This window comes from Bombina bombina, chromosome 6 (genome assembly GCF_027579735.1).
Source record: "Bombina bombina isolate aBomBom1 chromosome 6, aBomBom1.pri, whole genome shotgun sequence".
Taxonomy (NCBI): Eukaryota; Metazoa; Chordata; class Amphibia; order Anura; family Bombinatoridae; genus Bombina; species Bombina bombina.
The window spans coordinates 849,712,194-849,784,282 of record NC_069504.1 but is presented as its reverse complement, the minus strand read 5'-3'; the positions used below and the strand labels follow the sequence as shown (position 1 = coordinate 849,784,282).

Sequence of the window (72,089 nt, the reverse complement as noted above, 5' to 3'; positions counted from 1 at the left end):
TGAATTTGCAGGTATTACTCCGAAGCGTGTTAGAATTTCTAAATGTCTTTAGTTTCTTATAATCTTAAAGGGACAGTCTAGGCCAAAATAAATGTTCATGATTCAGATAGAGCATGTAATTTTAAACAATTTTCCAATTTACTTTTATCACCAATTTTGCTTTGTTCTCTTGGTATTCTTAGTTGAAAGCTTAACCTAGGAGGTTCATATGCTAATTTCTTAGAACTTGAAGGCCACCTCTTTTCAGAAGGCATTTTAACAGTTTTTCACCACTAGAGGGTGTTAGTTCATGTATTCCATATAGATAACACTGTGCTCGTGCACGTGAAGTTATCTGAGAGCAGGCACTGATTGGCTATACTGCAAGTCTGTCAAAAGAACTGAAATAAAGGGGCAGTTTGCAGAGGCTTAGATACAAGATAATCACAGAGGTTAAAAGTATATTAATATAACTGTGTTGGTTATGCAAAACCGGGGAAAGGGTAATAAAGGGATTATCTATCTTTTAAAACAATAAAAATTCTGGGGTAGACTGTCCCTTTAAGCTTGGCTGTGAGACAAATCCTCATTCTTTCTGGACTTTTCCACTAAGACATGGTGCGAGTAGCCCTGCCCACTGTTCCCTGGCAGCAATCCTCTCAAAAGTCCTCTCAATATAATCCGTATGACATTTGCCTGGATATAGCGCCCCCTATCCACAGTGGGGGTAGCTACAGAAGTCTGAAGGACTCGCTGCAATACATTAAACAATGTAAGTCTGTCCTCACTGGGTATCCATTATGCTGCTTACTAAAGACAGTAAGCTATTTGTCTCCTGCTGTACAGCAGTAACTTGCACCAAACCTTTCACCAGCTCCTCCATTTTGTAAAACGTTTCCTCTTAGAAGTAACAGCTAACACCAAGGCAGGTATATGTCTTAAAGGCACAGTGTCACTTTTATTTCCAACAGTTTAACGCAAATGTTTTCTTGCAGAACACATTTATAGCCACAAACCATATTTGTGCTATGCCCACATTGCCCACCATATTGTAATCCAGCACCCACTTCTGGTTTCAGGGAGATAGCACCGTCCTTTAGGGCAGGGTTCTTTAAACCTAGGGTCATGACCCATTACTGGGTCCCAACACCGTGTTTACTGGGTCGCCAGCGTGCATATGTTTCTACAAGCTGCAGTGCACTCTCAAAAAAAAAAATAAAAAAATGCTGGCACATGACACACAGCAACTCATCTGCGAGGCAAGATTCTGTTTATTAACTCTGAGGTGGGCAGCAGCCTCAGAAGCACTCTGATCTGACAGGCAGAAGGCGCAGGGCAACCAGAGCTGCAGGAAGCATCACCCCTGCGCTCTTTGCAAAACACTGTGGTGCGATGACAGCAGAAGGACCCGCCCCCTCCGCAGCCTATTATTGGTCACTGGGGATGATGGAACTGGATCCCATTCGTATTGATTGCGGGGCAGAAGAAGTACTACAGCTGCTAATTTTGTGTGCTCTCTTGGGTTATGTGGTAGGTCAGAAGGGGGATCCTGGTGTTCTTACGCTGGGCCATTAATAGCTCTCTCCTCCTGCTAGTACAACTGGGGATAGGGCCTTATATTCCTCCTTTTGTTCTGTCTTGCATTTAACCCCATGGCTGCCTCAAAAGACTGAAGAAACAACCAAGCTTGGATATAAAAATAAAAAGTATGGCCACAAACAAAATATAACGTGTGTGTGTGTGTGTGTGTGTGTATAAGGAAAGACGTTATAGTTTGAAGCATTATTTTTGTAGGGAATCCCCCCCCCCCATTTTAATTGAAGGATAATTATCAGAATTAGTGGTGTCATTCTTACATGTGCAGCTATTTGATTGGTGACTTGCATTTCCATATCCAATATCTGTTATCTGTGACAGTTATTGTACAAAGAAATAACATTCGGCAAGAAAAGGTTTGGTTAAATTGACAGAAGCTGCAAGGTCCATTCACACACACAAATAAAAAAAACTAATAATAAATATATATATAAATAAAAGACTGTGGCAGAAAGTTTACTCTCACTGATAGTAGTAATTACCAGAGCAACCAGCCTAATACTTATACCTTTTACAACACTTTCAAATTTGACTACAATCGGGAATAAAGTATGCAGACATTTTAGTCACCTTGCCAGGTTCAGAACAAGAATAAAAATAGGGTCACAAAGGTACGTGCTATCATTGAACTGGGTCTTGGGAAAAAGAGTTTGAAGAACCCTGCTCTAGAGTATAAATGACACAGCCTTGATAAATGTAAACATTTTTATTTTCACTGTGCAAGTGCAGAAAACAGCAATGTGTGTTTATAACAGTTTAACACAGTTAATACTAAAGAAAAAGCCTAGCTCAGTTTAAGCTATTACTAACATAGGTTTTCATCCCCTACTAAATCCAGGTAAACAAAACTAAACATGCTGTTTTTACCAACCTCACTTTATATCAGCTTAAGTTTAGCTGCAATGTGCTTCTCTCCGAGTCAGAAAACACTCTGGAAGCTCTCTCTCTCTACCTAGTAGCTGGGAAATTAATTACACTCATTTGATTAAACACAGGTGGGGGAAAATCCTTTCCTGATTCCTCACCTTCAGCTATGTGTAAACTGAGGAGTGTAACACTGGCCCACCCTCTCTCCAATGTTCCACCTCAGGGACCCAAAAATACAGCAGATTAATTCCTAGCCACATTTTATGTAATACATTTCCCTGGGGTTTAGAAATCAAATACACAGTTCAACATAGAAGGAGAAATATAAACCTGGTCACTAAAAATTCCCTGTTCTCTGTCACAATATATATATATAATATCCCAAGAGGTAGCAGCACTCATGGTAACACAGTCATTTATTTAGCCTGCCCGGGGTGCTTTAAAATAACAATATGAGCATCCAAAAAGAAAAGCACTCACCGGGTCTTATTCAGCAAAAAATCTTTTTTACAAATTAAAAAGATTTTTTGCTGAATAAGACCCGGTGAGTGCTTTTCTTTTTGGATGCTTATATATATATATATATATATATATATATATATATATATATATATATATATATATATATATATATATATATATATATATATATAAAATAAAGGGCTTATTTATGGAGAATAAGCTACTATGTGTGTGTTCCTCAGACATTTTGGTCCATATTGACATGATAGCATCACGCAGTTGCTGCAGATTTATCGGATGCACATCTATGATGCAAATCTCCCATTCCACCACATCCCAAGCTTTTTGGGGAAGTTTTTGTCTGAAATGCCCAGTCCTTAAGGGGTTAAATGCATTGAGTTGCTGCCATGTGATTGGCTGATTAGCAATTTGTGTTACCAAGCAATTGAACAGGTGTACCTAATAAAGTGGCAGTTGAGTGTGTGTATGTGTATATATATATATATATATATATATATATATATATATATATATATATATATATATATATATATAAAAATAAATAAATAAATAAGTAAACACACACACTCCAGAATTAAAGGGACACTGAACCCAAATTTTTTCTTTCATGATTCAGATAGAGCACACAATTTTAAGCAACTTTCTAATTTACTCCTATTATCAAATTTTCTTCATTCTCTTGTTATGTTTATTTGAAAAGCAAGAATGTAAGTTTAGATGCCGGCCCATTTTTGGTGAACAACCTGGGTTGTCCTTGCTGATTGGACAGCACCAATAAACAAGTGCTGTCCATGGTTCTGACCCAACAATTTGCTGGCTCCTTAGCATAGATGCCTTCTTTTTAAAATTAAGATAGCAAGAGAATGAAGAAAAATTGATAATAGAAGTAAATTAGAAAGTTGCTTAAAATTGCTTGCTCTATCTGAATCATGAAAGAAAAAATTGGGTTCAGTGTCCCTTTAAGAGCAACTCTGCTATGTTTTAAAATCATGCTTTTAACTTGTGGTTTTCTTCTGTAAGACTAATGGAAGTGACTGACACTTTAGAATATGTATAAACCCCAGAAAGGTATCCTTAGGAAGGTAGCAAAAATAAATAGCCCGCATTTGTTCATAGGAGCAGCCTGAAAAGCAATGTTCAAGTGAGCAGATCTGCATGCAGTGAGATTTGTTTTTACACTGTGAGATAAGCAGCACTTTAGGTTACATTTATTGCTGATACAATGCTGCTGCGCTTAGAACAGAAAACAAACTTCAGTGCCTGCAGACCCGCTCACATGATGATCTGCAAACACGGACTGACTTTTGTTACAAGGGGGGGCGCTTTCTGGTTGCCTAGGTAACCACACCAAACCTCCTACCCCAGTCTGCAACTGGTAATGTGTGCAGAGTGCTTGAAGCAAACTTTATAGCTTACAACAGATGGAATATTTCTAACAAATTAAATCTGTTACTTATTTTTTACAGTGTATTTTTTTCTGTACTTGATACTCCCGAGGTTTAGCAGGTATTAAGTGCTCTGAAGTCAGTGTAAAGCAGTATATGTGTGGATCGTGTAGTTATCCCTCACTAACACCATGCAGGAGTGCAGTGTTCTGTTATTAGCTGCAGTGATCAAACAATTTTTCTTGTGGAGCTAAGCTCTGCTGGAAGCTATAACAAATCAGCAATAGAATAGTGGTATAAAAAAATAGCAGCTTCTTACCACACAACTGCAAAGGAACACGTTCCAGCTTCATAACTGACTCCTACACTGCAGCTCACATGGGACATCATATGCTCCACCCACCTCCTCCTTCAGAAGCCCGTGCACAGCACTTCCTAACAGCCTGCGTGCGGGGAAGACTTTTAAATACACTTATAATAAAAAAAAAAAATGACATGAATAAGTAAATATAAAAATGTATATCTTTTGAAAACACGCTGTTAATAAGGCACCACTGGTCCTCAGATTGCCGACCACCTTCCTCTCAGCAGGATAAGAAAGCAATGAAGTGGAAGCGGGACTAAAGGATGTCATGGTTGGACAGCGGGACAGATCTTTGAATTCGGGACTGTCCCGCAGAAATCGTGACATTTGGGTGGTAAGGGACAGAGGGCCTGAAGATCATAAACTTGCCAACATGGAGAGAATTATGCAATATGTTTATGGTCTTTTATAAAGCATTATATTGTGATGTAAATTTCTCTCCACATAAAGAACCTTTAACAGCTCACAAGGTACAGTTTGTCTTTCTAAAATGAATTGAGGGACCTCACAATTACTGATGATCCTTCTTAGAGTGGAGCGCTTTATATTATCGGGCCAAGAGACAGCAAGAGTAGTAGAGACAGTCATAGGCCTAGTTTCCAATGAGGTAGTAAATTTTGGAAACTGGAATTAACAGAAAAAAAGTCATCTAATACTCATCTGTTCAACCACAGGACTTCTACAACCACATACATAGCCTAGGAAGAGCAACGGGACTGATAGGAGCACCAGGAATGCTGTAGAACTTGACAAATCATTTATATAGTGCTGCAGACACATGAACACTCCTGAGCCTACATCCCTGCTTTTCAACAAAGGATAACAAGAACATGAAACAAATTGATAATAGAAGTAAATTGAAAAGTTGTTTAAAAATGTATGTTCTAACTGACTCATGAAATAACATTTTTGGGTTTTATGTCCCTAACCATTCATTCCCTTATTCTCTTCTCTTCAGGTAGTACCTGCGTTAAACACTCTGGCAGATAGCATTGGGACTGCAGCTGGGGCAGAAGGCATCTGCCTTCATATGGTAAAGGAGCTCTGAAAGCAGATATGATCTAGACAGTGGCACTGTATCTGTGCGGTGGTGCCAGTGGGAAGTGTAGGAGGGAACAGGGTAGGTGTCCCATTGCAAGAAGGGGGAGGGAGAAGTGGGTCCCTAAACTGTAGAAATGGTAGGCGTGAGAGGTGGAAACTTACTCTACAGAAAAATGCAAAAATGCTTGATTGCTTGGAGGGGGGGGGGGGGGGTTAGGGGGATCCCTACTCTACAGAAAAACAAACAAATACATAATAATAACCCCCCCAGACTGCATACTAGTAACAAAGATGGCTGTGCAGTGGTAGTGGGGAGGGAAGAGAACTATTTGGGATGGATCCAATGAGGAGGGATCCCTACACTACATAAAATATAAATTAAAATAAAAAAAAAAGCCCTAACCTAAACTGCATACAGTAACTATGATGGTGGAAGATAGTTGTGACCAGCGGGAGGAGGGAGGGAAGAAAGCTGTTTGGGAGGGATCAGGGAAGAAGGAGTTCTCAGGTGGTAGGGTAATCCCTACACTACAGCAAACAATACTCTAAACAGCTTACTGATTAGCTCCTTCTCTGCCACAAGTTTCAGATGTGTGCTATGCAGCTGCACTTAGTGGCCTTCTAATTTAAAGGCAAAGCTATACATGTCTGCCATTTCTAAACAAAAAGGATCCAAATAAGTATTTACAACCATTTGTCTTATGACTGCAGTAGTTCTGTGTAAATAATTTCAATGAGAAGTTTGTAAAAAAGTTAACAATTTTTTATATTATGGCTTTCAGTGGTCAAAAGGTAGCATGAAATTTTATTGGTAATTTTGCAACAATTTCTTAATATTCACCTAAATTATTATTATGTATCGGGGCAATTATTTTAATTGAGTTATTTAGAAATACATCAAAGTACAGTCTGTAAATTAAGTGTATAGAGGGGGTCTGTGTCTGGATTGAAAGGTCTGATTTCAGGTCTGTTTGAATAAACCTGTATTTTGCTATGGTCAAGACATTTCCAAGTTAATTATTTCATATATGACATACTTATTTTATCTCTTTGTGTATATATATATATATATATATATATATATATATATATATATATATATATATATATATATATATATATATATATTGTGACAGAACCCAAGGCATAGTAATGGAAGGTGTCTATATTCCCTCAAAAGTGCTGCAGTGCGGGGTATGGTCTGACAACCCCAGGGAGAATTGTTATGTTTGTTTGCCACATAGAGAAAATATGTGATTTATTTCTGGGTCCCTGGGGTGGAGTATTTGGAGAGTAGGGTGGGCCAGTGCTCCACCCCGCAGTTTGCAGGTAGCACATTATGTCAAAAAGTCCAGTCCAGGAATTCTGTCTGACTCAGCTAGCTACTCACCTGCATATGGTAATTGACAGCAGGTGCTAATAAAATTCCCAGTCAGGGTTTGAGAGGTAGATTTTTGCCAGCAGTAAAGGAAAACTGCAAACACTCTCCTGAGAGACTGAGAGGAATTATATCTAAAGGACAAAGTTTGAAAGGTCTGTGCAATATTACTTTTGTGAAAAGCTACTTAGTGCAGACAGTTGTACTTGTTAGTAAGTGCTCAGTGGAGCAAGCCTCTTTTGTTTTGTTTATGTTTATTTTGCCTGTTTTTTGCCAGACCTGATAATAAACAGACTGTATTTTATAAAGCTACAACCTTGTGTGGTGTTTCCAGCTTTGAGGACTGTGTGTTTCCAAGATCCCAGGTCACAATATATATATATATATATATATATATATATATATATATATATATATATATGAATTTATCAACATGATATCTATGGACATAGCTTCCAATGATATTTCACCTTTTACATGACAGCACCCACCGTTAATTATAATTGGCATACCCCCTTGTTCATATTCAGTCCTGTTGCTTCATGAATATTATGAGTGATGTTCCAGAACTACAGGATATAGTGGTAGCGGGAGCTTCTGCAGATAAAACGGATGTGACTTTACAAAGTACTTTTACCTATTCAGAGGATGATGCACAGAGGATCCATTTTGATCCACTGGATATAGAATTAGCAGGTGAGACCCCAAATTATTTGTTTAATAAGCTAATAAAATTGCAAAAAAGAGAGGTGGATTTAAAATTGCATGGGAGCTATCTCTCTGAGTACCACATACGCACATTGATAGCTAAAGGCTTCCGAATAAAAAACGTCCCTACTATTGGCAGAAACAATAAAGAATTTTGCATCAAATGGTGCAATATTCTTAATAAATGTTCTTCTGATTTGATTTTATTGGTCATAGAAGAAACTACTGTACTGTTAGCCCAGACTAGACTAGAAATCAACAACTTTGAGGCCACTCACTTTGGTACACTAAGAGAAGATACTTGTCAGGGTGCCAGGAATCAGACTGAGACGAGAAGTGCAAAAATAATCGCACCTTTAATAATAGCAAAAAATAATAAAAAGTCCACAAGTAAAATAACAAGCCAGGAGTCAAAACCAGAGCTGGTAGTCAGATGAGCCGAGTCAGGAGCCAAAGCGAATAGTCAGACGAGTCAGAATCAGGAACAAGGAAAACAGCAGAGTTAGGAACAAGCCAGGGATCAGGAACCAGGAAGGACGTCAGGCAGCCAGGTAATACACAGGAACTCTCACAAACAGGTCTGAGACAACGCAAAGGCAAAGCATACTGAACAGAGGCCCTTTAAATAATAAGTGATGACATCACAATTCTGAGACTGCATCCTGTCTCACATGGATGATGCACACCAGTCTGGCCATAAAAGGAAGTGTAGGAAATGAGCAGCATCCCCCACAATGCATCACAGTCAGGAAGAGAGGTGAGTAAAATGGCTGCAAGCAGCACATGGCAAACAACAGGGAAAAAACCCTGACAATACCCTCCCCTCAACGACCCCTCCCCGCGGGAGGACAAAAGGCTTATTGGGGAAATTGGCATGGAAGGCACGGAGGAGGGCGGGAGCATGAACATCAGAGGAGGGAACCCAAGAACACTCCTCCAGACCGTAGCCCCTCCAGTGAACCAAATAATGTACACGGCCCCTGGATGTACAAACCAATGGTTTCAAGAGGGAGACATGAAAAACATTGGAGATGCGCATAGCAGGAGTAGGGTCAAGAGCATAGGCCACAGGAGTAACCCGTCGGAGTATTCGAAAAGGACCAACATAACGAGGAGCCAATTTATTGGAAGGCACACAAAGGTTCAAGTTGCGGGAGGACAGCCAAACTCTCTCACCAACCTGGTAGGAAGGTGCGGGCAGATGCCTACGATCAGCCTGGAACTTTTGCCGCTGCATAGAACAATGAAGGCAATCCTGAATCTGCACCCACGTGGAACGGAGTTGCCGGAGATGCTCCTCCAAAGCCAATATACCCTGAGACATGAATGAATCGGCCAACAAGGATGGTTGAAACCCATAATTCACCATGAACGGGGATAAATTGGAGGAAGCATCCTTGAAAGAGGGCCTCTCTCTGAGTCTGATGTCAATTAGGATAAAAAAAGACACCAATGCCTCGAGATCCTCTGGTAAATCTCTGGCAACAACTTCGTCTTTAATTGCATCAGAGAGTCCATGAAAGAAGGCGGCAACAAGGGCTTCATTGTTCCAATCTACCTCTGCGGCAAGCGTATGGAACTCAATAGCATACTGAGCAACAGATCTTGTACCTTGCTGAATGGACATGAGTTGTTTAGCAGCAGAGGAGGAGCGACCTGGAACATCAAATACCCTTCGAAAGGAGGCCCCAAATTCAGGGTAATTTGAAATCACAGGTTTATTAGTCTCCCACAAGGGATTAGCCCAGGCAAGAGCTGTGTCAGAGAGTAACGAGATGAGAAATTCCACCTTAGCTCTGTCAGAGGGAAACACCTAAGGTAACATCTCAAAGTAAATGCCCACCTGGTTCAAAAACCCTCTGCACTGAATAGGATCGCCTCCATATCGCTGAGGTAGAGGTGAAGAACTGGACATGCTCCTGGTAGGCATAGGTGCAGCAGCGGAAACAGGAGCAGCCATAACTTGCGGGACACTTTGGTCCAAATGTGCAGTGTCAGTCAGCAGGGTTTGCAGGGCTAGTGCAAATTGATCCAAGCGGTGATCCTGTTCATCCATCCTGGAAATGATGGCAGGTAAAGGTGGATTATTAGCACCATCAGGATTCATGGCCTTTGCGTAATGTCAGGGTGCCAGGAATCAGACTGAGATGAGAAGTGCAAAAATAATCACACCTTTATTAATAGCAAAAAATAATAAAAAGTCCACAAGTAAAATAACAAGCCAGGAGTCAAAACCAGAGCTGGTAGTCAGACGAGCCGAGTCCGGAGCCAAAGCGAATAGTCAGATAAGCCGGAATCAGGAACAAGGAAAACAGCAGAGTCAGGAACAAGCCAGGGATCAGGAACCAGGAAGGACGTCAGGCAGCCAGATAATACACAGGAACTCTCACAAACAGGTCTGAGACAATGCAAAGGCAAAGCATACTGAACAGAGGGCCTTTAAATAATAAGTGATGGCATCACAATTCTGAGACTGCATCCTGTCTCACATGGATGATGCACACCAGTCTGGCCATAAAAGGAAGTGTAGGAAATGAGCAGCATCCCCCACAATGCATCACAGTCAGGAAGAGAGGTGAGTAAAATGGCTGCAAGCAGCACATGGCAAACAACAGGGAAAAACCCCTGACAATACTACTGATTGGTTAGAGAAAATAAAAACACAAATTTCTAACTACAAATCCAAGCTTATCTCATTTAAACAACAGAAGTTTGATGTAATCATCAATGACTATAGAGACAAACGTGTATAAAAATGGTTATTGGGACCACAGGAGAAACAGTTCAGACCTAGACACTTTAGTGCTAGACCAAAACCCACTACTCTACAAACAGTTTATACACCAGGAGACAGTTCTGACACATCCAACAGACCCCCTATTCCATCTACTTCAAGGACTGAATCTAACACTGTGAATTTTACACAAGGTATTACAACAAGGTAAAAAAACTTGCAAAGAGGACAAGGACACACATACAGACGGGAAGGCATACAACACAGACCCCCAAGATGGAGATAAATACCAGTATAATTATTAACTTGAGTTCTTATCAACTCTATCTATTTGAAGAAAAACTCTTAAATAAGGGCCTAACATTTGTACCAACTTTGAAATTCAATGATTCTGACCTACTCATTGACATAAATTTCACAGGACTCTAAAATTTAAAATAATTTTTTAGAGATCAGACTGACCAATGGTTCAATCTATTAATCAAAAAGTACTTTTGACCCTGTATCCAATAATCATAGTATTAAAACATTCATCCGCTTGATTACCAAAGATTTACAAGAATCCTTACTACAGGGTGGGGAACCAACAAGCCTTGGACTCATTAAAAACTAATTCTAAGATTGTTATACGTGAAGCGGACAAGGGGGCGCCATAGTGCTTCTGGACTATGCCCAATATCAACAGGAAATTTACAGACAATTGAGTGACATCGTTACTTACAAAATGCATGCGTGAGGTCCTGATCGCCAGACATTGTGAATGTTTTTACTACAGTGCTTTACACAGCCTTGGTAGCTGTTATGTTTTTACTCCGTGAGAGATTTGAATAAAGTTGAAAAGTTGTTTTACTTTACAAGGAGTCCTTTGCGCTTTTCTACGCTCTGCAAACTTTTGGATATTTTTATATATATATATATATATATAAATATATATATAAATATATATATATATATATATATATATATTATACAACAGAATTGAGTATGAGTACACCCGTGGGCAATATCACTTAAATATAAAATTATTCAAAATTGTATCACCTCTCAATAATTGTTTTGTTTCTAAGTCGACAAGTAGAGTATTTCCTATTATAAATAATCAGAAACAAATACGTTAGAAAGATTATATCAAATACAGGCCCCAAAGTAGAGACTTAATGCAACAAAAGTGAATACACCTATGATTTCCAGTTAGCCTAATTGCATGAGCATAGTTACCAGAACAGTCTAATTTTTTGACCAATGGGCTGTGTCTATCTGCAAGTCTGTATCATGTCTCCACATGGAAAAGAATTGCCAGAGGAATTAAAAAATCTGATTGCGAGACTTCACAAAGATGGAAAAGGATACAGGAAGATTGGTGACCAACTAAAAATCAGTCAAAACGCAGTTGCTGCAGTAATCAGGAGGCATAGATCGATACACAGTGCCAAAAATCAGAGCCTATCCTCCTAAAATGACGCCACGGACAGTGCGCTGCTTGCACAATCTATCTCTGAAAAACAGTCAACAGGCAATTGCTTCAGATTTGCATCAAGGCAAGTGCTTCAGATTTGTCTCAGGGATTATCGATAGACATTGGAGTTTCTGTGACAGCTCAGACAGTGCTAAGAACATTGCATAATGTCAACTTCTATGGACAGCATCCAAGGAAATAACTCTTGCTTGCTCTTCAGCACAAAACTTAAAGATTAAACTTTTCTAAACAATATGAAAAGCCTGATGAATACTAGGAGCACATTATTTGGTAAGATGGCCAAGACCAAGATACAATTTTTTCGGCTCAGATAGGGTGCAGCATGTTTGGTGTGAACCTGGTCAGGATTATTACAGTGAATGCATAGTCCCAACAGTGAATCATGGAGGTGGGAGTGTGACGATATGAGGCTGCATGACTGCAAAAGGTGTTGGGGAGATGACATTTATAGATGGCAGCATGAATGCCTGCAATATACCAAAATACTGGCTGACAAGATGATTCCCAGTCTCCAGAAGTTTGGCAGAGGACGAATATTCCAGCATGATAACGATCCAAAGCACACTGCCAAATTCACAAAGGAGTTTCTAAAGGAGAAACAAGTGAAAACTATGACCTGGCCAAGTATGTCACCTGACTTGAATCCAGTAGAACACCTTTGGGGTATTCTAAAGAGAATGGTAGAGAAAAACAACCCCTCCAGCAAAGAGCAGCTGAAAAAAATGATCTCTTAAGAAGGGCAGAACATCTCTCCAGAAATTTGTACAACACTGGTTTCCTCCATGCTAAGGTGGATTGAGTCTGTCATCAAAAATAAAGGTTGACATGCAAAGTATTGAAAAAAATAAAAGTTTTGAATCTCAGTAATAAAAGGTGCACTGACTTTTGCTGTATTGATTTCCTGCTTTGGTGACGGTATTTTTAATATAGTAAATCTAAACTGTTAGTTTTTAATTTTTTAAAGAGCAAATGCCCTACTGTTAAATGTAGACGTAATGCAGTTACTGTTAGGTTATACAATTTTGAATCATTTGGCATTTAAGTGATATTGCACTGGAGTATACTCACTTCTGTTGTATAATGTATATACACTTTATTAAATATGAATATTGCATAAATATGTTTTTTCATTATTTCAGCTACTTGACTGCAAAGGGCTCCAAAGCACTTATATATATGTCTATATATGTGCACATATGTATTTATATAGTCTTGATAAAGGCCTCTCAATCGGCTGAAACGCGTTGACCTCCTGTGACATACCAGCCCGAATTCCTATTTGTATATGATTTTGCCAGGTGGGATCCGTAGTCCACGAGTCGTCAGTGATCTAAGCACGCATTGAGTGCTATAGGAGACGTCATCCATCCCGCGACTGCAGAGCGGGTGTGTTTGTAAAGCCGGTGAAGCGGCACTCTTACAAGAGAAACTGAACGGACATGCTGCACATACTTGGAAGCATCGCTATAAGGAATCAGTTTTGGGATATAGCAGTCGGCTAATTATATGCACAGATCGATGTACTATCTTGTGAGTGTTCAATTTGTTTTTTGTCATTTGTTCAAATAAACTTTTTATATTGCACTTGAGTCTGCACTTCTCCCCTTCTATCATTTACAGTATATCTTGTTGGGGACTCTGGAGTCTACCCCTATTTGGAGGAGCAGCGAGACTTTACCTTGTTTGGAAACACACTGTTTGGTTTATTTTCTCATATATGGCATTTACAGGCTGTAAGTAATTTATCCTACAGACTATCTTTAGTTTAATGGATGGACTCTAATATTTATTTATACAACTATTGAACTATTTGTTTGTTTGTAATTCTTTATTAATCCATGTATGTATATTGTGCAAATTAGCAGTATTTGACCTTTTTTATTTTATTTTAAGTTAGCGCCCGGTTGTGTGTCATTAATTTACACACGTTTCATTTCTTTGGCATGTATTTATATGTTTATATACAGTACTATGCAAAAGTCTTAGGCCACCATTAGATTTGTTGCTTTAGCAATGGTATAATGACCATGTATAACTCAGTCTATTAGAATACAATCAGAAAATACAAGATATTTGTATGCAGTATTTAAAAAATAGAAACAAATCAGAAAAAAACAGCTTCTATAGGCTTAAGTGGCAAGTGTTTAGTGTGACCTCCCCTTACACTTGAGAAATAGCAGGGATCTGGCTCTCAATCTGGCTCTCATAAACCTAAATGAAATGGAACCCTAATTAATGTAATTGCTAACACCTGTATTTGTCTTACTATTTCATGTCAAAATGACTGCTGTGAAAAAGGTCTATTACACCAGGTGTGTGCAAGACATGCTTGAGCATTACATACACATGTGGTCAAATGGCCGTGAAAACCCGATATCACTCGCGCACAAACTATAGCTCTCCCTTCGTAATCTAGTCCACAATATTATTTTTTTGGAATGTTAAAAAGGTAAATCTCTCTCAAAAAAGTTAAACAAATAGATTCATTACTAAAATTGTGTTCTACAAGTGGAAGACAATAACAATATATTGAATACATATAGATTTCTTTATATACTTATTTCTCTTGTGCAGCATCCTCTTAGGTCACTGTAACCTTAAGATTTGTAACAAAGGGAGCAAACAACAGAGAAAAAAACCTAAGGCCAAGAATCCCTGTGACTTCCTCTACTATTAGTGACTAGGGTTGCCAGTTGTCCTCCACAAAATAAGCGGACAATCTGTAGATGCCTGGGCACGATGGTCTGTGGGGGTCACACAATGCCTCCCCCCAAAAGCTCTACCTTAACCACACTCTAGATCTCACCATGTATAATTTTCGCAACTAAGCAGCCATTTTATCCCTTGACTGTCAGTAACATGAAAATAAAATGTTTTAACTCTTTGGTTGCCAGTAACACATGTAAAGGGTAGTGATTTGACACACTTGACTTCCTTTCACTTCTATCTGCTCCATTTGTAATTCATTGAGGCATTCAAGGTCTTATACATTTAGGGCTAGATTATAAGTGGAGCAGTATTTTGCACTTCCGCTAGAGCGTTAATTGTGCTAGAATTAAGATTTTTGCGCTAGTCTGGTTGTGCTCATATTACGAGTTGTTTTCGCTCTAGCAGTAACCTGACTAGCATACAAATTCGAAAGTTAAAATATTGCGTCCACGTTCAAGTCAATGAAGAGAAAAAAGTGGAAAAAACCCCACTAGCGATAGTTACATTGGAACAGTGATATCTGTTAGGAATACCTGAATAACCCTTCACATGTATATTTTTTTAGTAGACATCCCAAAGTATTAATCTAGGCCCATTTTTGTATATTTCATGCCACCATTTCACCGCCAAATGCGATCAAATAAAAAAAATTGTTCACTTTTTCACTAACTTTAGGTTTCTCACTAAAATTATTTACAAACAGCTTCTGCAATTATGGCACACATGTTTGTAAATGCTTCCCTGGGATCCCCTTTGTTCAGAAATAGCAGACATTTATGGCTTTGGCATTGCTTTTTGGTAATTAGAAGGCCGCTAAATGCCGCTGCGCACCACACTTGTATTATGCCCAGTAGTGAAGGGGTTAATTAGGTAGCGTGTAAGGAGCTTGTAGGGTTAATTTTAGCTTTAGTGTAGAGATCAGCCTCCTACCTGACACATCCCTCTTTCCCTTAGACAATCTGCACTGTACCGGGTGCGCGCGCTCCTGCCTCTGATCAATACCGGAACAGCGGCCAGAACTACTTCAGCGATGGGCCACCCACCCGCCTCGCCTACCCACCAATGATCGGCATCATCGCTGGCCGATACAGAAAGGGCCATATCGAGGCATCACTGCAATACCTTGAAAGCGGCTGGAAGCGATCACGATAACTTCCACCACTTGAAACCCCTGAGAAAGTACAGGGTACGTCCTTGGTCATTAAGTGACAGTTTTTGTAGGACGTACCCTGTACGTCCTTGGTCGTTAAGGGGTTAAAAAACTTTACAATTTACTTATATTATCACATTTGCTCATTCTCTTGTTATCCTCTGCTAAATGAACAACATTGCACTACTAGCAGCTAGCTGAACACATCTAGTTAGCCAATCACAAGAAACAAATGTGTGCAGGAACCAATTAGCAGGTGCTGCTACTAGTGTAGGATATGTGCGTATTCTTTTTCAACAAGGGACATTTGAAAATAAAAGTATCTTAAAATGACACGCTCTATATGAATCAGGCAAGTTTAATTTTGACTTTCCTATTCCTTTAACAGTAAAACACATAGCAGAGATGTTGATGTCCACAATACAAAAATAAATGAATATGAACTGCACAGATTGTTTTTACAATAAAATTCTATATGATTGGAAACTTTGAAGTACATATTTATCAAATGACACCAACACAATGCAATGTTGTTCAATTGTCAGTTAATAGTTTCCCTGGGTAGAGCAAGTAAACTAGTTGGATTGCAAAAGCATTTCTTGAAAGCTACTCTTTTAACCCTTTAATGTTCCGATGTAGACAATTTTAAATCCCGCGCTTGTGCACGTGATCACAAGATTTTAATGATGGGATTGGGTCAGGGGGTGTCCCTATGAAGCTAAGCACGCCCTCCAGACCGCGATCCCATCCAGGAAGCACCGTTGGCTTCAGGACAGCCCGACGGCTCAGACGTTCTATTCCGTCCTAAAGCCCGGCGCGGTTAGGATGGAATAGAACTCCGCAGCGGCGTTAAAAGGTTAACAAGCAATATTGATGCTTCAAAAGAAATTAGAGACAGAATAAAGAGTCAATCACAATCTTTTAGAAAATCTTATCTTATGATTTTCCACAGAAAAACACCATTAACGTTTTTGAGGATTTTTGTAGATAAATAATTTGATACTTTTATCTTTTCTTAAAGGGACACTGAACCCAAACATTTTCTTTTGTGATTCAGATAGAGCATGCAATTTTAAGCAACTTTCTAATTTACTCCCATTATCAATGTTTCTTCTTTCTCTTGCTATCTTTATATGAAAAAGAAGGCATCTAAGCTTTTTTCTTGGTTCAGAACTCTGGATAGCAGTTTTTGATTGGTGGATTAATTTATCCACCAATCAGCAAGGACAACCTAGGTTGTTCACCAAAAATGGGCCGGCATCTAAACTTACATTCTTGCATTTCAAATAAAGATACCAAGAGAATAAAGAACATTTGATAATAGGAGTAAATTAGAAAGTTGCTTAAAATGTCATGCTCTATCTGAATCACAAAAGAAAAAATTTGGGTACAGTGTCCCTTTAAAGGGACACTCAAGTCAAAATAAACTTTTATGATTCAGAAAGAGCATGCAGTTTTTTAAGACACTTTTCCAATTTACTTATTTACCATTACCAAATTTTTATACGTACACTTTCTGGGGAACAAGATCTTACTGAGCATGTGCACAAGCACAGGGTATACATATACTAGTCTGTGATTGGCTGATGTCTGTCACATGATACAGGGGGCCGTAAAATGGGAGAAACAATAAATATGCACTTGTTAATTATGCAATTCTACTGCATTGAGGGGTCCTTTAAGAATTGTGACTGACTGTGAAGTCTGATATGAGATGAATGTCATAGTATCTGGAGTAGCTGCACTGATGGTGGAATCAATACCAAAGGCAATTTCTGAAAGAAACATAAAAAAACAAAAATATCCAGGAAACTTGAATTTAAACATTTGGTTTTATTTAGAGTTTTTAAATAACAATTTAATATTGAAGAATGAGCTTTAGAAAGATTCCCACAATTTTCTTTTCTTTTGGTGTGGTTTCCCATGTGAATTTAAAAGCATTTCAATATTTATAACAACATATGTGAAAGTTCACCTCTTTTTCTGAAACTAAATAAACAGAAAAAAAAGGCTGTAATTCTTAGCTGTCAGCTTGGTACATGTTATAGATGACAGTAGGCAGATATCAGTCTCACAATGTGCTGCACAAAAATCTGGTGAGAAAAAACAAAAACGAATTGTTTAAACATTTTTATTATTACATTGGAATATATTTGTATGACAAAACGCTGGACATTAAAGTTTAACTAATTAATTAAACTTTATATCCCCTATGTGTATCAGTGACATCCTAAAGTCACTGTGTGTATATAGCAGGTATATTCCCTATGTGCATCAGTAACATCCTGCAGTCACTGTGTGTATATAGCAGGTATATTCCTTATGTGTATCAGTGACATCCTGCAGTCACTGTGTGTATATAGCAGGTATATTCCCTGTGTGTATCAGTGACATCCTGCAGTTACTGTGTGTATATAGCAGGTATATTCCCTGTGTGTATCAGTGACATCCTGCAGTCACTGTGTGTATATAGCAGGTATATTACCTATGTGTATCAGTGACATCCTGCAGTCATTGTGTGTATATAGCAGGTATATTCCCTATGTGTATCAGTGACATCCTGCAGTCACTGTGTGTATATATCAGGTATATTCCCTATGTGTATCAGTGACATCATGCAGTCATTGTGTGTATAAAGCAGGTATATTCCCTATGTGTATCAGTGACATCCTGCAGTCACTGTGTGTATATATCACGTATATTCCCTATGTGTATCAGTGACATCATGCAGTCATTGTGTGTATATAGCAGGTATATTCCCTATGTGTATCAGTGACATACTGCAGTCACTGTGTGTATATAGCAGGTATATTCCTTATGTGTATCAGTGACATCCGGCAGTCACTGTGTGTATATAGCAGGTATATTCCCTATGTGTATCAGTGACATCCAGCAGTGACTGTGTGTATATAGCAGGTATATTCCTTATGTCTATCAGTGACATCCTGCAGTCACTGTGTGTATATAGCAGGTATATTCCCTATGTGTATCAGTGACATCCTGCAGTCACTGTGTGTATATAGCAGGTATATTCCCTATGTGTATTAGTGACATCCTGCAATCACTATGGCCTAGATTTGGAGTTTGGCGGTAAAAGGGCTGTTAACGCTCCGCGGGCTTTTTTCTGGCCGCACCATAAAATTAACTCTGGTATCGAGAGTTCAAACAAATGCTGCGTTAGGCTCCAAAAAGGAGCGTAGAGCATTTTTACCGCAAATGCAACTCTCGATACCAGAGTTGCTTACGGACGCGGCCGGCCTCAAAAACGTGCTCGTGCACGATTCCCCCATAGGAAACAATGGGGCTGTTTGAGCTGAAAAAAAACCTAACACCTGCAAAAAAGCAGCGTTCAGCTCCTAACGCAGCCCCATTGTTTCCTATGGGGAAACACTTCCTACGTCTGCACCTAACACCCTAACATGTACCCTGAGTCTAAACACCCCTAACCTTACACTTATTAACCCCTAATCTGCCGCCCCCGCTATCGCTGACCCCTGCATATTTTTTAAAACCCCTAATCTGCCGCTCCGTAAACCGCCGCAACCTACGTTATCCCTATGTACCCCTAATCTGCTGCCCTAACATCGCCGACCCCTATGTTATATTTATTAACCCCTAATCTGCCCCCCACAACGTCGCCGACACCTACCTACACTTATTAACCCCTAATCTGCCGAGCGGACCTGAGCGCTACTATAATAAAGTTATTAACCCCTAACCCGCCTCACTAACCCTATCATAAATAGTATTAACCCCTAATCTGCCCTCCCTAACATCGCCGACACCTACCTTCAATTATTAACCCCTAATCTTCCGATCGGAGCTCACCGCTATTCTAATAAATGTATTAACCCCTAAAGCTAAGTCTAACCCTAACACTAACACCCCCCTAAATTAAATATAATTTACATCTAACGAAATAAATTAACTCTTATTAAATAAATTATTCCTATTTAAAGCTAAATACCTACCTGTAAAATAAATCCTAATATAGCTACAATATAAATTATAATTATATTATAGCTATTTTAGGATTAATATTTATTTTACAGGCAACTTTGTATTTATTTTAACCAGGTACAATAGCTATTAAATAGTTAAGAACTATTTAATAGCTACCTAGATAAAATAATAACAAATTTACCTGTAAAATAAATCCTAACCTAAGATATAATTAAACTTAACACTACACTATCAATAAAATAATTAAATAAACTACCTACAATTACCTACAATTAACCTAACACTACACTATCAATAAATTAATTAAACACAATTGCTACAAATAAATACAATTAAATAAACTATCTAAAGTACAAAAAATAAAAAAGAACTAAGTTACAAAAAATAAAAAAATATTTACAAACATAAGAAAAATATTACAACAATTTTAAACTAATTACACCTACTCTAAGCCCCCTAATAAAATAACAAAGCCCCCCAAAATAAAAAATTCCCTACCCTATTCTAAATTAAAAAAGTTACAAGCTCTTTTACCTTACCAGCCCTGAACAGGGCCCTTTGCGGGGCATGCCCCAAGAAGTTCAGCTCTTTTGCCTGTAAAAAAAAACATACAATACCCCCCCCCAACATTACAACCCACCACCCACATACCCCTAATCTAACCCAAACCCCCCTTAAATAAACCTAACACTAATCCCCTGAAGATCTTCCTACCTTGTCTTCACCATCCAGGTATCACCGATCCGTCCTGGCTCCAAGATCTTCATCCAACCCAAGCGGGGGTTGGCGATCCATAATCCGGTGCTGAAGAGGTCCAGAAGAGGCTCCAAAGTCTTCCTCCTATCCGGCAAGAAGAGGACATTCGGACCGGCAAACATCTTCTCCAAGCGGCATCTTCGATCTTCTTCCATCCGGAGCGAAGCGGCAGGATCCTGAAGACCTCCAGCGCGGAACATCCATCCGGACCGACGACTGAACGACGAATGACTGTTCCTTTAAGGGACGTCATCCAAGATGGCGTCCCTCGAATTCCGATTGGCTGATAGGATTCTATCAGCCAATCGGAATTAAGGTAGGAATTTTCTGATTGGCTGATGGAATCAGCCAATCAGAATCTAGTTCAATCCGATTGGCCGATCCAATCAGCCAATCAGATTGAGCTCGCATTCTATTGGCTGATCGGAACAGCCAATAGAATGCGAGCTCAATCTGATTGGCTGATTGGATCAGCCAATCGGATTGAACTTGATTCTGATTGGCTGATTCCATCAGCCAATCAGAAAATTCCTACCTTAATTCCGATTGGCTGATAGAATCCTATCAGCCAATCGGAATTCGAGGGACGCCATCTTGGATGACGTCCCTTAAAGGAACAGTCATTCGTCGTTCAGTCGTCGGTCCGGATGGATGTTCCGCGCTGGAGGTCTTCAGGATCCTGCCGCTTCGCTCCGGATGGAAGAAGATCGAAGATGCCGCTTGGAGAAGATGTTTGCCGGTCCGGATGTCCTCTTCTTGCCGGATAGGAGGAAGACTTTGGAGCCTCTTCTGGACCTCTTCAGCACCGGATTATGGATCGCCAACCCCCGCTTGGGTTGGATGAAGATCTTGGAGCCAGGACGGATCGGTGATACCTGGATGGTGAAGACAAGGTAGGAAGATCTTCAGGGGATTAGTGTTAGGTTTATTTAAGGGGGGTTTGGGTTAGATTAGGGGTATGTGGGTGGTGGGTTGTAATGTTGGGGGGGGGTATTGTATGTTTTTTTTTACAGGCAAAAGAGCTGAACTTCTTGGGGCATGCCCCGCAAAGGGCCCTGTTCAGGGCCGGTAAGGTAAAAGAGCTTGTAACTTTTTTAATTTAGAATAGGGTAGGGAATTTTTTATTTTGGGGGGCTTTGTTATTTTATTAGGGGGCTTAGAGTAGGTGTAATTAGTTTAAAATTGTTGTAATATTTTTCTTATGTTGGTAAATATTTTTTTATTTTTTGTAACTTAGTTCTTTTTTATTTTTTGTACTTTAGATAGTTTATTTAATTGTATTTATTTGTAGCAATTGTGTTTAATTAATTTATTGATAGTGTAGTGTTAGGTTAATTGTAGGTAATTGTAGGTAGTTTATTTAATTATTTTATTGATAGTGTAGTGTTAAGTTTAATTATATCTTAGGTTAGGATTTATTTTACAGGTAAATTTGTTATTATTTTATCTAGGTAGCTATTAAATAGTTCTTAACTATTTAATAGCTATTGTACCTGGTTAAAATAAATACAAAGTTGCCTGTAAAATAAATATTAATCCTAAAATAGCTATAATATAATTATAATTTATATTGTAGCTATATTAGGATTTATTTTACAGGTAAGTATTTAGCTTTAAATAGGAATAATTTATTTAATAAGAGTTAATTTATTTCGTTAGATGTAAATTATATTTAACTTAGGGGGGTGTTAGTGTTAGGGTTAGACTTAGCTTTAGGGGTTAATACATTTATTAGAATAGCGGTGAGCTCCGATCGGAAGATTAGGGGTTAATAATTGAAGGTAGGTGTCGGCGATGTTAGGGAGGGCAGATTAGGGGTTAATACTATTTATGATAGGGTTAGTGAGGCGGATTAGGGGTTAATAACTTTATTATAGTAGCGCTCAGGTCCGCTCGGCAGATTAGGAGTTAATAAGTGTAGGCAGGTGTCGGCGACGTTGTGGGGGACAGATTAGGGGTTAATAAATATAATATAGGGGTCGGCGGTGTTAGGGGTAGCAGATTAGGGGTACATAGGGATAACGTAGGTGGCGGCGCTTTGCGGTCGGAAGATTAGGGGTTAATTATTTTAAGTAGCTGGCGGCGATGTTGTGGGGGGCAGGTTAGGGGTTAATAAATATAATACAGGGGTCGGCGGGGTTAGGGGCAGCAGATTAGGGGTACATAAATATAACGTAGGTGGCGGTCGGCAGATTAGGGGTTAAAAATTTTAATCGAGTGTCGGCGATGTGGGGGGGCCTCGGTTTAGGGGTACATAGGTAGTTTATGGGTGTTAGTGTACTTTAGAGTACAGTAGTTAAGAGCTTTATAAACCGGCGTTAGCCAGAAAGCTCTTAACTCCTGCTATTTTCAGGCGGCTGGAATTTTGTCGTTAGAGCTCTAACGCTCACTTCAGAAACGACTCTAAATACCGGCGTTAGAAAGATCCCATTGAAAATATAGGCTACGCAAATGGCGTAGGGGGATCTGCGGTATGGAAAAGTCGCGGCTGAAAAGTGAGCGTTAGACCCTTTAATCACTGACTCCAAATACCAGCGGGCGGCCAAAACCAGCGTTAGGAGCCTCTAACGCTGGTTTTGACGGCTACCGCCGAACTCCAAATCTAGGCCAATGTGTATATAGCAGGTATATTCCCTACGTGTATCAGAGACATCCTGCAGTCACTGTGTTTATATAGCAGGTATATTCCTTATGTGTATCAGTGACATCCTGCAGTCACTGTGTGTATAGAACTGGTATATTCCCTATGTGTATTAGTGACAACCTGCAATCACTGTGTGTATATAGCAGGTATATTCTCTATGTGTATCATTGACATCCTGCAGTCACTGTGTGTATATAGCAGGTATATTCCCTATGTGTATCAGTGACATCCTGCAGTCACTGTGTATATAGCAGGTATATTCCCTATGTGTATCAGTGACATCCTGTAGTCACTGTGTGTATATAGCAATTATATCCCCTATGTGTATCAGTGACATCCTGCAGTCACTGTATGTACTTTATATAGCAGATATATTCCCTATGTGTATCAGTGACATCCTGCAGTCACTGTGTGTATATAGCAATTATATCCCCTATGTGTATCAGTGACATCCTGCAGTCACTGTGTGTATATAGCATTTATATCCCCTATGTGCATCAGTGACATCCTGCAGTCACTGGGGGGTATTTATCAACGTGTCTAATTTACCTGCCTTCGCCGGTTCAATACGCCCGCCTAAGCTCGCCTACCATCACCGCCGCGGACCTGCAAAATTTCGCCTAAGTTATCAAAAAAGCTGTCAAAAAGCCGCGCACCAAGTACGGGGCGATGAGCAGCGGACTATGAGAGTTATCACTCATCCGATCTCGCTGCTCTTCGGCTTTTTGACAGCTTACTTGCTAGCCTGTCACTAAGCACCCACACTAAACTACACTGTTCTACCCCCTATACCGGCGCCCCCGGAGCCCCCCGCAACTCAATAAAGTTATTAACCCCTAAACCGCCGCTTCTAGACCCTGCTGCAACTCTTATAAATGTATTAACCCCTAAACCACCGCTCCCGGACACCGCCGCCACCTACATTATACCTAGTAACCCCTATCCTGGCCCCCCTATACCGCCGCCCTCTATAATAAAGTTATTAACCCCTATCCTGCTGATCCCGGACTTCGCCGCAACTAAATAAATAGTTTAACCCCTAAACCGCCCTCCCGGACCTCGCCGCAACTAAATAAATAGTTTAACCCCTAAACCGCCGCTCCCGGACCCCGCCGCAACCTATATTAAACTTATTAACCCCTATCCTGCCCCCCCTACACCGTCGCCACCTATAATAAATTTATTAACCCCTATCCTGCCCCCCCTACACCGCCGCCACTGTAATAAAATTATTAACTCCTAAACCTAAGTCTAACACTAACCCTAACACCCCCCTAACTTAAATATTAATTAAATAAATCTAAATAATATTTCTCTTATTAAATAAATTAATCCTATTTAAAACTAAATACTTACCTATAAAATAAACCCTAAGATAGCTACAATATAATTAATAATTACATTGTAGCTATTTTAGGATTTATATTTATTTTACAGGTAACTTTGTATTTATTTTAGCTAGTTAGAATAGTTATTAAATAGTTATTAACTATTTAATAACTACCTAGCTAAAAGAAATACAAAATTACCTGTAAAATAAATCCTAAACTAAGTTACAATTAAACCTAACACTACACTATCATTAAATTAATTAAATAAATTACCTACAAATAACTACAATTAAATACAATTACATAAACTAACTAAAGTACAAAAAATAAAAAAAGCTAAGTTACAAAAAATAAAAAAAATAAGTTACAAACATTTCAAAAATATTACAACAATTTTAAGCTAATTACACCTAATCTAAGCCCCCTAATAAAATAACAAAGCCCCCCAAAATAAAAAAATGCCCTACACTATTCTAAATTAAAAAAGTTCAAAGCTCTTTTACCTTACCAGCCCTTAAAAGGGCCTTTTGCGGGGCATGCCCCAAAGAAAACAGCTCTTTTGCCTGTAAAAGAAAAATACAACCCCCCCCAACGTTAAAACCCACCACCCACATACCCCTAATCTAACCCAAACCCCCCTTAAATAAACCTAACACTACCCCCCTGAAGATCATCCTACCTTGAGTCGTCTTCACTCAGCCGAGCCACCGATGGAACCGAAGAGGAGATCCGGAGCGGCAGAAGTGATCCTCCAAGGGGCGCTGAAGAAGTCTTCCATCCGGGCGATGTCATCTTCCAAGCGGGGTCTTCAATCTTCTTTCTTCAGGATCCATCTTCATCCCGCCGACGCGGAACATCCTTCTTCCCCGACGGACTATCGAGGAATGAAGGCTCCTTTAAGGGACGTCATCCAAGATGGCATCCCTTCAATTCCGATTGGCTGATAGGATTCTATCAGCCAATCGGAATTAAGGTAGGAAAAATCTGATTGGCTGATTGAATGATTTTTCCTACCTTAATTCCGATTGGCTTATAGAATCCTATCAGCCAATCGGAATTGAAGGGACGCCATCTTGGATGACGTCCCTTAAAGGAGCCTTCATTCGTTGTTAGTCCGTCAGGGAAGAAGGATGTTCCGCATCGACGGGATGAAGATGGATCCTGAAGAAAGAAGATTGAAGACCCCGCTTGGAAGATGACATCGCCCGGATGGAAGACTTCTTCAGCGCCGCTTGGAAGATGACATCGCCCGGATGGAAGACTTCTTCAGCGCCGCTTGGAAGATGACATCGCCCGGATGGAAGACTTCTTCAGCGCCCCATGGAGGATCACTTCTGCCGCTCCGGATCTCCTCTTCGGTTCCATCGGTGGCTCGGCTGAGTGAAGACGACTCAAGGTAGGATGATCTTCAGGGGGGTAGTGTTAGGTTTATTTAAGGGGGGGTTTGGGTTAGATTAGGGGTATGTGGGTGGTGGGTTTTAACGTGGGGGGGTTGTATTTTTCTTTTACAGGCAAAAGAGCTGTTTTCTTTGGGGCATGCCCCGCAAAAGGCCCTTTTAAGGGCTGGTAAGGTAAAAGAGCTTTTAACTTTTTAAATTTAGAATAGGGTAGGGCATTTTTTTAATTTGAGGGGCTTTGTTATTTTATTAGGGGGCTTAGATTAGGTGTAATTAGCTTAAAATTGTTGTAATATTTTTTAAATGTGTGTAACTTATTTTTTTATTTTTTGCAACTTAGCTTTTTTTATTTTTGTACTTTAGTTTATGTAATTGTATTTAATTGTAGTTATTTGTAGGTAATTTATTTAATTAATTTAAAGATAGTGTAGTGTTAGGTTTAATTGTAACTTAGGTTAGGATTTATTTTACAGGTAATTTTGTATTTCTTTTAGCTAGGTAGTTATTAAATAGTTAATAACTATGTAATAACTATTCTAACTATCTAAAATAAATACAAAGTTACCTGTAAAATAAATATAAATCCTAAAATAGCTACAATGTAATTATTAATTATATTGTAGCTATCTTAGGGTTTATTTTACAGGTAAGTATTTAGTTTAAATAGTAATAATTTATTAAAGTATAGTATAGTGTTAGGTATAATTGTAACTTAGGTTAGGATTTATTTTACAGGTAAATTTCTCTTTATTTTAGCTAGGTAAGCTATTAAATAGTTAATAGCTATTTAATAGCTATTGTACCTAGTTAAAATAAATTGAAAGATGCCTGTAAAATAAAAATAAATCCTAAAATAGCTACAATATAATTATTAGTTATATTGTAGCTATATTAGGGTTTATTTTATAGGTAAGTATTTAGTTTTAAATAGGATTGATTTAGAGAAATATTATTTAGATTTATTTAATTAATATTTAAGTTAGGGGGGTGTTAGGGTAAGTGTTAGACTTAGGTTTAGGGGTTAATAAATTTATTACAGTGTAGGGGGGGCAGGATAGGGGTTAATAAATTTATTATAGGTGGCGACAGTATAGGGGGGGCAGGATAGGGGTTAATAGGTATCATGTAGGTGGCGGCGGGGTCTGGGAGCGGCGGTTTAGGGGTTAAACTATTTATTTAGTTGCGGCGAGGTCAGGGATCGGCAGAATAGGGGTTAATAACTTTATTTTAGGTGGCGACGGTATAGGGGGGCAGGATAGGGGTTAATAGGTATCATGTAGGTGGCGGCGGGGTCTGGGAGCGGCGGTTTAGGGGTTAATACATATATTATAGTTGCGGCGGGGTCAGGGAGCGGCGGTTTAGGGGTTAACATGTTTATTATAGTGGCGGTGGGCTCCGGGAGCGGTGGTTTAGGGGGTAATCAGTTTATTAGAGTGGCGGTGGGCTCCGGGAGCGGCAGTTTAGGGGTTAACATATATATTATAGTAGCGGCGGGCTCCGGGAGCGGCGGTTTAGGGGGTAATAAATGTATTTAGTTGCGGCAGTGTAGGGGGGGGGCAGATTAGGGGTGTTTAGACTCGGGGTACATGTTAGGGTGTTAGGTGTAGACAGCTCCCATAGGAATCAATGGGATGTCTGGCAGCAGCGAACATGAATTTTCGCTATGGTCAGACTCCCATTGATTCCTATGGGATCCGCCACCTCCAGGGCGGCGGATTGAAAACCAGGTACGCTGGGCCGGAAAAGTGCCGAGCGTACCTGATAGTTTTTTGATAACTAGCAAAAGTAGTCAGATGTGCGGAACATCTGTAGTGACGTAAGAATAGGATCGAAGCTTACGTCACTAAATTCTACTTTTGCCGGTCTCTAGCCTTTGATAACTAAGGCGAATCAGCCTCGCCACAAATACGCTGCGGAATTCCAGCGTATTTGAGGTTGACGGCTTGATAACTACCCCCCACTGTGTGTATATAGCAGGTATATTACCTATGCGTATCAGTGACATCCTGCAGTCACTGTGTGTATATATCAGGTATATTCCCTATGTGTACCAGTGAGCGGCGGTTTAGGGGGTAATCAGTTTATTAGAGTGGCGGTGGGCTCCGGGAGCGGCAGTTTAGGGGTTAACATATATATTATAGTAGCGGCGAGCTCCGGGAGCGGCGGTTTAGGGGGTAATAAATGTATTTAGTTGCGGCGGTGTAGGGGGGGGGGGGGCAGATTAGGGGTGTTTAGACTCGGGACTTTTGCCGGTCTCTAGCCTTTGATAACTAAGGCGAATCAGCCTCGCCACAAATACGCTGCGGAATTCCAGCGTATTTGAGGTTGACGACTTGATAACTACCCCCCACTGTGTGTATATAGCAGGTATATTACCTATGTGTATCAGTGACATCCTGCAGTCACTGTGTGTATATATCAGGTATATTACCTATGTGTATCAGTGACATCCTGCAGTCACTGTGTGTATATATCAGGTATATTCCCTATGTGTATCAGTGACATCATGCAGTCATTGTGTGTATATAGCAGGTATATTCCCTATGTGTATCAGTGACATCCTGCAGTCACTGTGTGTATATAGCAGGTATGTTCCCTATGTGTATCAGTGACATCATGCAGTCACTGTGTGTATATAGCAGGTATATTCCCTATGTGTATCAGTGACATCCTGCAGTCACTGTGTGTATATAGCAGGTATATTCCCTATGTGTATCAGTGACATCCTGCAGTCACTGTGTGTATATAGCAGGTATATTCCCTATGTGTATCAGTGACATTCTGCAGTCACTGTGTGTATTTAGCAAGTATATTCCCTATGTGTATCAGTGACATCCTGCAGTCACTGTGTGTATATATCAGGTATATTCCCTATGTGTATCAGTGACATCATGCAGTCATTGTGTGTATATAGCAGGTATATTCCCTATGTGTATCAGTGACATCCTGTAGTCACTGTGTGTTTATAGAGGTATATTACCTACGTGTATCAGAGACATCCTGCAGCTACTGTGTGTATATAGCAGGTATATTCCCTATGTGTATCAGTGACATCATGCAGTCATTGTGTGTATATAGCAGGTATATTCCCTATGTGTATCAGTGACATCCTGTAGTCACTGTGTGTATATAGCAGGTATGTTCCCTATGTGTATCAGTGACATCATGCAGTCACTGTGTGTATATAGCAGGTATATTCCCTATGTGTATCAGTGACATCCTGCAGTCACTGTGTGTATATAGCAGGTATATTCCCTATGTGTATCAGTGACATCCTGCAGTCACTGTGTGTATATAGCAGGTATATTCCCTATGTGTATCAGTGACATTCTGCAGTCACTGTGTGTATATAGCAGGTATATTCCCTACGTGTATCAGTGACATCCTGCAGTCACTGTGTGTATATATCAGGTATATTCCCTATGTGTATCAGTGACATCATGCAGTCATTGTGTGTATATAGCAGGTATATTCCCTATGTGTATCAGTGACATCCTGTAGTCACTGTGTGTTTATAGAGGTATATTACCTACGTGTATCAGAGACATCCTGCAGCTACTGTGTGTATATAGCAGGTATATTCCCTATGTGTATCAGAGACATCCTGCAGTCACTGTGTTTATATAGCAGGTATATTCCTTATGTGTATCAGTGACATCCTGCAGTCACTGTGTTTATATAGCAGGTATATTCCTTATGTGTATCAGTGACATCCTGCAGTCACTGTGTGTATAGAACTGGTATATTCCCTATGTGCATTAGTGACATCCTGCAATCACTGTTTGTATATAGCAGGTATATTCCCTATGTGTATCAGAGACATCCTGCAGTCACTGTGTGTATATAGCAGGTATATTCCCTACGTGTATCAGAGACATCCTGCAGTCACTGTGTTTATATAGCAGGTATATTCCTTAAAGGGAGTGCAGAATTATTAGGCAAGTTGTATTTTTGAGGATTAATTTTATTATTGAACAACAACCATGTTCTCAATGAACCCAAAAAACTAATTAATATCAAAGCTGAATAGTTTTGGAAGTAGTTTTTAGTTTGTTTTTAGTTATAGCTATTTTAGGGGGATATCTGTGTGTGCAGGTGACTATTACTGTACATAATTATTAGGCAACTTAACAAAAAACAAATATATACCCTTTAAATTATTTATTTTTACCAGTAAAACCAATATAACATCTCAACATTCACAAATATACATTTATGACATTCAAAAACAAAACAAAAACAAACCAGAGACCAATATAGCCACCTTTCTTTGCAAGGACACTCAAAAGCCTGCCATCCATGGATTCTGTCAGTGTTTTGATCTGTTCACCATCAACATTGCGTGCAGCAGCAACCACAGCCTCCCAGACACTGTTCAGAGAGGTGTACTGTTTTCCCTCCTTGTAAATCTCACATTTGATGATGGACCACAGGTTCTCAATGGGGTTCAGATCAGGTGAACAAGGAGGCCATGTCATTAGATTTTCTTCTTTTATACCCTTTCTTGCCAGCCACGCTGTGGAGTACTTGGATGCGTGTGATGGAGCATTGTCCTGCATGAAAATCATGTTTTTCTTGAAGGATGCAGACTTCTTCCTGTACCACTGCTTGAAGAAGGTGTCTTCCAGAAACTGGCAGAAGGACTGGGAGTTGAGCTTGACTCCATCCTCAACCCGAAAAGGCCCCACAAGCTCATCTTTGATGATACCAGCCCAAACCAATGCTCCACCTCCACCTTGCTGGCGTCTGAGTCGGACTGGAGCTCTCTGCCCTTTACCAATCCAGCCACGAGCCCATCCATCTGGCCCATCAAGACTTACTCTCATTTCATCAGTCCATAAAACCTTAGAAAAATCAGTCTTGAGATATTTCTTGGCCCAGTCTTGACGTTTCAGCTTGTGTGTCTTGTTCAGTGGTGGTCGTCTTTCAGCCTTTCTTACCTTGGCCATGTCTCTGAGTATTGCACACCTTGTGCTTTTGGGCACTCCAGTGATGTTGCAGCTCTGAAATATGGCCAAACTGGTGGCAAGTGGCATCTTGGCAGCTGCACGCTTGACTTTTCTTAGTTCATGGGCAGTTATTTTGCGCCTTGCTTTTTCCATACGCTTCTTGCGACCCTGTTGACTATTTTGAATGAAATGCTTGATTGTTCGATGATCATGCTTCAGAAGCTTTGCAATTTTAAGAGTGCTGCATCCCTCTGCAAGATATCTCACTATTTTTGACTTTTCTGAGCCTGTCAAGTCCTTCTTTTGACCCATTTTGCCAAAGGAAAGGAAGTTTCCTAATAATTATGCACACCTGATATAGGGTGTTGATGTCATTAGAACACACCCCTTCTCATTACCGAGATGCACATCACCTAATATGCTTAATTGGTAGTAGGCTTTCGAGCCTATACAGCTTGGAGTAAGACAACATGCATTAAGAGGATGATGTGGTCAAAATACTCATTTGCCTAATAATTCTGCACTCCCTGTATGTGTATCAGTGACATCCTGCAGTCACTGTGTGTATATAGCAGGTATATTCCCTATGTGTATCAGTGACATCCTGCAGTCACTGTGTGTATAGAGTATGTATATTGCCTATGTGTATCAGTGAAATCCTGCAGTCACTGTGTGTATATAGCAGGTATATTCCCTATGTGTATCAGTAACATCCTGCAGTCACTGTGTGTATATAGCAGGTATATTCCCTATGTGTATTAGTGACATCGTGCAATCACTATGTGTATATAGCAGGTATATTCTCTATGTGTATCAGTGACATCCTGCAGTCACTGTGTGTATATAGCAGGTATATTCCCTATGTGTATCAGTGACATCCTGCAGTCACTGTGTGTATATAGCAGGTATATTCCCTATGTGTATCAGTGACATCCTGCAGTCACTGGGTGTATATATTGCGTATATTCCCTATGTGTATCAGTAACATCCTGCAGTCACTGTGTGTATATAGCAGGTATATTCCCTATGTGTATCAGTGACATCCTGCAGTAACTGTGTGTATATAGCAGGTATATTCCCTATCTGTATCAGTGACATCCTGCAGTCACTGTGTGTATATAGCAGGTATATTCCCTATGTGAATCAGTGACATCCTGCAGTCACTGTGTGTATATAGCAGGGATACTCCCTATGTGTATCAGTGACATCCTGCAGTCACTGTGTGTATATAGCAGGTATATTCCCTATGAGTATCAGTGACATCCTGCAGTAACTGTGTGTATATAGCAGGTATATTCCCTAAGTGTATCAGTGACATCCTGCAGTCACTGTGTGTATATAGCAGGTATGTTCCCTATGTGTATCAGTGACATCATGCAGTCACTGTGTGTATATAGCAGGTATATTCCCTAGGTGTATCAGTGATATCCTGCAGTCACTGTGTGTATATAGCAGGTATATTCCCTATGTGTATCACTAATTTCCTGAGGTGACAGGGTGTATATGCATGGCTGGCTCTATAATTGGACATTTGCAGCATGGTGGCACACAGGGAGAGTATATTTAGGATAATAGAATTTTAAGATAAACTAGTCACATAGAGTCCATAAGTTGGGTATCCGCATACTCTCATGTGACACTTCAATCATCTAAACTTTAATCTTGGAGACTGCTGACTATGAGTCAGTTTATATTGTAGTGGATGGGCAGTTGGGAGATGGTATAATTACATTCTTGAGCTTAGGAAGCTAAAGGCATTAAGTCAGCCCTGTGTATATGACAGGTATACTCTCTATGTGTATTAATTAGATCCTAAGGTCATTGTGTTTATATGTCAGGTAAATACCCTATGGGCTTGATTACGAGTGTCGCGCTAATTGTGCGCAAGTGAATTAGGCGTTTCTCGCTGCTCTAGGTGCACATCTGAAGTAGCACAGTAATATGAGTTGAAAGTAAACACATTTGCTTGTGCGCAATTTAATTTAACGCTCAACAGGATAGCGGGACTTCAGAGCTCTGGTTAACTATTAGGCTCGACTAAAAAGTTGCACAAAACAAATTTTATTTAAAAATACAGATACACTCATAAGAACACTTTCTAATACATTTTTTTTAAAATTGCAATAAAAAGTTCTAAGCGCTCAAAGATATGAGGTCTCAGGTGTTAGAAAAAAAAAAGGCAAGTAAAGGGCTTTAACAGAGAGATACATACATGCCATGCATATGTACATGTCTATATGTGTGTACATATGAATTTAGGTATTTATAGACATATACCCATATAAACACATAAATACAAATGTACACACATATAGATATTTATAAGTGCATTTGAGCCCTTTGTAGTCAGTCAAGTAGCTGAAAACATGAAAAATCATATTTATGCAATATTCATCTTGTGTTTGTTTATTTATTGTAAATATTTCACATTCCAATGTTTTTTTGCATAGGGAAATATGTTCAAAGTATTTTTAAATAGATAATCCTATATATCTGTGTATATGTATATCTATATATAATCATATAGATATATAGATATAGACATATATTTTACTAAAAAAACATCTTATATCTATAGAAATATTTATTTTTGAATAAATAGAACATATTTTTCTATGTGAAGAACAATTTTTGTTTTAGTACACTATGCTATCAGGTTTACACGACTTGTTGGGAGTTCGTTTTTTTCCACTTTTCTGGCTCCATTGAAGTCTATGGGGGACTACGTTAACACGGATGCGATATTCAAAGTTCGGGTTTTTGCACATATTGGGATTGCGTAAGAAATTTTTTTTATTTTCAAATTGTAATATGTGCGCTTCCCGACTCATGCAAAAAGCTGACATCTAGTGGGGTTAAATTACCACTCCACTCGTAATCTAGCCCAAAGTGTATTAGTGAGATTCTGAGGTCACTATTATAGATGGGCAAACATTTTGCAACATTCGAAGAATGAAACAAATTTTAACACATTTGTTCAATTGTTTCGAATTTCGAATGTTTGTACAACATTCTAACATTGGTTTAATGTAATAGTATTTCTAATTCTTTCTTTAAATGTAATATTCAATTCAAATTTTTCTAATAATTCGATTCAAAGTATGCAATATACAAATTTTTAAAATTCAAATTTTATTTTTGTAATAGTATTTTAATGCTTTCTTTTAAATGTAATATTCCAATTATGCAATATTCAAAATAGAAACATTCTAATTAATATATATATTTGTATCTATTATTTATCAATTTACTAAATTCCCTACCACATGAACTATTGAATTTTTTAATAGTATTTGTTAAATCGAATGTTACATTTGAAATTTTGAATGTGGACATTCGATCTAATTATGAACATTCGAATTCGAAAGTGACATTCAAAAACTGTAAATAGCATTCGATTATAGAATTTTTAACAATATTCGTTCTTAACAACATTCGATTATGTAAATCAAATTTCTACAATAACATTCGTTCTAACATTCGAATTTGAATATAAACACATTCGCCCATCCCTAGTCACTATATGTATATAGTAGGCGTATTCCTTATGTGTATCAGTGCCATCCCGTTAACATTATGGTTATACAACAATATATATATTTGCAATGTATTTCAGGTTGTATTCAGTTTTCAACTCACAGTTTATTCCTTATTTCGACATGTTCCACAGATGCAGCCAAATAAGCCATTCAACATCTGTATTGCACAGAGGACTAATACGATGATGCTTGATGCCAAAATGGTTGAAAATAAAATGATATTGAACTCAACCACTCCAGAAGGCTCAACGCATCGAGTCCAGACCTCTTTATGAAATAGATAACTCCTTTCCAAGCTGTGGAGAGAAAATAGGAGAGACATAGTCAGAATGAGAATATGAGAAGAAAAGAGGATGAAGGAAAAAAAAGAGCAAGTGACAAAAATGTGGATGAGACAGAAGAATGGAGGCTCTGGAAAAGAAGAAAGGTGATGCTTTCAGTATTGCAGTTGGGAATGGCATAGACTGATTAAGTAGGAGATGTATGAAGAAGAATAAATGTATATTCTAGATAGTTGAATTTATTTCTTCTGACAAAACCAGGATTTAAGTATATAATAAAATCTTATATCCCTTGTTAACCCCTTCACTGCCGGGACTTTCAGAGAAAAACTCAATTTAAACAGAAGTAGAGCCTTGTTTTTTTATTTTCCTGTCAAAACTATATATTTGTTTTAAGTAGACAACCCAAGGTATTGATCTAGGCCCATTTTGGTATATTTCATATCACCATTTCTCCGCCAAATGCGATCATATAGAGCAAATAAATCATTAACTTTTTCACAAACTTTGGTTTTCTCACTGAAATTATTTACATACTACTTGTGCAATCATGGCACAAATGGTTGTAAAAGCTTCTCTGGGATCCCCTTTGTTCAGAAATAGCAGACATATATGGCTTTGCCATTTCTTTTTGGTAATTAGAAGGTTGCTAATTGCAGCTTCGCACCACACTTCTATGATTCCTGGCAGTGAAGGGGTTAATTAGATAGCTTGTTAAGGTTAGTTTTAGGTTTAGTGTAGAGATTACCCCCCACCTGACACTTTCCACCCCCTGTTCCCTAGATAATCCATCCCAAACAGCTCTCTTCCCTCCCTCACCCCCCACTGGTCACTGCCATCTTGGGTACTGGCAGACAGTCTGCCAGTATGACATTTTTTTATTTTTTTAATATTAAATATTTTTTATTTATTTTTTATATTTTCTGCAGTGTAGGTTCCCACCCTACCCTCCAACCTCCCTGATTCCCCCTCCCTCCTCTAACTAGTGCCACTATCTTAGGTACTGACAGCTGTCTGCCAGTACCTATAAAAAACACTTTTTTTGTTATTTTTTTAAATTACATTTTTTTATATTTTCTTAACTGTAGTGGCCCCCCCCGCTCTTGCATTTGTTAGTTGGGGACCCCCTCACACCCACATCTTTTTTCCATAGTGTAACTCCCCGAGTTCCCATCCCTCCCTCCCTCTCCATTTATTTATTTATTTATTTTTGTCCATCCCACTGTGCTGCCCACCCACCTCCCGGATTCCCTCCCGCTGGAACCAGCACACAGTGACACAGACAGACAGTGTCACTGTGTGTAACAATCTGGCATCTGCCCTTATATGGAAACGGAGCACTGATAGCACTCCAGTTCCATATGTGGGCATATACCTGGAGCTCAGGAACTCCAGCTATCGACTGTAACTTAACAGCCAAGACTGCTGGAGCTTCCTGGGCTTAAATAAAGGGGTAAAGGAGTTAAATAAAGAGTACTTAGCACTCCTTGGGTCTCACAAATGTATTATACCAGTAGCACTTTATTAATATTTTTATTGTTATTATTATTACTATCATTATTATAATTTATTTGTACATAGCCACACAATTCTGTAGCCTTTTGCTGGAATAATACATTTGTGAAAATCCTGAGCTGTCCTAAGTGCACTTTCTAAAAATGTATCAGATAAAATAAACTAACACAGCGAGTCTTGTCGGTATAGCTGTACCGCAAGCATTTTAGCCTGTAACGCAACAGCAATCCTGCACTTAAAAAAATGAAGTTGTGCAGTGAGGTTAAAATGCTTGCATTCCAGTCTATACCGACATGATCCGTTCCGCAATCAGAGACCAGTAGTTATGAGTTTTGCACAACAAAGCTGTTACACAAAACTCATAACTAAAGTGTTACACAGTACAATAACACCTATAAACTACCTATTAACCCCTAAACCGAGGCCCTCCCGCATTGCAAACACTATATTAAACTTATTAACCCCTAATCTGCCGCTCCCCGACATCACCCACACTATAATAAAGATATTAAGCCCTATTCTGCCCCTTCCCGACATCACCGCCACTAAATAAAGTTTTTAACCCCTAAACCTCTGGCCTCCCACATCACCGCCAAAAAAAATAAACCTAGTAACCCCTAAACCGCCAGCCCCCCATATCTCAAAAAAACTAAACTATTAACCCCTAAACCTAACAAACCCATAACTTTAAATTAAAATTACAATATCCCTATCTTAAAATAAATAAAAACCTATCTGTGAAATTAAAAAACCTAAGTTTAAACTATATATTAAACTAACATTACTATTATACTAAAATTAAAATAACTACAAATTAAATAAACTAAATTACACATTAAAAAAAAACTAACACTACTAAAATATTTTAAATCTACAATTACAAAAAATAAAAAACACTAAATTACAAAAAATAACAAGCGAAATTATCCAAAATAAAAACAATTAAACCTTATCTAATAGCCCTATAAAAATAAAAAAGCCCCCTCAAAATAAAAAACCCTACCCTACAATAAACTACCACAATAAACTACCAATAGCCCTTAAAATGGCCTTTTGTAGGGCATTGCCCTAAAGAAATCAGCTCTTTTCCCTAAAAAAAAAATAGACCCCCCCAACAATAAAACCTACCACCCAACCAACCCCCCCAAAATAAAAACCTAACTCCAACAAAAACCTAAGCTACCCATTGCCTTGAAAAGGGCATTTGTATGGGTATTGCCCTTAAAAGGGCATTCAGCCATTCAGCTCTTTTTCATTGCCCTGAAAAGGGCATTTAGCTCTTTTAAGATAGCCCAAACCCTAATCTAAAAAAAAAAAACACCCCAAAAAAGTTTAAAAACACTAACCCCCGAAGATCCACTTACGGTTTTTGAAGTCCGGACATCCAGGTGGTGAGAAGTCCTCATCCAGGCGGGCGAGAAGGCCTCATCCAGGCAGCGAGGTCTTCATCTAGGTGGCGAGGTCTTCATCCATCCAGGCGGCATCTTCTATCTTTATCCAGGCGGTATCTTCTATCTTCATCCCAGCGGCGCGGAACGGGTCCATCGTTTAAGACATCCGGCGCGGAGCGTCCTCTTCATACGGTTGCCGCCGTACACTGAATCTTCAATGCAAGGGAGCTGTTTCAAAATGGCGTTCCTTGCATTCCTATTGGCTAATTTGATTTTTGAAATTCAAATCAGCCGATAGGATGAGAGCTACTGAAATACTATTGGCTGTTCAAATCAGCCAATAGGATGAGAGCTACTGAAATTCTATTGACTGATTTGAATAGCCAATAGAATTTCAGTAGCTCTCATCCTATTGGCTGATTTGAACAGCCAATAGGATTTCAGTAGCTCTCATCCTATTGGCTGATTTGAATTTAAAAATCAAATCAGCCAATAGGAATGCAAGGGACGCCATTTTGAAAAGGCTCCCTTGCATTGAAGATTCAGTGTACGGCGGTGACCCTATGAAGAGGACGCTCTGCGCTGGATCTCTTCAAGGATGGACCCACTCTGCGCCACCAGGATGAAGATAGAAGACGCCTCCGGGATGAAGAAAGAAGATGCAGCCAGGATGGATGAAGACCTCACCGCCTGGATGAAGACTTCTCGCCACCTGGATATCCGGACTTCAAAAACTGTAGTGGATCGTCGGGGGTTAGTGTTAGGTTTTTTTAAACTTTTTTTGGGTGTTTTTTTTTTAGATTAGGGATTGGGCTATCTTAAAAGAGCTAAATGCCCTTTTTAGGGCAATGAAAAAGAGCTAAATGCCCTTTTAAGGGCAATGCCCATACAATGGGTAACAGGGTTTTTTTTAGAGTTAGGTTTTTTATTTTGGGGAGTTGGTTGGGTGGTGGGTTTTACTGTTGAGGGGGTCTTTGTTTTTTTTTTCAGGGAAAAGAGCTGATTTCTTTAGCACAATGTCCTACAAAAGGTCCTTTTAAGGGCTATTGGTAGTTTATTGTAGGCTAGGTTTTTTTATTTTGGGGGGGCTTTTTTATTTTTATAGGGCTATTAGATTAGGTGTAATTGTTTTTATTTTGGATAATTTCATTTGTTATTTTTCATAATTTAGTGTTTTTTATTTTTTGTAATTTAGTATTTTTTGTAATTTAGTATTTTTTATTTTAGATTTATATGTAGATTTAATTTTTTTTAGTAGTGTTAGTGTGTAATTTAGTTTATTTAATTTGTAGTTATTTTAATTTTAGTATAATAGTAACTTTAATATATAGTTTAAACATAGTTTTTTTTTAATTTCACAGTTGTTTTTATTTATTTTAAGATGGGGATATTGTAATTTTAATATAAAGTTAGGGGGTTGTTAGGTTTAGCAGTTAATAGTTTAATTTAGTTTTTTGCGATGTGGGGGGCTGTCGGTTTAGGTTTTAATAGGTTTTTTTAGTGGCGGTGATGTGGGAGGCCAGAGGATTAGGGGTTAATAACTTTATTTAGTGGCGGCGATGTCGGGGAGCAGCAGAATAGGGGGTAATAACTTTATTATAGTGTGGGCGATGTTGGGGTGCGGGGGAATAGGGGTTAATAACTTTATTATAGTGGCGGCGATGTCGGGGAGCTGCAGAATAGGGGGTTAATAACTTTATTTAGGTGGCAGTGATGTTGGGAGCGGCAGATTAGGGGTAAATAACTTTATTTAGGTGTCGTGATGTCGGGAGCAGCAGATTAGGGGTGTTTAGACGTGGGGTTTATATTAGGGTGTTAGGTTTAAACGTAACGTTTTATTCCCCATAGATATCAATGGGGTTGTGTTATGGCGATCACCATTCCGTGCTTCAGGTGTTAGGTTTTTTGCTAACACGCTCTCCCCATTGATGTCTATGGGGAAAGAGTGCACAAGCACGTCAAAGTGGATTTTGCGCGGTATGGAGCTCATCGCAACCATATCACATGCACAAGGCGGCTTTTCAAAAACTTGTAATGGCAGTGCTATGGAGGATAAAATAATGCAACATTTGTTGCGTTCGTTTCACACCCTCTATAGCGCAAAACTTGTAATCTAGGTGATACTGCTAAAAAATTAAAACTTTTGAGTCCATACAGTAAAAATGTCCTGAATAGTGGGAAAAGTGGATTGATATTAAGCAGTTCCCTCATTTTATCAGTGTTATCATGGCGCAATACTGTGTTTCTCAGCAGCTAATCACACAAGTGCATTTACAAGACACTACTTAGAGGAACAGACAAAACTGAGAGATGGATAATGTGAAGATAGGAAGAGGACCCAAGGTCAAATGTTGCCTGAAAAGCCATAACAATGCAATTTTCATAAATATCCATAGTCTACATAATGTCTCCCACCCTCACTCTGGCTCTTACTCATATATTCAACCTTTCCCTTTCTACCGGCTCATTCCCTGCCTCCTTCAAATATGCAAAGGTCACCCCCATCCATCCTCAAAAAACCCTCCCTTGACCCTAACTCTCCTGCAAACTACTGCCCCATATCACTGCTCCCGCTAGCTTCAAAAATCCTTGAAAAACTAGCTTTTGATTGCCTAACCCACTTCCTGTCCTCAAACTCATTGCTCAACCCCCTACAATCTGGCTTTTGTCCTTAATACTTAACTGAGACTGCCCTCACCATGGTTACAAACAATCTCCTTTCTGCTAAAACAAAGGCTACTACTCTATACTCATCTTACTTGACCTCTCTGCTGCCTTTGACACTGTTGACCATCCCATTCTCCTATGGACTCTCAGCTCTCTTTGGCTCTGTGACACTGCCCTCTCCTGGATTCACTCTTATCTCTCTAACAAATACTTCTCCGTCTCTTTTGCTGGTGACTCCTCCTCTCTATTGCCTCTGTCTGTTGGAGTACCTCAAGGCTCTGCCCTGGGTCCTCTACTCTTCTCTATTAACACTTCTACACTGGGTAAACTCATCAACAGCTATTGCTTCAACTATCAGCTCTATGCTGATGATACCCCGATCTACCTTTCCACCCCTGCACTCTCTCCTGTCAATTATCACATCAGCGACTGTTTATCTGACATTTCCTCCTGGATGGCCTCTCACCACCTAAAAATAAAACTACTTCTAATCCCCCACTCTAACTCTACTCCAGTTTCTAATTTTTCCATCACTGTTATCAGTGCCACTATCTCCCCATCACCCCAAGTCCGCTGCCTCAGAGTCACACTTGACTCAAATCTGTCCTTCATTCCCCACATCCAATTGTTCTCTTCATCCTGCCACAACCATCTATGGAATATCTCCAAAATGTGTCCGTTTCTGAGTGCTGAAACTACTAAACAGCTAATCCACTCCCTGGTAATTTGCCGACTTGACTACTGTAATAACTTACTATCTTGCCTCCCTCTCTCCCGCCTCTCTCCCCTTCAATCCATCCTAAATGCATCTGCAAGGCTAAGCCACCTCTTTCGACGCTCTGTTTCTGCTGCACCTCTCTGTGAGTCCCTTCACTGTTTCCCATTCACAGCAGAATTAAATTCAAAATTCTCACCCTGACCTACAAAGCCCTCACCAATGCTGCCCCACCCTATCTCTCCTCACTCATAAACAAATATACTCCAGCCTGCCCCCTAAGATCCAACAATGACCTGCTTCTTGTGTCCTCTACCATCACCTCCTCTCATGCTAGACTACAGGACTTCTCTCGTGCGGCACCAACCCTCTGTAATGCACTTCCTTGAGCTTTCTGACTTTCCCCTAACCTCTCCTCCTTTAAACGTTCCCTAAAGACCTTTTTTTCAGGGAAGCTTTTCACCCGACTCATTAACAAATTAACTTCACTTACCTTACAGTTGCCCTCATCTATCTCCTCACTAATATCATTCTCACCTTTGCAGTCCCTACCTCCTGTTTCCCATCCTCCTACCCATCTAGATTGTAAGTTTCCAGGGAATAGGGCCCTCAATTCCCCCTGTATTTGTCTGTAAAATTTTGTCTCTTATTGTATTGTTTCTCCGTTGTACTTTTATCCTTGTTCTGTTGGTGCTTTATAAATAAAGAATAATAATAAATACAGAATTCCAAAGGAAATCCTTTCTTACAATATTTACCAAAGTTTTCCCAAGCCTTGTAACAAGCTTTATCTAACCTAAACTCAAGATTTATAATCCTAATTAGTATTGTCTGTTCCTCCGCCCCCCTTGATTTCCTCTTTTGGCTAGGCTGTGATGTATAGAGCAGTCCCACCCACTCTCTACATAGGCTTTCTATGGGCTTTAAAGGGACAGGACTTCAATATTGTCAAAGGACACACATGTTGATTAGATGTTCACTGGAATTGTCATACAAAAAAAAAAAGAGTTCATCCAAGTGGGCTGGCATAAAATTGCATTACAAACATTAGTGGGGGCTACTTATCAAGCCGTCTACTTTTCTGGCTTCGCCGGTCCAATACGTCCGCCTAAGCTCGCCTACCTTCGCCGCCGCGGACCTTGAATACGTTCGCCTAAGTTATCAAATAAAGCTGTCAAAAAGCCGCGGGGCGATGAGCAGCGGACTGTGACAGTTATCACTCATCCGATCTCGCTGCCCTTCGGCTTTTTCCCAGCTTTATTGCTAGCCTGTCACTAAGCACTCACACTAAACTACACTGTTCTACCCCCTATACCGGCGCCCCCGGAGGCCCCCGCAACTAAATAAAGTTACTAACCCCTAAACCGCCGCTCCTAGACCCCGCCGCAAGTCTTATAAATGTATTAACCCCTAAACCGCCGCTCCTAGACCCCGCCGCAAGTCTTATAAATGTATTAACCCCTAAACCGCCGCTCCCGGACACCGCTGCCACCTACATTATACCTAGTAACCCCTATCCTGCCCCCCCTACACCGTCGCCCTCTATTATAAAATTATTAACCCCTATCCTGCTGATCCCGCACCTCTCCGCAACTAAATAAATAGTTTAACCCCTAAACCGCCGCTCCATGAACCCGCCGCAACCTATAATAAATTTATTAACCCCTATCCTGCCCCCCACTACGCCGCCGCCACTGTAATAAAATGATTAACCCCTAAACCTAAGTCTAACCCTAACGCCCCCCTAACTTAAATATTAATTAAATAAATCTAAATAAATTAACTCTTATTAACTAAATGAATCCTATTTAAAACTAAATACTTACCTTTAAAATAAACCCTAATATAGCTACAATATAAATAATAATTATATTCTAGCTATCTTAGGATTTATATTTATTTTACAGGTACCTTTCAATTTATTTTAACCATGTACAATAGCTATTAAATAGTTATTAACTATTTAATAGCTTACCTAGCTAAAATAAAGAGAAATGTACCTGTGAAATAAATCCTAACCTAAGTTACAATTACACCTAACACTACACTATACTTTAATAAATTATTCCTATTTAAAAATAAATACTTACCTGTAAAATAAACCCTAAGATAGCTACAATGTAATTAATAATTATATTATAGCTATCTTAGGATTTATATTTATTTTACAGGTAACTTTGTATTTATTTTAGCTAGTTAGAATAGTTATTAAATAGTTATTAACTATTTAATAACTACCTAGCTAAAAGAAATACAAAATTACCTGTAAAATAAATCCTAGCTTAAGTTACAATTAAACCTAATACTACACTATCATTACATTAATTAAATAAATTAACTACAAATAACTACAATGAAATACAATTACATAAACTAACTAAAGTACAAAAAATAAAAAAAGCTAAGTTACAAAAAATAAAAAATTAAGTTACAAACATGTTAAAAATATTACTACAATTTTAAGCTACTTACACCTAATCTAAGCCCCCTAATAAAATAACAAACCCCCCCAAAATAAAAAAAATCCCTACCCTATTCTAAATTACATAAATTTCAAAGCTCTTTTACCTTACCAGCCCTTAAAAGGGCCATTTGTGGGGGCATGCCCCAAAAAGTTCAGCTCTTTTGCCTGTAAAATAAAAATACAACCCCCCCCCCAACATTAAAACCCACCACCCACATACCCCTAATCTAACCCAAACCCCCCTTACAAAAACCTAACACTAATCCCCTGAAGATCATCCTACCTTGAGTCGTCTTCACTCAGCCGAGCCACCGATGGAACTGAAGAGGACATCCGGAGCGGAAGAAGTTAATCCTCCAAGCGGCGCTGAAGAAATCTTCCATCCGATGAAGTCATCATCCAGGCGGCGCTGAAGAAGTCTTCGATCCGGCCGATGTCATCTTCAAAGAGGCGCTGAAGAGGTCTTCTATCCGGGCGAAGTCATCTTCCAAGCCGGGTCTTCAATCTTCCTTCCGCCGACGCGGAACCACCTTCTTCACCGACGGACTACGACGAATGACGGCTCCTTTAAGGGACGTCATCCAAGATGGCGTCCCCTCAATTCCGATTGGCTGATAGGATTCTATCAGCCAATCGGAATTAAGGTAGGAAAATCTGATTGGCTGATGGAATCAGCCAATCAGATTGAGCTCGCATTCTATTGGCTGTTCCGATCAGCCAATAGAATGCGAGCTCAATCTGATTGGCTGATTGGATCAGCCAATCGGATTGAACTTGAATCTGATTGGCTGATTCCATCAGCCAATCAGATTTTCCTACCTTAATTCCGATTGGCTGATAGAATCCTATCAGCCAATCGGAATTGAGGGGACGCCATCTTGGATGACGTCCCTTAAAGGAGCCGTCATTCGTCGTAGTCCGTCGGTGAAGAAGGTGGTTCCGCGTCGGCGGAAGGAAGATTGAAGACCCGGCTTGGAAGATGACTTCGCCCGGATAGAAGACCTCTTCAGCGCCTCTTTGAAGATGACATCGGCCGGATCGAAGACTTCTTCAGCGCCGCCTGGATGATGACTTCATCGGATGGAAGATTTCTTCAGCGCCGCTTGGAGGATTAACTTCTTCCGCTCCGGATGTCCTCTTCAGTTCCATCGGTGGCTCGGCTGAGTGAAGACGACTCAAGGTAGGATGATCTTCAGGGGATTAGTGTTAGGTTTTTGTAAGGGGGGTTTGGGTTAGATTAGGGGTATGTGGGTGGTGGGTTTTAATGTTGGGGGGGGGGGTTGTATTTTTATTTTACAGGCAAAAGAGCTGAACTTTTTGGGGCATGCCCCCACAAATGGCCCTTTTAAGGGCTGGTAAGGTAAAAGAGCTTTGAAATTTATGTAATTTAGAATAGGGTAGGGATTTTTTTTATTTTGGGGGGGTTTGTTATTTTATTAGGGGGCTTAGATTAGGTGTAAGTAGCTTAAAATTGTTGTAATATTTTTAACATGTTTGTAACTTAATTTTTTATTTTTTGTAACTTAGCTTTTTTTTTTTTTTGTACTTTAGTTAGTTTATGTAATTGTATTTCATTGTAGTTATTTGTAGTTAATTTATTTAATTAATGTAATGATAGTGTAGTATTAGGTTTAATTGTAACTTAAGCTAGGATTTATTTTACAGGTAATTTTGTATTTCTTTTAGCTAGGTAGTTATTAAATAGTTAATAACTATTTAATAACTATTCTAACTAGCTAAAATAAATACAAAGTTACCTGTAAAATAAATATAAATCCTAAGATAGCTATAATATAATTATTAATTACATTGTAGCTATCTTAGGGTTTATTTTACAGGTAAGTATTTATTTTTAAATAGGAATAATTTATTAAAGTATAGTGTAGTGTTAGGTGTAATTGTAACTTAGGTTAGGATTTATTTCACAGGTACATTTCTCTTTATTTTAGCTAGGTAAGCTATTAAATAGTTAATAACTATTTAATAGCTATTGTACATGGTTAAAATAAATTGAAAGGTACCTGTAAAATAAAAAAAAATCCTAAGATAGCTAGAATATAATTATTATTTATATTGTAGCTATATTAGGGTTTATTTTAAAGGTAAGTATTTAGTTTTAAATAGGATTCATTTAGTTAATAAGAGTTAATTTATTTAGATTTATTTAATTAATATTTAAGTTAGGGGGCGTTAGGGTTAGGGTTAGGTTTAGGGGTTAATCATTTTATTACAGTGGCGGCGGCATAGTGGGGGGCAGGATAGGGGTTAATAAATTTATTATAGGTGGCGACGGTGTAGGGGGGGCAGGATAGGGGTTAATAAATTTATTATAGGTGGCGACGGTGTAGGGGGGGCAGGATAGGGGTTAATAAATGTATTATAGGTGGCGACGGTGTAGGGGGGGCAGGATAGGGGTTAATACATTTAATATAGGTTGCGGCGGGTTCAGGGAGCGGCGGGTTAGGGGTTAATATGTATAGAGTAGCTTGCGGTGGGCTCCGGGAGCGGCGGTTTAGGGGGTAATAACTTTATTTAGTTGCGGCGGTGTAGGGGGGGTCAGATTAGTGGTGTTTAGACTCGGGGTACATGTTAGGGTGTTAGGTGTAGACAGCTCCCATAGGAATCAATGGGATGTCTGTCAGCAGCGAACTTGTACTTTCGCTATGGTCAGACTCCCATTGATTCCTATGGGATCCGCCGCCTCCAGGCTGGCGCTTTGAAAACCAGGTACGCTGGGCCGTAAAACTGCTGATCGTACCTGCTAGTTTTTTGATAGCTAGCAAAAGTAGTGAGAATGTGCCGCACTTGTGTGCGGAACATCTGGAGTGACGTAAGAATCGATCTGTGTCGGACTGAGTCCGGCGGATCGAAGCTGACGTCACAAAATTCTACTTTTGCCGGTCTCGAGCCTTTGATAACTAAGGCGTATCAGCCTCGCCACAAATACGCTGCGGAATACGCAGCGTATTTGAGGTTGACGGCTTGATAACTACCCCCCAGTATATGCACTAATTTAACCCTTTCACAGATGGATTAAAATTAAAAAGGTACAAATATACTTTTTTAATGGAAAATATATGGCATTTGATTAGTTAAGGTTTACCATCACTTTAACTAGTGCAAGGGCCCTTAATTAGAAGATTGTAAATATGAAGAATAAGCTAGTAATAATTCTGTCTTGCCAGAGGAACTAGATAAGAAATCCAGATTCTCTTGAGCCAGGTGCGAGAGGAATCACATTGTGATTTATGGATTAGCATGGCCTGCAATGTGAGTGCCAGTGCTGTGTTTGGATTAAAAGAAAATCGAAAATCCTAAAAAATTGTAAACTTGTTATCTGGAATGAGCATTTGTAGCTGTAAGTTCAATAATGTAGGCTTAAGCACTTTTAAAGACACTCTCATAACTGTGTTTGGACTTGTCATGCATGGAAGCATGCCCGCTATAAAAAAAAAACTTGTTCACAAAGACGTGATCTTGTTTAAGGGACTCTTAGGAAGATGAAATGTAGCATCATTTCACCGCCAAATGCAAAAATCAAAAATTATATATTTTTTTTTACAAACTTTGGTTTTCTCACTATAATTATTTACATACTGCTTATGCAATCATGGCACAAATGGTATTAAAAGTTTCTGTAGGATCCCTTTTGTTAAAAAATAGCAGATATATATGGCTCTGCCATTGCTTTTTGGTAATTAGAAGGTTGCTAATTGCAGCTGCGCTGCACACTTCTTTTATACCGGCAGTGAAAGGATTAATTAGGTATCTTAAAAGGTTAATTTTAGCATTAGTGTAAAGATTACCCTCCCACCTTACACTTCCCAACCCCTGATCCCTCCCAAGCAGCTCTCTTCCCTCCCACAATCCCCACTGGTCACCCCCATCTTAGGTACTGGCAGACAGTCTGCCAGTATGAAAATATAAGGCTTTTTTTAAATAAAATATTTTTTATTTTATTTTGATATTTTTTGCAATGTAGGATCCCCCCTTACCACCAACCTCCCTGATCCCCCCAAACAACTCTCTAAACCTCCCCCTCTCTAACTACTAGCCGCCATCTTAGGTACTGGCAGCTGTCTGCCAGTACCTTTAATCGTTTTGTTTTTTTTAAATTTTTTTTATTCTTTTTATTCTTTTTTTAAATTATTTTCTGTAGCGTAGTGTCCCCCCCTCCTACGATCATTAGTTAGGGCACCCCACATCCCTTTCTCTGTAGTGTAGGTGCCCCATCCCTTCCTGTCCCTTTATTTATATTTTCTGTAGCGTAGGGCACTCCCGCTCCCTCCCCCCTCCACTGCTGGGATGCCCACCCACACCTTCCGCCGGCACCAGCAATGATCGTTACAGACGGTGACACACACAGTGTCACCATCTGTAACGATCACGCATCTGCCCTCATATGGAACCAAAGCACTGATTGCGATCCGGTTCCAGATGCAGGAGATGCTTGGAGCTTAAGGAACCCCAGCTCTCAGCTGTAATTTAACAGCAAGACTGCTGGTGCTTCCTGAAGCTAAGACATATATTTACATCTTGCGGTACGATGAGTGTCTTATTGAATGAAGGGGTTAGAAGATCATAAAACCTCAACTTTTTTTTTCATTATTTAGATAAAACATGCAATTTTAAACAACTTCCAATTTACTTCTATTGTTTAATTTGCTTCATTCTCTTAGTATCCTTTGTTAAGAAGCATACCTAAGTTGACTGAGGAGCAGCAATGAACTACTGGCAGCTAGTTCTAGATTGGCGGCTGCATATATATGCCTCTTCTCACTGGCTTACCTAATACATTCAGCTAGCTCCCAGTAGCGCACTACTGCTCCTTTAAATATATAATGATGTATACCTGACGGTTTCTTTACTTAAAGGGACATGAAACCCAAAATATTTTTTTCATGATTCAGATAGAGAATACAATTTTAAACAACATTACAATTTACTTCTATTATCTAATTTGCTTAATTCTTTAGGTATCCTTTGTTGAAGAAATAGCAATGCACTTGGGTGAGACAATCACACGAGACATCTAAGTGCAGCCACCAATCAGCAGCTACTGAGCCTATCTAGATATGCTTTTCATCAAAGAATATCAAGAGAATGAAGCAAATTAGATAATAGAAGTAAATTGAAAAGTTGTTTAAAATTGCATGTTCTTTATGAATTATGAAAGAAACAATTTGGGTATCATGTATCTTTAAAACTAATCAAAGTAACTGCTCTTCCTAGTTTTATCTGCAAAAGAAGAAAAAGTTGCCAATCAGCTTACACTTTACTTTTGCTATGATGTTATGGGATTTTGCGTAATCTCCGGGAGCAAGCATCTGGATTGGATGCTTAAAGTCCCTCTACAATGGAATGTTGCTACTGGAGACTTTTGAGTTTAAGATATCTTTCATTTTTGTTATGTTTTCTAGACAGTCTTTTACATATACACTGTATCACTTGAAAGTGATACAGCATTTGGATAAGATGTCCCTTTAAGATATACTTTAAAAGAACAATCACTTTTAAATATATCCCATTGCTTTGTTTTGCTTAATTATTAGTAGTGTTCTGCCGAGATTATTGTTTTTTGTGTGTTACTGTCCTAACATGTTCTGCACATCCCTTTGAGTTGCCAGCTGTCTTCCACATAATTTCTGGACAAAGCCAGTGATCAAAAGAAAGATAGTTAGAGACAAGGATCAGACCTCACATCAGATGCCCCCCATGAAGCCCCTGTGAGCAATATGCCCATTTTAGACCTTAGATTAGATTCCATTGTTAAAAGAACCTGACAGTGGCACTACCCATATCAAACCTCAGATCACACCCGAGGCCCTGTATCCCATTTTGTCCATAAGCTCACATCAGACTTAAAGTGATGGCAAACTCTCCCTTTTATAAAAACAGATCTGGAATATTAGTGATATTTTAGATGGAGTTTAATTCATCAGTTGTAATGAAGATTTGCTATAACTTACTTTTTAATATAGATATAAAAATTCAAATGCCCGGCACTTCAAAAGTCATATTTTTTGTGATTTAAAGATTTAAACTGTTCTCCAATCAGAGCTCTCACATTTAGGCACTTTTTTGTAGCTAAATGGCTGATTGGAGAACAGTTCAAACAGTTAGCTCACAGAAAAAAATGGTTTTTGAAGTGGGCGGGGTGTTTGAATTTTATATCTATTGCTAACATTCCTGATCTGTTTTTATAAAGAGGAGATTTTACCATCACTTTAAGAATTGATTAAATACTACTAGACTGTCTGCTTAAATACTGGTCATCTTTTCAAGTTTTTAGACACAATCAGACAATCAGTCCCACAATGTACCCCACCTCCACAACAAATGTGTTGGATATCCTATATTTAAGTCATTAAAGAATCAGCACTTATGACTCATAATAGCATTCATCTGTATCCATTATTCAGGTGTATACTATAAAAATTAGAAGACCTGACCTTTTGATTTCTAGGAAAACAATACTATGTTATTTGCAAAATTATAGGATGTATTTCATGGTTGGATGATGCTGTATATGGTAATATTAATCTCTTTTTCTTGGTGTTGTGGTAATAAGTGAATTAATATTTGCAATGATATGAGAAGTTTGGAAGGATGTGTAAAAATATATAGAATATTATTGAGATGCCACTTTTGTAAGCTGAAATTGATGGTGTCATCTGTAAACTTACTTCAGATATTCCAGATCAATTTTGAATGGAATTACCCAGTCAATGCGCCCATTTATGAACTGGTATAGGCAGCGTGGTCCATTTATCAAACCCAGAATCGATACAACAACTCCATACAGTCCCCCTATAACTCCCACAGCAGCAAGTATAATGGAGAGGAACATCTGGAGACAAGAGAGCACATTTGTTTTATTCACATACGATATATATATATATATATATATATACACACACAAGCACACACACAGGCGTACCTCATTTTATTGCACTTCACTTTATTGCACTTCGCATATATTACGTTTTTTATAAATTGAAGGTTTGTGGCAACCCTGCGTCAAGCAAATCTGTCTGCGCCATTTTTCCAACATATATACACTTATAAACACATAAAAAGTTTTACATATGTATATATATACAGTATATATATATATATATATATATATATATATAAGATCTAGGAAAGGAAGGGCACTCTCAGGATTTATATACCTCAAAGTTAGTTTATTGTTTATAACAACAACGTTAGAAAGTCATAAGGATAGGTCGACGTTTTGGCTTACATAGAAGCCTTCATCAAGACAGATGAACAACTCACAACGGCGACTTGCAGCCGCACACAACACCACCAGCAAAACATTCATTCTGTTTTGCTGGTGGTGTTGTGTGCGGCTGCAAGTCGCCGCTGTGAGTTGTTCATCTGTCTTGATGAAAGCTTCTATGTAAGCCGAAACGTCGACCTATCCTTATGACTTTCTAACGTTGTTGTTATAAACAATAAACTAACTTTGATGTATATAAATCCTGAGAGTGCCCTCCCTTTCCTAGCTCTTAACTACAATCCATTGAGGATTGCACCCAGGTGCTTCATTATTAGTTGAAGCTGGAGTGCTGGAACACGTGCTAATTGGATTATATATATATATATATATATACACACACATTATTTATAGACAGGATCCCACACTCACTGCTTAAGTCCAGCTCCCGGGGTGCACTTTAAACCATTAGTATAGAAAGAACATAAGAAAGGCACTCTCCGTATGTTTAGTGTAATAACTTTACTTGGATGAACGTTTTCGGGGTGACCCCGAAAACGTTCATCCAAGTAAAGTTATTACACTAAACATACGGAGAGTGCCTTTCTTATGTTCTTTCTATATATATATATATATATATATATATATATATATATATATATATATATATATATATATATATATATATATATATATATATATATATATATATATACACACATACATACACACATACATACACACACAACCCCAGCAAAAAGATTCTGACGCGCTGAAGGCTCAGATAATGGTTAGTATTTTTTTGCAATAAAGCATTTTTTAATTTAGGTATGTAGATTGTTTTTTAGATAATAATGCTATTGAGTATAGCATAGTGTAAACAAAACTTTTATATCCACTGGGAAGCGAAATAATTTGTGTGACTTGCTTTGTTGCTGTGGTCTGGAACCGAACCTGCAATATCTCAGAGGTATGCCTTTATATATAAACACACACACACGCATGCATACATGCATACATGCAGAATCATACGCATAAAAAAGGGGATTTGTTCATTTCAAATGGAACTTTCTTAAATAATTTTAATTTTTACTACTGCTATTATTTTCTTCTTTATGATTATCATATCCTAAATTGTTAGAACCTGTAAGCATTTTAATAAAGAAAAATGAAAAAAGCAAAAAGACACAAAAAGGCAAACGGCTAGATTTGGAGTTTTGTCGGTAACGACCCGAAAAACTAACGCCGGCTTTTTTCTGGCCGCACCATAAAATTAACTCTGGTATTGAGAGTCCACAAAAAGGCTGCGTTAGGCTCCAAAAAAGGAGCGTAGAGCATTTTTAACGCAGCTTCAACTCTCGATACCAGAGTTGCTTACGCAAGCGGCCAGCCTCAAAAACGTGTTCGTGCACGATTCCCCCATAGGAAACAATGGGGCTGTTTGAGCTGAAAAAAAACCTAACACCTGCAAAAAAGCCGCGTTCAGCTCCTAACGCAGCCCCATTGTTTGCTATGCGGTAACACTTCTACGTCTGCACCTAACACTCTAACATGTACCCCGAGTCTAAACACCCCTAGCCTTACACTTATTAACCCCTATTCTGCCGCCCCCGCTATCGCTGACCCCTGCATATTATTATTAACCCCTAATCTGCCGCTCCGTAAACCGCCGCTACTTACATTATCCCTATGTACCCCTAATCTGCTGCCCTAACATCGCCGACCCCTATATTATATTTATTAACCCTAATCTGCCCCCCACAACGTCGCCTCCACCTGCCTACACTTATTAACCCCTAATCTGCCGACCGGACCTGAGCGCTACTATAATAAAGTTATTAACCCCTAATCCGCCTCACTAACCCTATAATAAATAGTATTAACCCCTAATCTGCCCTCCCTAACATCGCCGACACCTAACTTCAATTATTAACCCCTAATCTGCCGACTGGAGTGCACCGCTATTCTAATAAATGGATTAACCCCTAAAGCTAAGTCTAACCCTAACACTAACACCCCCCTAACTTAAATATAATTTAAATCTAACGAAATTAATTAACTCTTATTAAATAAATTATTCCTATTTAAAGATAAATACTTACCTGGATTAATATTTATTTTACAGGTAACTTTGTATTTATTTTAACCAGGTACAATAGCTATTAAATAGTTAAGAACTATTTAATAGTTAAAATAGTTAAAATAATTACAAATTTACCTGTAAAAGAAATCCTAACCTAAGTTACAATTAAACCTAACACTACACTATCAATAAATTAATTAAATAAACTACCTACAATTACCTACAATTTACCTAACACTACACTATCAATAAATTAATTAAATACAATTCCTACAAATAAATACAATTACATAAACTTGCTAAAGTACAAAAAATAAAAAAGAGCTAAGTTACAAAAAAATAAAAATATTTACAAACATAAGAAAAATATTACAACAATTTTAAACTAATTACACCTACTCTAAGCCCCCTAATAAAATAACAAAGCCCCCCAAAATAAAAAAATGCCCTACCCTATTCTAAATTACTAAAGTTCAAAGCTCTTTTACCTTACCAGCCCTGAACAGGGCCCTTTGCGGGGCATGCCCCAAGAAGTTCAGCTCTTTTGCCTGTAAAAAATAAAATACAATACCCAAGCCCCCCAACATTACAACCCACCACCCACATACCCCTAATCTAACCCAAACCCCCCTTAAATAAACCTAACACTAAGCCCCTGAAGATCTTCCTACCTTGTCTTCACCTCACCGGGTTCAACGATCTGTCCAGAAGAGCTCCTCCAATGTCCTGATCCAAGCCCAAGCGGGGGGCTGAAGAGGTCCATGATCCGGCTGAAGTCTTCATCCAAGCGGGAGCTGAAGAGGTCCATGATCCGGATGAAGTCTTCATCCAAGCGGCAGCTGAAGAGGTCCATGATCCGGATGAAGTCTTCTATCAACGGCATCTTCAATCTTCTTTCTTCCGGATCCATTTTGCAGACCTCCGACGTGGAACATCCTCATCTCCCGACGCCTACTAGCCGAATGACGGTTCCTTTAAGGGACGTCATCCAAGATGGCGTCCCTCGAATTCCGATTGGCTGATAGGATTCTATCAGCCAATCGGAATTAAGGTAGGAATATTCTGATTGGCTGATGGAATCAGCCAATCAGAATCAAGTTCAATCCGATTGGCTGATCCAATCAGCCAATCAGATTAAGATCGCATTCTATTGGCTGATCGGAACAGCCAATAGAATGCGATCTCAATCTGATTGGCTGATTGGATCAGCCAATCGGATTGAACTTGATTCTGATTGGTTTACATAACATTCTAACATTCAATTTTCGAATGTTCAGTTTTGAATTTTACGATTACATTCAAAAATATTAATTTAAAAAAAATTTAATTTATATATTTGTAATAGTATTTCTAATGCTTTCTTTAAATGTAATATTCAAATTAGAAAAATTAGAATTTATATATTTGTAATAATATTTATAATGCTTTCTTTAAATGTAATATTCGAATTATGCAATATTCGATCAAAATAGAAACTTTCAAATAGATATATTTGTATCTATTATGTATCAATCTACTAGATTCCCTACCCCATGAACTATTGAACTTCTGAATAGTATTTATTAAATAGAATGTTAAATTCGAAATTTCGAATGTGCACATTCGATCTAATTATAAACATTTGAATTCGAAAGTGACATTCGAAAACTGTAAATAGCATTCGATTATAGAATTTTTAAGAATATTTGTTCGTATCACCATTCGGATTTCTAAGAATGCACAGCACCAAAATTTTATAAATAAACATTAGAAATGTATCATGCATGATTAAGGGAATTGCTCCCGAAACGTTGCATTTGTTTGTACCTGTAACAATAATACATTTCTAAGGTTTATTTATAAAATTTAGGTGCTGTGGATTCTTACATTTTGATATTGGAGAGGATAGCAGTCTGCTCTGTTCCACAGGCAACAAGAAATACAGGAAAAAGGGGCTGTTTGTGAATTGTTTGGTGCTGCTGGCATTTGGATTTGCAATTCGAATTTCGGTAATAACATTAGTTCTAACATTCGAATTTGGAAATTTACTCATTCGCCCATCCTTAGTTTTGAGGCATGCTTTATTATGTATGTGCACACAAACTGAGATCCATGAAGACATGGTTTGACAAGTTAGATGTGGAGGAACTCTAATGGCCTACAAAGCTCCCTGACCTCCACCTCATTGAACACCTTTGGGATGAGTTAGAATACCAATTGCAAGCCCAACCTTCTTGTCTGGCATCAGTGACTGACCTCACAAATACACTTTGGGCTGAATGGTCACAAATTCTTAAAAGCACACTTAACAATACTGCAGAAAACCTTCCTAGAAGAGTTGTTTGTGGTTTTGGAATGAGATATCCAACAAGCTTAAATAAGTGTGATGGCCAGGTGTCCACATACTTTTGCCGATATAGTGTGTATAAATATATTTTATATATATATATATATATATATATATATATATAAATAAATATTTAGTATATACAACACAGATAGTCTGGTATTCTCCTGCAAGCACACAGCTAGATTAAAAGCAGAAATGGAAGAAGTAGTTACAGAATTTGGCTAAATGCTTTAAGGCCAGGACTATGTCAAGGTCTGTTCCTCCCTGCGCCCCTACCTACAGCCACACAATGCATATTTTTAATCAACTGAAATATAAACAATGGTATCACAGATATTACAAATGGCGTGTGCCACTCTTGTTTGTATCTCAGTCTGCTTGATTGAACGCATGCATTGTATAGCTGTAGGCAGGGACCTACTACCCAGTCCACTTTGAGAGTGCAGTCCATTTCAGTGTTTATATATATATCCTCCATAGAAACAAACTTCTCTTTTCAACACATTTAAATGGACAATAAATGTTGCTCTCTCTGCTCATGCACTGCACAACTGAGACCCAATCTACAACGCCTCTACTTATTTACAATAGGGAACATGGATGAACATCTGATTGTGCAGTTTGAAAATAAGTCAGCAAAAATGTATCCATGGGGGGTTTCTAAAGTGGGCATGTAACGTGATTTTAGACCTGATTATCTTTTAGATGCAGATAGAGCATGCGATTTTAAAAAACTTTCTAATTTATTTCTGATATCAATTTTTCTTCCTTTTCTTGTTATCTTTGGTTTAAAAGCAGGGACATATGATTAGGAGCCGGCCCATTTCGGGAGCACACTATGGCAGTAGTTTTGCAAGAATGTTAACCATTTGCAAGAGCACTAGATAGCAGCACTATTTCCTGTCATGTAGTGCCACAGATGCCTACCTAGGTATCTCTTCAATACAGATTATCATGGGAACAAAGCAAATTTGATAACAGAAGTAAATTGGAAACTTTTTAAAAATGGTCTGCTCTGTCTGAATCACAGAAGAAACGTTTTGAGTTTCATTTCCTTTTAAGGTATTGAAAAGCTGAGGGTTTTTTTTCAAGTCAGAAAACAGCTTTCAAAAGGATTGTTTTAAGGGGCTAAGTTTGTATCAGAAATGTTTGTGATCGTGCCACCAAATCAAATTACAGCTTCAAGATTCCAATAGAATAGAGCATTCAATTAAAAAAAAACCCTGTCTAATATACTTACAATATAAAAATGTGCACATTATTTCTATATATACTTTCTGAGACTCCAGCTACTACTGAGTATGTGCAAAAGTGCAAAGTATATACGTGTATGCATTTTGTGTTTGGCTGATGGTTGTCACATGGTACAGTGGGAGGGAAAATTGGATTAAAGGGTATATTTATTATAGTGCGGACGAACATGATACAATGTAGCGTATCATGTCCGCCGCACATCGATAAATGCCGACAGCATACGCTGTCAGCATTTATCATTGCACCAGCAGTTCTTGTGAACTGCTAATGCAATACTGGCCCCTGCAGATTCGTGGCCAATCGGATGCTAGCAGGGGGTGTCGATCAACCCGATCGTATTCAATAGGGTTGATTTCTGTCCGCCGCCTCAGAGCAGGCGGACAAGTTATGGAGCAGCGGTCTTTAGACCGCTGCTTCATAACTTTTGTTTCCGGCGAGCCTTGATAAATTGACCCCTATGGATTACTTTTGAAATTTGCCTGAAAATATTCTACTGCTCATTTCCAATTCAAAGGAAGTGCTATTGCATTGTCTTTTTATTGTGCATTTGTCAGTTATTTAATTCTACTATATTTAGTGGTCCTTAAAGACCTCTTATTTGAAATCAGCAATTATCATTTAATGTAAGAGAGCTTTGGAAAACAGTAAATGGAATTTGCATGCATTAAAACTGGATACAAATATTTAGAAGCAAAAAACACTGGAACTTAAGATCTAGTTTAAAAATCTGTTGTATACTGAATAAGGATTAAAACTTTATTAAATTACACGAAAATGCATTCATTATAAAAATATATAATGTTCTTACCCCACATCGATTGTTGCAGCAGCCACGCTTTCCTGTACACTGGATGTAAATTGCAGGAATCAGTACCTGGTGGCAGAATTAATAGAAAAAGGACATTTTATAAATGAGCAAATATCCTTAAAAGTTGATACCAGTTGCTTATTTAGATTTTGTGCTGCACTGGGAAATCTGTTGCCCCCCCCCCCGAACCCACCCACCTCCATCAATTTTAGTTAATATTTGTCTTCCACTAGAAAGCCATAGATTATTGATTTGCAATAAAATGAATACATTAAATATATGGAGAGCATAGAAGTGGTAATCTATCATGGCATTGGCTAAAGGGAGGGCTTTGAAAGTCCATAAGTTAGCTACCAGTCCACTTACAGGGACAAGGGTGTCTGCCCTTTCAAATGAGGGGCCCCACACACCTGTAAGATGCAGATGATTGCTATAAAACTACAATAATGTGCAGCAGCACTTAAAATATTGTTTACCCTGAGGGGGAGTGGGGCTCTAATAGAGCACTTATCTTGCCCCCTGTCTATGTTAAAGGGACAAGTGACTCCTCATTTGAAAGAACAGAGTCAGTATTTTAAGTGCTGCTGCAGTGTATTGACATTTTTACTGCAATCATCAGCATCTTACAGGGGCATGTGATCCCTCATTTGAAAGAACAGACATCCCTCTTTCTAATAAAGGGTTCCTTGGCATAAAAAAACCTGCATCAGCACTTAAAGTGCTTCTAAATCTGATGGGAAGGGAAAGGAGTCCATACTTAATGGCTCCAAAGTAACCCTTACCACATAAATAGAGCATACAACTTAGGCCTCGCTTCCATTGAGTCGTAATTCAGTTTGCGTGCACTCGCAAACCGTTAAATATGCTGTCGAAAGCAATAGCGTTTAACGACTGTTTCCAATGGCGCGTTATACCTCAATATCGGCTGCCGGACTTCGGCTGCCGAAAAGATTTTCGCGTCCCATAGAAAGTAATAGAAGCCGTTAATCGATAAATTATACCAGGTTTCCATTGAAAGCGCTAACCGTTAATACATTGTCGGAGGCTGTCGATACATTGAGAAATATTACCCCCAGCTCAACTAGGTGTAAAAGAGGAAAATTGTACTTTTTGAGACCTATTTTCTATTGAAATTATAAAACTTGCAAATAATGCAAGTGTTTTAATGTAGAAATAAATTGTTATAAGTAATATTTATTGTTGTCTCATGTATAGAAATAGTTGAACTTATATTCTAATAGAAATATCAGTATATATTTAAATATAATAATATATGCAAGAACATATCTACAGAATGCAAACTAGACCTATGCCTAGGGCAGCAAGAAATATTACTTATATTTATGAAGTGTTAAATATAATTATATTAGAAAATAGTATTTGATTATTAAAAATATGGATAAGTGTTTTTTTATTTTTCTTGAGAGGCGATCACAGGTAATAAGCACGGACGTTAAACGTAAATTCTATAGCGTAAGGTCGGGTTACCTTAGCAACTAATTGATTTTCAAGAAATCCGACGTCAGATGGAAGCGTTAACACAACGTTAACTTACAGCTACACGAAAAGAGCAACTGCGCGCAACACGCTAATCTTTTCAATGGAAACCTGGTACTAAAATGCAGCCGTAAATTACTTTTAGCTGTCGGCCGCTTCGGTAGCTTACGGCTCCATTTTTAACGACTCAATGGAAGCGAGGCCTTAGTGGGTAATTGCTATAGACAGTGCAATCCCCTGTAAAAAATAAGTGTTACCTGAATCCCTTTTAAAGTTCTGAGCACCAAAAAAGGCACCTGCCTTTTTTTGGTGCTCAGAACTTTAAAAGGGATTCAGGTAACACTTTTTTTTTTTTTTTTAAATGGAGAGGTCCCCCTTTCAAAAATGGGATCAAATGCCCAGGTGATCACCATGGCAAAAGTGCAGAACCATATGGTACAGAATCAGGGAGGTGGGTATCTTTTATGTTGACCCCTAGAAAACATAACTTAAGACCCTTATTTGATATCAGCAATCATTATTTTTCAAATGAGGGGTCCTGTGTTCATTCGGCTGCCAGTTAATTGATCAAAACAACAAGAAATACCTTTCAGGATTGATTCTATTTTGTGGGTTCTCTACATTTTTTAGGCTATTATTACCCCTTCACCATAATTATATATCATAAGAACACACATTTTAAAGCTTATGGTCCAATAATTCAAAAAATGGGTGTCAGGTCTTTACAGCTATCATTTGAAATAATGATCACATGACTAAATGCTAGCCTCATTTTGATGGGTTGATATTAGGGTTCACAGAGCTATGTTTATATGACCTAATAAAAAAACTAGGAATCAAAATAAATGGCAGAACTGGATGAATGGAAAAATAGATCATAATTTGTCAAATTCTATAGATTACTTTTTTTTCCCAATATTTTTTGCTTTATTCTGTGAGCTTGGGCAGGGGTAGTAGCATGTAAAGATTTCCAAAATTGTTAAGTTACTCTTCTGGGAAATCAGAATTTTAAATAATTAAAAAATATTTTTATAGTCATATATCTTAGACCTACTAATGTTCTGCCTAAAAGGAAAGTTTTATTATCTGCTTTTCCATTTTTAATTGTTATTGAACTAAATATTTATGAAATCCCCAATTATTTTCTAAAAATGCTTCTTCTGCTGAGAAAAAAACCAAAGTTTGTGTGGGTCCATCAGAAAAAAAGTTAAAATAGGGCTTTTTTTTATTTTGTTAGGGTGATTAGAGTAGGTGTAATTAGTTTAAAAATCTTGTAATTTCTTTATTATTTTCTGTAATTTAGTGTTTTTTTTCCCGTACTTTAGATTTTATTTAATTGTAATTAATTGTATTTAATTTAGGTAATTAATTTAATTATAGTGTAGTGTTAAGTGTAATTGTAACTTAGGTTAGGTTTTATTTTACAGGTAAATTTGTCTTTATTTTAACTAGGTAGTTATTAAATAGTTAATAACTATTTTTTTTTTTTTTTTTTTTTTTTTTAAATTTTGGTTTTTTATTAAGACTTTTATAAAGTAAAACAAAAATTTTAACATACACAACATTGTCCAATATACCATGGACTGCACTTACAATCATTTGAAAAGTTTGGAGTACAGCTAATACAGTTCAGGTTACTTAAAACATTACTGCCAGAATATCTGTATTTATATTCTTGTGCGTGTCAGTCCATTATATATGTGTTGGTGTTAATACCAGAGGATGTCTTATTTTTCTATGATAAGAGATAGATAGGATGTATTATTAATGATATTTACACCATCAGGTCAGAAGGGTCTAAGGGTAATATTTAGAAGAGAACATTTGGAAGGTGTTGGAGTTATGAAGGTAATTCTCAACCATGTCAACAGTGTCAGCCCAGGGGTGGAGGTAGGTAGAGGGGGGGACAGGATTGGGGTTAAGGTGGAGGGGATAATTTAGGTGTGAGGGGGAATACGAGAGTTGTCACAATCTGGGTGGATTGTTAGCCAAGGAGACCAGGTGTCACTGTAGGAATCTGTTTTATCTAGCACTCTGTGAGAGTATTGTTCCATTATCCTAATGTATCTGATGATTGTCAGTACTTGTGCGAAGGATGGAGGTCTCTTTTTTTTTTCCCTTCTCTAGCAATCGCTAATTTCAATGCCATGAGTCCCTGTGTGTTAAGAGATAGAAACCGAAGATTTTCCATTCTTAAATTTGGGTTACAGGAGGAGGTAGGCACAAGAGGGGTAGGTTGAGCAAACACAAAGATCGGGAAGAGGGCAGGACAGTGAGTTAGTGGTTCCCACCCCTGGGCTTGGCGGTGAAAGGCTGCACGGGTAGAGTCTGAAAGATGGTCGAAGTAGAAATATTAGTCTAATGGTGTAATTATAATTCGTGCAAGGTAAGTAAGTAAAGCACTACAGCGGACAAGAGCCGCTTAGGTTTGAAAAAAGAAAGAAGAGGCGAGAGAAGAAATAAAAGAATTAAGGCAGAGGGCCCTAATTGAAAGGTAAAAAAAGAGAAGGGAGGGATGAGGGGGGAGGAGAAAAAAGAAGAAAAAGAGAAAGAGAGGGGCGGAGCCAAAAAAGGGGATAGAAATTAAATTTTAATGTCAATAGTTTAGCCAAGTGAGGGGTTCAGGAGGAGATACAGATAAGAGTATCCAATCTAATACTGTCCGAGATAAGTAAGGATGGACGGAGTTAGTGGAGTTAGAACCCCCCTCCAGATAGAATCATAGTTTGTGAGTAGTGGAAGTGAAGAGTGCGTGAGAGATAAGTCATATGTAATAGGGCAAGGAATAGACATATAGAAAGGTGAGCAAATCAGTAGGACTAAAAACATTGTAGTAGGTATTTTTAACTTAAACATAAACTTAGATTAACTTAACATCAATTACTTAGTTGCTCCCGACGTGTCATTTACATAACCTGCTGTTTCTCAGAAGTCTTACAAGTAATGGGTGCAACCAAGAGAACAACCTAAAGGGTAAAACATAGTTAACTTGTGTCTTAAACAAACATGAGTGAGAGACAGTCCTCTGTACCACCAAAGCAGGAGGGATCACAGAGTAATTATAAACTCGTAAAGTCAGGCACTGGGCTCTCATGTGAGTAAGATATGTACCCGTGTGTGGGCCCAGTTAAGCCTGAGTCTTGTTGTACCTCCTATGGGAGAGGTATTGACAAAAGAAGAAAATGGGGAGCCTCCTAGAAAGGGGGGCCAAGTGTTAGGTGATTCTGGAGTCAGTTCAGTCTTTCGGTGTTGGAAGACTGCCTCTGATGGATGGGCATATTTCGAGGGGATTGGTGGTACATATATATATAGAAAATTTAAGTATTACCTAAGAATCTCAGGCTTGTCTGTCTGGTGGGGGTGATGTTCTCAGTTGATGAGGTCTCCATTCGGACACAGATGGATTCAGAGTATCAGCTGCTGCTGTGGCTTTTCTCTGTTGCTCCTGGGTAGAAGATAGACCCAGGGAGCGAAGGAGTGTCATACCTTGTTCTGGAGAAGTGATCACATATGAGCGTTCTTGGTGTTGAAGAAACAATTTTACCGGGAACCCCCACCTGTACTTAATGTTATTGTGTCGAAGAATTTGGGTGAATTGTTGAAATGTTCTTCTTCTTGCCAAAGTGTGCTGTGACAGGTCCGGGAAGATCTGTACTTTGTGGTATGGTTCTTGTAGGGATTTATTGGAGAAAGATGCTCTAAGTATTTTCTCTCTGGTGGAGTAGTAATGGAGTCTTACAATAACGTCTCTAGGAGTATCAGCATTTGAATTGCGTGGTCGCAAAGCTCTGTGAGCTCTATCGAGCAGGAGATCTTGTGCCTGAGGTGAACCCAGTAGCTCTTTAAACAGTCCGTTCAGATAGTCCTGCAAATTGGCTGTGGTTATGGCCTCTGGGATACCACGGAATCTTAAATTATTCCGACGGGATCTATCTTCTTGGTCTGCCAGTTTGCCCTCCAGGTCTGTAATTAGCTCCGCCAGGGTCTGGGAATAGGCAAGGAGGTTTGCGTGATCAACTGCTAAGTCCTCGTGCTTCTTCTCAAGCGTTTCAGTACGCTCTCCAAGAGATGAGAGGTCTCGCCTCAATTCGCCTACTGACTGCCTTAGTTCCTGACGTAGAGACGTATAGTGGGTATCCATCTTGTCTGATAGGGACTTGATTGTATCCAGGAATGTGGCTTGCGTTAATGCTGGTTGGTCTCTTCTAGTTACGTCTGTTTTGTGACTTTTACCACTTATTGCAGAGACTTCTCTAGATTCTTCTTCAGATAGATCTTGGTCTGAGGTGTTTCTGCTATGGAAGTGATCTGTGAGAGTTCTCTTTGGGTTTTCTTGACGTTTCTGTTTCTTCCCCATAGCTTGCGACATGTTCGTGAAATTAAATAGAGACACCTGGCTATACACTCACACTATATTGTACCGTACGTAGGGGATTTGAAAAGTACGTCGTATGGTTTCCACTTCAATAATGGGGTCTGGAGGGGGTTCTACCCACACCGTCACTGCAGGATTTAGCCCTGCATGTTCTTAGGATCCTGTATAGAGAAAGTCTGTGAGTGCAAACTAGGGGAGTTGTTGTTGGTGAGGCCCCTCAGGGGGAAGATTTAGGAAGCACCCACAGCAAGGTGGACCCGTCTCTGCTGCCAAATAATGAATCTAGTCTGATTCCAAACTGAAAAAATTCATAGCAGTATTGAGGCTGAAGTTAGATGTAAGCTTTTTACTGGCGGTGGTATATAAGCAAAAGTCCACAGTCTATTAAAATAGCATACGGTAAATACCAATCCAATCTCAGTTAGAGTGATAGATTGCGCCTGCTGTGGTGATGCAAAAGCAGCCGGTCACACAGGATGCGTAGGCAATACAGTAAATACTAATCCATAAAAAGAAGTTAAAAATTGTGCCAATGTGGCAGTCTGAGACAAAAGCTTGTATATATAGCTAGCCTGGGTGTCAGAGTGGGTAATGCACCTCTAAAGCGGTTGAATTTGAGTGTTTATAGTTGACAAATGTTGTTAACTCTATTCCCCTTTCTTCCATACACTGGCTGAGAGAGATGTACTGGGGGCCCACACAGAACCTCCTCTACCTGTTGGATAAGTAGTGTGCAAGTTTGTAGGCGAATCTGATAGTAAATTACTGCAGTTCCAAAAATTAGGATTATGCTCAGGGAGATAATTGTTGTTGAGATCTGCTCTATTTGGGTTAAAGCTGTGGCTGGTAACAGGGGAAGCAGAAATAGCGTAGTTCAGGGCCCTAATATGAAGGGCTGTCAGAAGCGTGGAAAACTTTATATTTTCTATGTTTGCTTGGAGAGGCTCCTTTCCTTCATATGCTAAGCCTTTGTGCTCCTCTCCCTCTATATGAGCAGGCTATTTACTGGACTCAGTATTTTATGGGTACATGTATGCAAAGAGGGAAACAAAGTTATCTAACTGTAGGCCCAGACTTCCCTACTAGTGCCCGCTAAACAGATGTGGTTCTGTGTTACTCACGGTCAGGAGCACTGTAACTTTTTCTCTACTCCCTTCTCTGGGCCTCAATCGGGAGCTCTGGAATGGACAGTCCTGTAAGCAGTGGTTATTCCAGTTGCTCAATAGTTGGTCAGAGAAGGAGCCGTTGTTCCGTAAATGTGATTGTGATGATTCCACGTGGCTCTGCAGCGGGTATTAAGATGGCGCCGCCTCCGTGCGGCTGAAGATGCCGGGGCTGCGCGCTGACTCTGTGATTTAAAGAGTGAGCGGGCAGAACAGCTGTGCACCTCGGGGTACAAAGCTGTCTGGTAAACTCACCCCGTTGTGTTTAGTATGCTGTTTGGTATGTTAGCTGCCGGAGAGTATCCGGTACTAGGGTCCCCCTGGAGAGGGCTATGCTTGTGGTGTATAGATGCCCGGTCTTCTCTAACACGGCAGGATGATGTGTTTATGGAAGCGTCAGACCCCAAAGTACATCAGATAGAAGAGCCAGTTATATATAAGAACAGGGAAAATAAAAATAATTAAGAAAAAAAGGGTAAGGTTGTATAATTTAGCTGGCTCTATTAGAAAGTATAGCAGGAGCTCTGTGGAAGTGCGACCAGCTTCTCCCGGTGTTGGCTCCGCCAGTTAATAACTATTTAATAACTATTGTACTTAGTTCAAATAAATACAAAGTTGCCTGTAAAATAAAAATAAACCCTAAGCTAGCTATAATGTAACTATTAGTTATATTGTAGCTAGTTTAGGGTTTATTTTATAGGTAAGTATTTAGTTTTAAATAGGAATTATTTAGTTAAGGATAGTAATTTTATTTAGATTTATTGTAATTATATTTAAGTTAGGGGGGTTAGGGTTAGGGTTATACTTATATTTAGTGGTTAATAACTTTAGTATAGTGGCGGCGACGTTGGGGACGGCAGATTAGGGGTTAATAAATGTAGGTAGGTGGCGGCGATGTTAGGGACGGCAGATTAGGTGGTTAATAATATTTAACTAGTGTTTGCGATGTGGGAGTGCGGCGGTTTAGGGGTTAATATGTTTATTATAGTGGCGGCAATGTCCGGTTCGGCAGATTAGGGGTTAAAATTTTTATTTTAGTGTTTGCGATGTGGGGGGCCTCGGTTTAGGGGTTAATAGGTAGTTTATGGGTGTTAGTGTACTTTTTAGCACTTTAGTTAATAAGAGTTTTATGCTACGGCATTGTAGTGTAAAACTCTTAACTACTGACTTTAAAATGCGGTACCAGTCTTGACAGGAGAGGGTCTACCGCTCACTTTTGGTCAGACTCATAATACCTGCGCTATGCAAGTCCCATTGAAAAAAGAGGATACGCAATTGACGTAAGTGGATTTGCGGTATTTCCGAGTCTGGCCAAAAAAGTGAGCGGTACACCTGTACCTGCAAGACTCGTAATACCAGCGGGCGTTAAAAAGCAGTGTTAGGACCTCTTAACGCTGCTTTTTAACCCTAACGCACAACTCGTAATCTAGGCCTTCGTTTGTTATTTAAGGGTAGGTTTATTTTTGTAATGTAGTTTTTTTTTGGTAAATGTTAGTTTTATTTTTTTGTAATGTAGTTTTTTTGTTATGTTAGATTTTTTATTTTTGGTAATTTAGTTTATTTTTTTAAGTAACGTTAGTTATTTTTTTAGGGTAAGCTTGGGTTTTAATTTTATTTTACAGGTAAGTTTTTATTTATTTTAAGGAAGTTGGGATAGTTTTTAATTTATGGGTATTTTAATTGGGGTTAAGTTAGGGGGTGTTAGGTTAGGGGGTTTAGCTATTAGTGTTTTACTGTGCATTGTGGGGGGCTGGCAGTTTAGGGGTTAATAGTTTAATTATGTAGTTTGTGATGTGAGGGGCTAACGGTTTAGGGGTTAATAGTTTATGTAGTTTGCAATATGGGGGGATGGCGGTTTAGGGGTTAATAGTTTATGTAGTTTGCGATGTGGGGGGCTGCCGGTTTAGGGGTTAATATTTTATATAGTTTGCGATGTGGGAGGATGGCGGTTTAGGGATTATTAGGCTAGGGGCTTATGGTAGGGTGTTAGGTTTTTTTCAATTATTTTTTGTTGTTTTTCGCAAATAGGGTGTTAGATTTTTTCTCCATTTTTTTTTTTCTCCATTGATTTCTATGGGGGAACACATGCACGTGAAAATATCGCAAGTGATGTTTGCGATTCTCTGGCTACCGCTAGAGAAAAAATATATTTTTTTCAACTTGTAATACTAGCGGACCCCGAGAATCACAAAAAGCATTTTGCTAGCGGTGTTTTCGCTAACGGTAAATTTAGATTTGTCGTGCGACTTGTAATCTCGCCCATCATGTTTCTCACTGCACAATGTACGAGAATAGTGAAGGAAAGAAAACAAAAATTGCTAGTAATGATTGTTAAAGATCCGCAGCCAGGCAGTAAGCAGCGGTGCTGGTGAACTATGCAACAGCTGGCACCAGTGCAATAATAGGTGAAGAAAATTAAGGTTTAAAATGAAGCACATAATTTTCTGTTTGATACACCCTTTGTGCCAGCACTGATTCTTACAAAAAGAAAAGCGCTCTAACAGGAACGAACAACAGCTCAGTGGCTTGTTCTATGGCCAGTTACAACCTAGGAGCAGCCTCTTTTAGACCAGTTGTGCTTTTCATAGAGGAAAACATTCCTGAAGTATATTGCTCTGATCCCGCCAAGTAAGGTCAGTCCAGCCCCAAAACACCAGGCAATTCTCTTTTAAACAAGGAACATGAAAACCACAGATGATCGTTTCGGCCTCCTGTGAGCCTCATCAGTGAGATGCAGCCAACTGGGCTAAAAGAGGCTCAGTCGCATTGCTGCACTGGTGGCACCGCCCTCTTAAATGAGGGGTCACGCATAAACAACATTTTAAGCCATCTCCTTCCTAGACTCAGCAGGGAAGATGTCATAGAAAGATCTGCTCTCAGCTAATGAGCAGGAAGGAGACTGCAGTCTCCTTCCTCAGCTACAGTGTAAAGGTCCCCAGGATCCAGATGTGAAGGGGGATTCCCCACGATTGAAGACATATAGTGCTCATCTGTATTGTGCAATAGATGTGCATGCATGATAACTACAGGTTGTCATGCTCATCTAAGGGTTTAGGGGGGCTGTTTGGGGTAGGTGACTGTAGCACCTCAAATACCACATTCATTATTATAGCAACCCCAAGCCTCTGGTTCTAGGTGCCCTGAACATATACTTTAGTGTTTTTGTGTTTAAAAAATGCTATGCAAAATAACAGACAAATTATTATCTATAATACAGTTCAATTTTGCAATTAAGGAAGTGCACTGAAAGGTAAACAAGGCAAAATGAGTTATTGCTGGAGCGAAACATTACAGCAATGATTAATCAGACTTTCATGTCTACTTTAACAGAAAATCGGATAGACAATATACTGGTCTAAAATTCAATTTATATCAGTTTATAGTTGTTGCAATCTTAAGATGGACAGCAAAGACACAAAATGACTTGCTCATAAACTCTATATGGTAACTATCATATATCATACAGTGTTAAAAAATATGTTTTAGAACAAACTCCAGCAACCTGGTAAAATTATTATTCAGAGATAAATGTTAAAATAAGGAGCAAGGATCAGTAGTTGACAACATAAGAATGGGAAATTCTCAACACATCCATATAGTCCAAGGAAAGATAGTGTCTTATACGCATGTCCAGTTCTCTATGTACAACAAGCAGATGGGTAAAGGAAAGAGAAAGAGGGGTTTAAGAAAATGAATCTAGGAATAATTTATAGAACATATGGTCCCCACCTTCACAATTCATATTTAGCTTTGTGGTCAAACTTTTGCAACCCATTTTTTTGGTGAAGAAATTCCAATGAATCTTGCTTTGTTTTGCTGTGGGTTTTAATAGCCTAATTCAGATAGTTCTCCCTCTTACCATAACGCCACTCCCCATAAGGCCCCCAAGATACAGAACTTCTGGTGTGAGCTTGGTCTCTGGATCTTGCACTGCATCCACTTTCCATCCAGGAAAAAGCAGAAGAATGTTACAGATGATGGAGATGAAGCAAAATGGGTACAGAGATATCCCAATAAATTTGGAGCACTTTCCAGTACACATGGTGAGACAGAGAGATAGAAGTAATGGCAGAGATAGACAACTAGGTAAAGTGAAAACAATATATGGTTAGTGAAAAAAGAAGGGTAGAAACAGTATATGGAGAAGAAAAAAGAGTGCAAGTGTGTTTGGAAGAAACAATGTAGATAATGGTGGGGAAAAAAGATGTGTATGATTCAAAGAAAAGAAAAGGGTATATCCTGTCAAAGAGATATCATTCCGCAGAGCAGCAGAGAGAGAGAGTGACAGACCAACAAGGTTCAGCAAAGAAAATAATCACAGCACGACTGCTGGCAATGTTGTCAGGTATGGGCGAGATAGCTGGAGTTTTTTTTCCCCACAGAAACCTCTCCCTTCATGCAGATAATCAAGTCATAGACATGATGGAGAGTGAAGTTTGGACCCTGCATGTAAGTTAAATTCTTTAGCAATGAAAGGGCTCATAAACACACAAGCAATAAAATCACACAACATGTTTTACTGGACACATATTATCTCTCCTCAGAAACTGTTAGTTACCTGGTTGTTAGTCAGTTTGGCAATAAAAGCTTAAAGGGACATGTAAGTCAATAAAGCTCTCCAATTTACCTCTATTATCAAATTTACCTCTTGCTGTTAGTATCCTTTACTTAAACTGATCTTGAGCACTTTATGGAAGTGGTGATTGCAACAAAGTTTTTAATAATGTTATACATATAGAACGAGTAAAAGCGTTTGCTTGAGCGCAATCAAACTTAACGCACGTTCGGTTAGAACGACTTCAGAGCTCTGGTTAACTGTTATGCGAGGCCAAAAGGTTGGACAAAAAACATCAAAAATACCTTTAAAAATACAGTTACAGTTATAAGTGCTTAAAGATATGAGGTCTCAGGTGTTAGAAAAAAAAGGCTGCATGGGGCTTTAACATAGAGATACATACTTATACATGCCTTAACATGTATTTGTATGTGTATATATATAGTGTGTATATATATATATATATATATATATATATATATATATATATATATGTGTGTGTGTGTATATTTATATTTATGTGTTTTATTGTATATTTATTGTACATATTTCCCATTCCAATATTCTTCACTTACAGGAAAATAAACATACTGTATATATATATATATATATTTATACATATATATATATATATATATATATATATATATATATATATATATATATATATATATTTATATATATTCTATTATTATTATTACTATTATCAGGTATTTGTAGAGCGCCAACAGATTCCGCAGCGCTGATATGGATTATTTACAATATTTTACAGTGATTTTTATACATTTTAAAAATATTTTATATGTAATATTTCAATAACCAGCCTTAAGATTACCTGACCGTGTTAAAATCTAAATTGTGAAACCCGTTGCACAAAACGCTTATTATACATTCCTATGTTCTTTACATAGAAAATAATGTACTTTTTATTATCAAATATATATTTCTATATACGTGTATATGTGATACTGTCCGTGTAAAACATATCTATAACTATTGTAATATATATATAGGTATAGGTATATACAGATATATATAGAAATATGTATTTAAGAATAAAAAGGACATATTCTGCTATGTGAAGAATATTGTAATGTGAAATATTAATATTTCATGTCGAATATAAGTGGTTGGGTTAGCGTGCGAGTATGGGTGTTAGTATTTTTTTATATTTTTTCGCTCTATTGAAGTTTATATGAAGTTAAGAAGTTAACGTGGTTGCGATAATTCTTTGCACGCGTCGGGTTTGCGCTTGTGCAAAAACGTTTTACTTTCAACTTGTAATACGAGTGCAACCTGACGTGTGTAAAAAAACCCGAGCGGAAACGCTAAATAGCTATCCATAAATAATCTAGCCCTAACTGAAACAGAAGAAGGTGTATATGAGGAATACAAGTGGGTAAAGAACAGCAAAACTCTGCTAACAAGGTGAGGTTGCTGAAGACTGTGGTAAGTTCTCCAACCTACCTGCTGAGTTCCTTAAGAAACTGAATGAAATTGTATCTAGAAGAATTGATGCTGTTTGGAAGGCAAAGGGTAGTCAGACCAAATATTGATTTTGAAATAGGGGGTCTTGAAAAAGAGTTCTTTTTCTATTTCAAGAGGGATATATATATATATATTACTCACACACAACTGTGAGCCCTTCCCAGTCCAGTGCTTTGTCACAAAACTTTATTAAAAACTTTATTTTAATAATAAACCTTTATTTTGTATTTAATATGTGTAAATACGAGTTAAATACTATTATGTTTAGATATCATACAGGTAGCCATCAGTTTATTGCCAGGGTTCAGTTCCAGGAACAGTTGTGGAAAAAACAATCTGTGTACAATGAAACCAGTTATATTATGTAAGTCAATGGGAATTAAATGAGTTAAGTTCTAATGTCTAAAATTGACATTAGTAATATATTATATTATAGCAATATATATTGAGCCAGATTACAAGTGGAGCAGTATTTAAAGGGACATGAAACCCAAACATTTCCTTTCATGATTCAGATAGAGAATACAATTTTAAACAACTTTCCAATTTACTTCTATTATTTAATTTGCTTCCTTCTCTTGTTATCCTTTGCTGAAAGGCTTATCTAGGCAAGCTCATGAGCAGCAGAGAACCTAGGTTCTAGTTGTTGATTGGTGACTGCTTATATATACCTATTGTGATTGGGTCACCCATGTTTTCAGTCAGAAACCAGTAGTGCATTGCTGCTCCTTCAACAAATGATACCAAGATAATGAAACAAATTAGATAATAGAAGTAAATTAGAAAGTTGTTTAAAATTGTATTTTCTATCTGAACCATGAAAGAAAAAATTTGGGTTTCATGTCCCTTTAACTTTCCAGCTAGCATGCTAACTCTGTAAGAAGTAAGGTTTTTGTGTGCGTCGGAGAGCACTCTTATTACAAGTTGAAAGTAAAAAGTTTTCGCTCACGCGCTAACCCCAGTGATTGCTTTAATGTATTCCCCATAGAAGTCAATGGAGTAAAAAAGTGTAAAAAAAACTAATACCCTACCCGTTGGTGAACCCTTTCACATATTCTGAAGTGTGCTGACCTGACATGAAAAAAAAAAATATTTCACATTCCAATGTTCTTCACATAGCAGAATATGCTCTATTTATTCATAAATACATATTTCTACATACACCTGATGTACCATATTTTGGTACCATATATATTTTTGAGGGCAAATATTATCTCCAAATATGTGGCACAGCTATTGGTGCAAAGTTTGCATCATCCTATGCTAATTTCTGTCATGAGATGCAGGACATATGCAGGACACAGCAATGATGGTACAACTCTATTTTATTACAGAGCATAGCAATACACATCCAGACAGGTTGATTGTACTAAACTAACTGCGACACAGACACCGGACCTAAGCCCCGCCCACATGCTAGTGACATCACATCCTGCTATCATCACATCTTCCCCTTTTTCAAAGACAAAGCATACATTCGCATATATTAAATAACAAGGTACACCAACAGGGTATACAACAACATTTTGTTTTAGAACATTATAAAAACAGATAGATTAGAAAACATGAACAAATAAATTACATCCTGACTTGGACATCGGGGTAGACTACCCTAGTCCACAGTGACCATGGGATTATTCTGCCCATACTTCCGGTCACTGTTCTAGCTAAAGTCAGTCCCTGTATCGGGCCGGAAGCCTCACCACTCTTCCGCTTGATGTAACTTTGCATGAACTGTCCTCTGATACAGAAGATGGTGAACAAGAGTCTGCTGGAGGCAAAGATATATCCCCGCTATGATCTTGCTGAGGGGAAGGCACCTCTCTTAGAAC

At 38.6% G+C, this 72,089-nt stretch overlaps 2 protein-coding genes across 2 annotated transcripts in view; both read right to left on the bottom strand.

Annotated features, from left to right (window-relative positions):
* LOC128662311 (transmembrane protein 272) overlaps positions 1 to 4,727 on the bottom strand; it is a 76,996-nt gene extending 72,269 nt beyond the window's left edge. Inside the window, exon 1 of the mRNA XM_053716115.1 lies at positions 4,630 to 4,727. The gene's annotated coding sequence lies outside the window, so the exon portion shown is untranslated. The remainder of the gene's footprint in view (positions 1 to 4,629) is intronic.
* A 29,826-nt stretch (positions 4,728 to 34,553) lies between these two features.
* On the bottom strand, positions 34,554 to 68,495 carry LOC128664664 (transmembrane 4 L6 family member 5-like). The gene is made up of 4 exons (XM_053719474.1): positions 68,074 to 68,495; positions 57,180 to 57,245; positions 50,170 to 50,333; positions 34,554 to 34,746 (listed from the first exon to the last, which is right to left on the bottom strand). Exons 1-4 carry the CDS (start codon positions 68,254 to 68,256, stop codon positions 34,554 to 34,556), a joined length of 606 nt encoding a protein of 201 aa, XP_053575449.1. The 5' UTR covers positions 68,257 to 68,495.
* Between the last annotated feature and the right edge of the window lie 3,594 nt (positions 68,496 to 72,089).

Bases quoted from the DNA above. Each gene is read 5' to 3' on its own strand.
- LOC128664664 (XM_053719474.1), bottom strand. From the start codon at position 68,256: ATGTGTACTGGAAAGTGCTCCAAATTTATTGGGATATCTCTGTACCCA. The intron at 50,334-57,179 runs GTAAGAACATTA...TCTTGTCTCCAG, and splicing joins GCTGCAACAATCGATGTGGG to ATGTTCCTCTCCATTATACT. The intron at 34,747-50,169 runs GTAAGTTTACAG...TTCTCTCCACAG, and splicing joins ATTGATCTGGAATATCTGAA to CTTGGAAAGGAGTTATCTAT.